Below are 72,089 nucleotides of genomic sequence, written 5' to 3' on the forward strand. Positions count from 1 at the left end.
TGGGGATATTGGCCTGCAGTTATTTGTTTGTTTGTTTGTTTTCTGTTTTTCATTTCATTGTATCTCTGCCAGGTTTTCATATCAGGATAATACTGGCCTCATAAAATGAGTTAGGGAGGAGTCTTTCCTTTTCAATTGCTTGAAGTAGTTTCAGAAGAAAGGGTATCACCTCATTTTTGTACCACTGGTATAATTCAGCTGTGAATCCATCTGAACCTGGACTTTTTTGGGCTGGTAGGCTATTCATTGCTGCCTCAATTTCAGAACTTGTTATTGGTATACTCAGAGATTCAACTTTTTCCTGGTTCAGTCTTGAGAAGGTGTATGGGTCCAGGAATATGTCATTTTCTTGTGGATTTTCTAGCTTACTTGCATAGAGGTGTTTATAGTATTCTCTGATGGTTATTTGTATTTCTGTGGGGTCAGTGGTGATATCACCTTTATCACTTTTTATTTTGCCTATTTGATTCTTCTCTTTTTTTCTTCTTTATTAGTCTAGCTAGTGGTCTATTTATTTCATTAATTTTTTCAAAAACCAGCTTCTGGATTCATTGATTTATTTTATTTTATTTTATTTATTTATTTATTTATTTATTTATTTATTTATTTATTTATTTTTTTGAGGAAATTTTCTTGTGTCTAACTCGTTCAGTTCCACCCTGAGCTTGGTTATTTCTTGTCTTCTGCTGCTTTGGGTTTTTTACTTTTTTTCTCTTGGGTCTCTTGCTCCTTTAATTGTGATGTTATGATGTTGATTTGAGATGTTTCTAGGTTTTTGATATGGGTATTTAGTGCTATAAATTTCCCTCTTAACACTGTTTTAGCTGTGTCCAAGAGACTCTGGTTGGTCATTTCTTTGTTCTCACTAGTTTAAAAGAACTTATTGATTTCTGCCTTAATGTCATTATTTACCCAGAAGTCATTCAAGAGCAGTTTGTTCAATTTTCATGTAGCTGTGTCATTTTGAGCTGGGTGCAGTGGCTCACACCTGCAATCCCAACACTTTGGGAGGCTGAAGGGGATGGATCACCTGAGTTCAAGAGTTTGAGACCACCCTGGTCAATATGGTGAAACTCCAGTCTCTACTAAAAATACAAAGCATTAGCTTGGTGTGGTGGCGGGCACCTGTTGTCCCAGCTACTCGGGAGTCTGATGCAGGAGAATTGCCTGAACCCAGGAGGCAGAGGTTGCAATGAGTCGAGATTGCACCATTGCACTCCAGCCTGGGTGACAAGAGCGAAACTCGGTCTCAACAATAATAATAATCATCATCATCATCATCTTCATCATCATCTTGAGTTCTAATTTGGTTGTGCTGTGGTCTGAGAGACTGTTATGATTTCAGTTCTTTTGCATTTTCTGAGGAGTGATTTAATTCCAAATATGTGATCAATTTTAGAGTTAGTTTCATGTGACACCAAGAAGAATGTATATTCTGTTGCTTGGGGGTAGAGAGTTCTGTAGATTTCTATCAGGCCCACTTGATCCAGAGCTCAATTCAAGTCCTGAACGTCTTTGTTAATTTTCTGTCTCAGTGATCTGTCTAATATTGACAGTGTGGTGTTAAATTCTCCCACTTTTATTGTGTTGGAGTCTAAGTCTCTTTGTAGGTCTGTAAGAACTTGTTTTACGAATCTGGGTGCTCCTGCATTGGGTGCATATATGTTTAGGACAATTAGTTCTTCTTGTTGAATTGACCCCATTACCGTTATGTAATGCCCTTCTTTTTTTTTTTTTTTTTTTACTTTGTTGTTTTAAAGTCTGTTTTGTCAGAAACTATGATTGCAACCCCTGCTTTTTGTATTTTCCATTTGCTTGGTAAATTATTTTCCATCACTTTATTTTGAGTCTATGAGTGTCTTTGTATGTGAGATGGGTCTCTTGCATACAGCACACCAACAGACTTTTACTCTTTATCCAGCCTGCCATTCTGTGTCTTTTAATTGGGGCATTTAGCTCATTTACATTTAAGGTTAATGTTGTTATGTGTGAATTTGATCCTGTCATCATGATGCCAGCTGGTTATTTTGCAGACTTGTTTATGTGGTTGCTTCATAGTGTCACTGGTCTGTGTAGTTTAGTGTGTTTTTGTAGTGGCTGGTAACCATTTTTACTTCCCATATTCAGTGCTTCCTTCAGGAGTTCTTGCAAGGCAGGCCTGGTGGCAACAAATTCTCTCAGCATTTGCTGGTCTTAAAAATATTTTATTTCTCCTTCACTTACGAAACTTAGTTTGGCCAGAAATAAAATTCTAGGTTGGAAACTTTTTTCTTTATGAATGTTAATATTGGCCCTAAATCTCTTCTAGATTGTAGAGTTTCCACTGACATGTCTGCTGTAATTCTGATAGGCTTCCTTTTATAGGTGACCTCGCCTTTCTCTCTGACTGCTCTTAATTTTTTTTTTACTTCATTTCTACCTTGGAGAGTTTGATAATTATGTGACTTGGGGTTGATCTTCTCATGGAGTATCTTACTGGAGTTCTCTGGATTTCCTGAATTTGAATGTTGGCTTGTCTTGCTAGGTTGGGGAACTTCTCCTGGATGATATCCTAAAATGTGTTTTCCAACTTGGTTCTGTTCTCCACATTTCTTTCAGGTACCCCTATCGGTCATAGGTTCAGTCTTTTTACATAACCCCATAGTTCTTTTAGATTTTGTTTGTTCATTTTCATTCCTTTTTCTCTAATCTTGTCTGCCTGCCTTATTTCAGCAAGATAGTCTTCAAGCTCTGACATCCTTTCTTCTGCTTAGTGTATTTGGCTATTGATACTTGTGTTTGCATTGTGAAGTTCTCATGTTGCATTTTGAGCTCCATAAGGTCATTTATGTTCCTCTCCAAGCTGGTTATTCTGGTTAACAAATCCTGCAATGTTTTATCATGGTTCTTAGCTACTTTGCAATGCATTAGAACATTGTGAACTCCTTTAGCTCAGTGAAGCTTGTTATTACCCATCTTCTGAAGCCTAATTCTGTCAATTCATCCATCTCAGCCTCAGCCCAGTTTTGTGCCCTTGCTGGAGACATGTTGCGATAATTTGGAGTAGAAGAGGCACTCTGGCTTTTTGAGTTTTTGGTGTTTTTGCATTGATTCTTTCTCATCTTTATGGGTTTGTCTACCTTTGATCTTTGAGGCTGCTGACCTTGGGATGGGGTTTTTGTTGGGTCTTTTTCATTGATGATGTTGTTGTTACTTTCTGTTTATTTTTCTTTTAGCCGTCAGGCCTCTCTTCCATAGGGCTGATGCGGTTTGCTTGGGGTCCACTCCAGATCCTATTCATCTGGGTTCCTCACACACCTGGAGGTATCATCAGTGGAGGCTGCAGAACAGCAAATATGGTAGCCTGTTCCCTTCTCTGGGAGCTCTGTCCCAGAGGGATACCAACCTGATGCTGGCTGAAACGCTCCTCCACAAGGTGTCTGGAGACCCCTGTTGGGAGGTCTCACCCAGTTAGGAGGAAAGGGATCAGGGATTTGCTTAAATAAGCAGTCTGGATGCCCCTTGGTAGAGTGGATTTGCTGTGCTGGGGTGAATCCCCCTCATCTGGGCTGCCCTGACTCTCCAGAGTCAGCAGGCAGAAATGACTAAGATTGTTTATTCATGATATCATGGCCGCCCCTCCTCATAGGGGCTCCTTTCTGAGAGATCAGAGTTCTATCCATAAACCCCTGGTTGGGGATGCTGAAAATCCCACAGGGAGGCCCCATCCAGTGAGGAGGAATTGGTTGGGGTACCGATTAAAGAAGCAGTCTGACCTCGGACTGTTCCAGCCGCTGTGCTGCACTGTGGGGGAATTGCTCCAAGGCTCTTTTCCTTGCTTCAGACAGGTGATCAGGTCTGGCTTAGAGATAGCAATACCATTTCTTGGCTTCCAGGAGGTCCTTGCATCCTTGCTGTGGATCTCCCAATACCTGCAGGTCACAAGGTCACAAAAGCTCTGCCTCTAGAAGCAGAGGATGAACAGCAATGAAGACAAGACCTGGAGCTCTTGCGGTGGGGAGACACCAGTTTAAGCATTCGTGTATGCCACCTAGATGCTACTGAAGTTTCTTTGCCTATGGGTGGCCATTAACTGTGCTGTCATGTGGAGAACTCCCATCTGAACTGGGGCTTTACGATTTTTGTTACTTTTATTCGAACATGGACTGTGTCCCTGCCTGGCATCTGGTTTTGCATTGGCTGGGCCTGCCCTGAAGGATGCTTATTTAGCAACCCTCTGAGCTGCTGGGATCTCACAACTCTGCAGACAGCTATTTTTATTTTTGTGGGCTCAGTAATAACATTCTTTTTGTCATTTTTTATTGTGTTTATTTGGATCTTATCTCTTTCTTCTTTATTAGTCTAAATAGCAGCCTATCTCTCTCACTAATTTTTCAAGAAACCAACTCTTGGATTTGTTGATGTTTTGAATTTTTTATGTGTCTTGATTTCTTTCAGTTCAGCTCTAATTTTGGTTATTTCTTGTTTTTTGCTAGCTTTGGAGTTGGTTTGCTCTTGCTTCTTTAGTTCTTTTGATGTTGATATTAGGTTGTTAATTTGAAATCTGTGTAATTTTTTTAGGCGGAAACTTCATGCTATAAATTTTGCTCTTAACACGGACTTACTTTTGTCCCAGAGATTCTAGTATGTTGTATCTTTGTTCTCATTAGTTTCATTTTTTTTTTTAAATTTCTGGCTTAATTTCATTATTTACTCAAAAGTCATTCAGGAGTAGATTTTATAATTTGTGTGTAATTGAATGGATTTGAGTGATTAAAAGGATACAAACTTTAAGTTGTAAGATAAACAATTTCTAGGTATCAAAGATATAGCATCGGTGGTGATATGATTTGAATATGTCCTCCAGATTTTATTTATTGGAAACATAATCCTCATTGTGTCAGTTTTAAAAAGTAGGGTGTTGAAGACATGATTGGATCCTAAGGGCTCTGCTCTCATTAATTGGTTAGCCCATTAATTCATTAATGGATTAATGAGTTAATGGATTAATGGGTTATCATGGGAGAGGGACCTGTGGCTTTATAAAAAGAGGAATAGAGACCTGAACAAGCATGTTAATATGCTTGGCCCTCTCATTATGTGATACAGTGTATCAACTTGAGATTCTGTACAAAGTCCTCAACAGCAAGAAGTTTCTCACCAGATGCAGCCCCTCAACCTTGGACTTCTCAGCCTCCATAACGGTAACAAATAAATTCTTTTTTTTAAAAAAATAAACTGCCTGGTTTCAAGTATTCTATTAAAAGGCAACAATAAACTGACTCAGGCAGGTAGTGATGGATGTGTTCATTTGATTTTGGTAATTATTACACAATGTTTCTGTACATCAATTTGTTGTGCTCTGTACTTTGAATATATGAAATCTTCATCAATTTAATATTTAAAAATTGTATAATGTTAATTACCTCCCAATAATTATGCTTTACTTTTATGCAGATTCTTTATAAACGACTTTCAGACCCAGATTTAGTTTGTTTGCTTACCCATTCATTCACAGATTATATATTACATTGTCTTGAAGAATCAGAAGGTTTGGCAGAATGGGACCTATATTCTCAAAAAGCATTGATTGTTGGAGCTCGAAAAGCTGCCATCATTAAATCCAGCTGGGGCTCTTCAGTTTACCTGAATTCCTACCACTCCCTACTGTTTCCCTGATTCTAATGCAGAAAGTCAGCTGCCATAACCTCCTGCTTGGACAATTGCTTTTCTCTCAACTGACACATTTAAATAATCTGATTTACATAGCCTGCCTGGATTTTTCATACATCTGAGTTTGTGACCACATGGTTTAGGCCAAAGCCTCTATTTTAGAGATACTTAAGTCCAGGGAGGTCAAGCAATTTGTTCATGGTCTTACCGCTTATAAACATTAAAATCTAGACTAAAATCTGAATCCTAGCTCATTGTACTTGTTTGTACTTTATTCCATTGTGCAGTTAGGCATACGCAGCACATTGCGATTTTTTGACTAGAAGATATTATGTCCTCCCTTGTCAGTGATTTCTCTTTTTTTCCTCTTCCTCCTCTAGACAGAGAATAAAACCTCTTCTCAGTTGTTGATTATCATAGTCTGGAAGAATCTTATTTCCTTATGCATGTTCTATTATCCATGAATATACCATAGATTCTGTAAAAAAAAAAAAATGCTGGTTCTTTATGGCAAAATGAGCTATATAACAAGACTTTTGGGAGAGATTGAGTTGTTGGAGTCTCTATTATCTTCTATATTGGATTTGTGCTTCTGAACCCTTCCATGATCTGAGACCCAGATCCCACCAGCTATGATTATGACTGGCATCTTCATCCTTGCTCCTCATGAAAACACAAGGCAAATATCCCTGCCCATTTGTTCTAATAATACTTCTAAATATAAAGGTTCCCAATTTAAAAATTTTAAGGTCTATTATCATGCACTAAGATTAGTCCTGCATATCTTTTCAATATAAATAGAAATAACTTATGCAATTTACATTTCATATGGATTTTGCTTGTTTACCCATTAGTTGTTAATATTTTCTAATTTCACAAGTTGGTTCAATGAAGCAAAGTTCAAGAGACATTTTTATTTGTTCCAAATTATCATATTCAGATGTCTACTCAGAATACGTTTACCAGTAAGGGTCAATATTTCAATTTAAATAGATTTGGATTTTGAGGTCCAATTAAGTGTCCATTAGTTTTGGATCAAGAATGAAACAAATGTATAACTTAAATTGTCAGAATTCCTTTGCAACTTGGGGATCTATAACGGCTTGGGATCTGTACCTTCATTTCCAAGTGTTGTAGTGTTATTCTGAGAAATTTGGTTACTAGAAGCAGAGATTGAGTAAAATATCCTTAGTAGGCACTAGGGTAACAAGAATCTGCTAACATTTAGTCTACATAATTATCTTGTTTCATTTCTGTAAATACCAAGGATTGTACTGCCAAAAGTGTGTATGTATTTTAGATAGCTGTTAACCACAGAAAGAGAATATCAAATTGTCATATGTCTGGAATGCTACTGGTTCTTCCAGAAATTTTCTAAATGGGAAACAGAAACTCTCATCTTATTTAACTTAAATACAATAACCTACATAAACATAACAGTGCCTGGGCTTACAAAGTAGATGCTAATCAATGAGCCAGTCAATTCAAAATGTATTAGTTAATTCATATAGGATTCAATATACTGAATATTGACATTAAATGTTGTTATTTTAAATTGTTCACTACTAAGCCAAATTATAAATTAGCCATAGACTCAGAATCATAGGATTTGTGTTGCTAGAAATATAATTTCTTAACTCCCGAGGGAAGAGTTCATATTGTCAGAAAGAGAGTTTGAAATATAACAAAAGGGTAAGGAAAATAACAAATATCATTTTTCCAACAGAGAGCTGATTAAGGTTGAACTCTGTATACCTGAAATACAAGGATTAAGAAAATTGGGCTTAAAAATGGTTACGACAATTTTCTTCATTGTTTTTCTTCAAAGGATTAATGTATGGTTTTTATTGCTAAAATTATTCAAGAAGAGAAGTATCAGTATCTACAACTACGTTTAATCACTTACCTGAGGGCGAGACACAAGATCAGATGACTTGAAAAACTGAGGCAAAATAATTGTCCCGTCATGGTCCTCACACATCTTCTTTCTTTGGAAAAGAAAATTATTTGTTAAATTGGAAGACCATGATGAGGTATGATATCCTGACATCACAAATACTAAAAGCAACAACTTTCAAGTAATAATTTCTTCTACATTTCAATTGCTAATCTGTGACAACATACCCTCAAATCATGATTTTCCATGTATGTTTTTATGAGTTGCTAACTGCAAGTTGATACATTCTAAAAATAATTTTTAAAATTGTAAGCAGGAATATTTTAAAAACATAAAGAATGAGTTCATGTCCTTTGTAGGGACATGGATGAAGCTGGAAACCATCATCCTCAGCAAACTAACACAGGGACAGAAAACCAAACACTGCATGTTCTCACTCATAAGTGGGAGTTGAACAATGAGAACACATGCACACAGGGAGGGGGACATCACACACTGGGCCTGTTGGGGGTTGGGGGAAAGGCGAGGGAGAGCACTAGGAAAAATACCTAATGCCTGTGGGGCTTAAAACCTAGCTGATGGGTTGATAGGTGCAGCAAACCACCATGGCACATGTAAACCTATGTAGCAAACCTGCACGTTCAGCACCTGTATCCCGGAACTTAAGATACAAATACACCATGGAATACTATGCAGCCATAAGAAAGGATGAGTTTGTGTCCTTTGTAGGGACATGGGTGCAGCTGGAAACCATCATTCTTAGCAAAGTATCACAAGAACAGAAAACCAAACACCGCATGTTCTCACTCATAGGTGGGAACTGAACAATGAGATCACTTGGACTTGGGACGGGGAACATCACACACCGGGGCCTATCATGGGGAGGGGGGAGGGGGGAGGGATTGCATTGGGAGTTATACCTGATGTAAATGACGAGTTGATGGGTGCTGATGAGTTGATGGCTGCAGCACACCAACATGGCACAAGTATACATATGTAACAAACCTGCACATTATGCACATGTACCCTAGAACTCAAAGTATAAAAAAAAAAAAAGATACAAATAAATAAAATTAAAATTAAAATTAAAAAATATATATAAAGATAATCTCACTATTCATCATGTGATAACTGTAAAAGCCTTGGTTTACTTCTTTCCATATTTTTTTCTATGCATATGTTGTATGTGCACATGAACATATATTACAGTTTAACAAAAAATGGAATCATAGTCTAGGTAGGTTTCTATCCTAGTATTTTCATTTAAGAATGTATCATAAAGATTTTTCCATGGCACAGGCAAACATATTTTTCACAGCTGCATAATATTTCTTCACCATACTTTATGCACTCTTTTATTGTTGGAGATTTAGGCATTTTTTAAATTTTTTTTATTTTTTATGTTTTTAGATGGAGTCTCACTCTCTCGCCAGGCTGGAGTGCAGTGGTGTGATCTCGGCTCACTGCAACTTCCACTTCCGGGGTTCAAGTGATTCTCCTCCTTCAGCCTCTGGAGTAGCTGGAACTACAGGCGCGCACCACCATGTCCAGCTAATTTTTGTATTTTTAGTAGCGATGGGGTTTCACCATGTTGGCCGGGATGATCTTTATCTCCTGACCTGGTGATCCGCCTGCCTCCGCATGCCAAAGTGCTGGGATTACAGGCGTGAGCCACTGCTCCGGGCGGATTTAGGTTGTTTTTAATTTATCAGCATTATAAATAGTACTACAGTGAAGTTCCATGTTATACACATTTTTATCCACAAATGCTTAGTTCCTGAGGATACATTTTTAGAAGAAAAATTACTAGGTTACAGTTATAGGCAATTTTAAGGTTTTGATATATAAAACCACATTGCCCTTCAGTAACATTTTGATTTAAGTCTAGTACCAGCAATGTATTTTCTCTGCACCTTATTCAGAGCTAGAATACGTGCGTGTATATATATATATGTGTGTGTGTGTATATATATGTGTGTGTGTATATATATATGCACAGATATATATACTTTTCGCTGTTGGAATGTGTGATAGACAAAAGTAAAGTTGTATTTTGTTTAGTGTCTTGTTAATCATTGTTATAACCCACTAGGACTTTAAACTTTGGGTAAATTCTCCAACCTAGTTGCACTGCACAGATCCTGAAACACAATGCTAGGAATGTCAGGGTGATGTTCTTAGATGGTGGTCTTAGGCTCTGGATTCAAAAATTACAGATTCTTAGAATGAGAAGAGACTTTAGAGGTTACATAGTCCAATTTATAACCCACTGTGGGGAAGTTCTCCACAATATTCCTGACAGGTAGTTAATCCAGCTTGAATTCAGAATCTCACTACTTCACGCAGCAGCACATTTATAGAAATGTAGTATGCAGACTAGAAAGGACCTTGGAGATTGTGTAGTCTCCCACCCTCTGTTGCCTAAAGCTACACAATTATTATATTTAGGGGAAAAATCAGAACTAGAAGTCACCTCTCTGGATTTCTAGCAGGGCTGCCGTGTAAAGTTGCTCAGGCTACAATGCAAATGGTGCCACCCTGGCATTATGCAACATAGTATACCCGATTCCCAGTCTCCACTACATTATGCTTTAGTTTAAGCCCCTCTTATAACATTGGCTGTCCTTTTTCGGGTATTGCTTTCTCACACATTTCCCCTTAAAATGCGTGAGACTGAATTTAGTATAACATTCAAGAAGTGGCTCACCAGAGTAAAGGGACATTATCACGTTGTTGTTGTGATTGTACTGGTAGTGGAATCTACACTGTTGTTACTGCAGCCTAACTCAGCATTTCACTTCTTGACAGCAGCTTTACACTATAATACAAGTCACTCAGTCTTTTAGTAAACTAAAACACCTAGATCATTTTGGTTTCGACAACAGAAATTTATTTTCTCACAGTTTTGAAAGATAGAAGTCCAAGGTCAAGGTACCAGCACAGTTGGTTTCTGGTAAGGGCTCTCTTTCTGACATATAAATGGCTGCCTTCTCACTGTGCTCTCACATGGCAGAGAGAGAGAGACCTCAAGCTTTCTGGCATCTCTTCATACAAGAGGAAGACACCATAATCCCATAATGAGGGCTCCATGCTCATGACCTCATCAAAACCTAATTACCTCCCAAAGGCCATCACAATGAGGGTTAGGGTTTCAACATATGAATTATTTTGGGGGAGACACAATTCAGTCCATAGCAATATCCTATACTATTAAGTAGTTCTGTTTGCCTAGGTGCTGATTTTATATATATTTCTGTTAGTTAAACCTTGGTAATTTCATCTCCTACTTTCTTGAACAGAACACAAATTACTTCAGCTTAGGGAGTTAAACTTAGGTAGGATGAACTCAGCTCTCTATTACAATAACCTCCTTGATAATTTGATTTCAATTTCCTCTTCTCAATTTTTGTTCTACCTTTTCCAGTTGGAAAAGCAGTTTACTTACTCGTTAGTCCACCTGGCTGATTCTGATTTACTTCTAGAAATGCTATTCAATTAATTCTTTCTACCTGATGACTATAATTCTCATTGATCTCATTGACCAGAGGAAAAGTTATGGACCAGAGTTAACAGTTCAAAAAATGATAAAAAAATTTTTGTTACAAGAAATATATTTGAACACTTTTTTTTTTTTTTTTTTTTTGCCAGTGAAGGTTGAGATAGACCCAAGTCTTTTAGACTACTGAAGGTCCCAGTCCAAAATTGGAGTCGTTGACATTTGGCAGAGCCAGGAACAGTCATACAGGTGTTAAGGCACACTTTATTTATTTATTTATTTTTCTGTAGATTGTCCTAGCATTTTCTTCAAGCCTGTAATAGATGAAATTATATTGTTCACTTATAAGCCTCCTTAGTTTTTAGCTTGGTTCCAAAGACTGTCTTATTTTAAAATCTTGGTGCCAATTATTAGTACTTATATGCTGCATTATTTTCAGTGTAGAACATTTTTACATACATGGAAAACCATACATTCATACACGTATTCACACACGCAGGCCTATGTGCAGACACAAACACATAAACACACACACCGTTTCCATTTTTTTTTTTTTTTTTTCACTTTCATGTTGTTGTTTCCTATTGTGTAGGCCAAAGCTGAATCCAAGCTAAGTTTTGAGGGCTATCTTTGGTTCGTTTCTCGCTCCTATTTACATAAATATCACTGTTTACTTTTACTTGTCTTATCTAGGCAACTGTGTCCTCATATTACCCAGAGACTCTCACAGATTTCAATATGAATCTACTTTCCTTGCTCAGTAAAAACTTTGTTTCTTTTCTCTCATCAAAATGTATCTGTTCTCCTCATTCCAAGCTTTTCTGTTTTTCATTGCTATTCCTAGATAAACTGTATAGATGTTTAACTGTTCATAGTTTTATTATTTGTATGCAATATATTTTTACTTAAATTGGGACTTCCTTAAGATACCACCTTAACTAAAAAGAATTTCTCTGATGGCAGGGAGGTCAGGCTCTATAGTGGAGAAGGCAGGCATTTCTTTGGTGCCTACGTTTGACTCACTAACTAAAGTCTTTTTCCAAATCTAGCACATTCACCTTTACTACAGTAAAACAAACAAACAAAACAAAACAAAACAAAACAAAACAAAAACACTCAATGGTAAGAAGTTAGAAATGGAAAGATAGAATTAGTATGATTGATAAGAGAGGATGATAGCATACTTGTAGAAGGAAAATGCTCTTACATATAAATTTTATAGATGTGTAACCCATGTCAGCTATTAGTTATCTGCCTGATTCCGAAAGGCATTTGCAAGAGAGCAGGGATTAGGAAAACATCACTTTTTAGATACGCTGGCTGGTTTGAATCTCTCTGAGTCCTAGAAGAAACAATGACTCTTGGTTTGAACTTTTTTTTTCCCAATAAAGCAGAAGAGATGTGGTAGCATCTAAGGAAACAGAAAGGAGAACATTAGGATATATTCACTATTTGCTGATGACTTGCAGGTAAGAGATCTTTATGCCCTTCACTCAGATTTTACCTCTAGATTTAAAAGCTGAAATGTGCAGTTAAAAGTGACTTAAATTGGCCAAGGAAATATTTAATGGCTAATTAAAATAATACCAAGGAACCTTACTTTTACTTGATGTTTTTACTATTAAAATAATGTGAAGTATCACTGATTGAAGAAAAACAACTCCAAATCATACGTTACTGCTTTGGTTGCCAACAAATTATGTCACGTCTACGAAAAGCCTGATTCTTAACTAAGGCTTTAGCTGTTGATAGATTTATGAAAATAAACACTGGGACAGATGTGTATATCAAATGGGAATTAGGCAGTGAGATTGGGCCTTGCACAAGCTGTTGCTCTTTCCTAGTCTACCCTGCCTTTCTATTTAGAGCAATGTATGCAGGCCGATGTAGAGAAAGTAAAATGAAAGTATTTCCTTGCTTCAGAGTAGACATACGCTTGATACATGTTTATGAAAGGAGAAAACAAAGGAAGAATGGATGGAAATATGGAGCAAAGGAAGGAAGGAAGGAATGACAGCAAGTAGGTAGCAATGCAATAGAGTCTAAATGAGAACTAGACGTTGATTATTTCCCCTTTAACATTTGTTTCAATAATGTGCTGTAGAACATCTCAATGTTTTCTCAATGAGATGCTTGTGCTCTTTTAACCTAATGAAATAGAAATACTTTTGTCAGTCTTATTTATTTTTTAAATGTTACATAATAATTATTTTAATTATTTAGATTTAGTATACCAATTCAGACTATTCACCCATCAAATCTTTCAATAACCTCACCCAGCAAAGGTCCATGATATGCCTTATTAAGGGAGAGAATGGACCAAGCACAGTCATAACTGGGGGTTCATATTGAAAAAATTAGAATGCAATTAACCAAATATAACACATTTATCAATAGGATGGGGAAATTCCTTTTTGACCTTAAAGCTAATTCACAGGTTTCTTAAAATAGAAGCATTTCTTACAGTTATTTACACGATATTACATAAAGTATAACTTAACTTAAAAACAAGATTGTCTGTACAAAGATGCCATTATATAATATTTGGTGAAATCTCTTAATAATAAATTTCATAGGATATCTACTTGCTTAGAAAATAAAGCTATTGTTTTTTAAATAAACTATACTTCTCTTTACTTTTCTAGTAATTCTTCTTGCCCTTGAGGAATGCATAATGTTGTTTCACTATAAACAATGCTTGAGGTTAAATAGCCAGATGCTATTTTAATTGATACAACACATTCGTTTCAGAACATCTTTGTTTTCATTTGATTTTATATAATTGAGAATCAGTCATTAAAAATGAACAAACATGTCCTCAAATAAACTTATCAGAGTCAAAAGAAATTTAGAAATAATCCCTGCCCACAAGGAGTTTGTAGTACACATTTGTGCTTTGTGTCAGTCTTGTACAACCAGCTTGCAGATTTAAGAGGGCTATTTTTTGTAGTGGTTAAAAATTTAATTATAGGTGTCAATTATTTTATTGTTTCATAGGTTGCCATTTTGAATTATCTGTGGCCATAAATGTCTCCTCCTTTTAGGCATGTCCTTTGGAATTCTGAGTTTACCAAATAAGTTTTTCTCTGTGTGCATCTTTCATTTTATGTATTGAGAACTACCATTATTTCCTTTTGAAACTAATTATTGAGATACAATGTATAAACAATAAAATATAACCTTTATAATATACAATTTGGTGTTTTATAGTATATTTAAAGAGTTGTGCAATCCAGTACATTTTCATAGCCCCCAAAACAAATGTCATACCCATTAGCTGTCACTCTCCATTCTCTGCTTCTGCCAGACCATAGAAACCACTATCTACTTTCTGTCTATATGGGATATGTACCTATCCTGGACATTTTATATAAATACAATCATACAACATGGGACCTTGTATGACCGACATCTTTCACTAAGTATAATATTTTCAAGGTTCATCCATGTTGTGGCACATGTCAGTGTATCTTTCCTTCTTTCTGCTAATATTCTGTGGTTTGGATTTTTAAAACCTGTACATCAGTTGATGGACATTTGGGTTGCTTACACCTCTGGCTATTATGAATAATGGTGGTATGACCATTCATGTGCAAGTTTTTGTTTGCAGATATGTTTTCAAAACTTTTGGGAATTTCTGGGTCCTATGGTAATTCTATATTTAACTTTCCACAGTGGCTGAAGCATTTTGCATCCCCACCAGAAATGTATAAATGTATGAGGGCTCGACTTTCTACACGTTCTCACTAATTCGTGTTAATATCTGTCTTTTTTTTTTTTTTCTGTGATAGCCAACTAGTGGATGTAAAGTGGTCTCTCATTGTGGTTTTGATTTGCATTTCCGTGATGGCTAGTGATGAACATGTTTTTGAGCAATACACAAATTGCTCATTTGTGTATCTTAAATGTCTATCCAAGTCCACTGCCTATTTTAAAAACTGAGTTATTTGTGTTTTGTTGTTGTTGTTGTTGTTGTTGTATGCTATAAGAGTTCTATATATTCTGGATACTAACCTTTATCAAATACATGATTTCCAATTTTATTTTTCATTCTATACATTGTCTTTTCACTTTCTTGATGGTATCCTTTGGCACACAGAAATTTGCATTTGGATCAAGTCCAAGTTGTCTATTATTTCTTCTATCACTTGTGCTTTTGTCATCCTATCTCAGAAACTGTTCCCTAATCCAAGGTTATGAAGATTTACACTTACTTTTTTTTCTAATAGTTTTTGCTGTTATAGTTAGATCTATGACACATTTTGTGTTGATTTTTGTATATGGTGTGACATAGGAGTCCAGTTTCATTTTGAAATTGACAAGTGCAAGTCCTTCAACTTTATTATTCTTTTTCAAGTTTAAATGATCTTGACTGTTCTGTGTTACTTGCATTTCCATATGAATTTTAGGATCAGGTTGTCAATTTTTGCAAAATATATTATGTTGGAAGTCTCTCTGGAATGGCATTGAGTTTGTAGATTGTTTTGGGTAATATTGCCATTTTAACAATACCGACTTCTGTTATATGCACATATGGAATGTCTTATTAATTTGTGTATTCTTTCATTTCTTTCAACATATTTTATAGTTCTCAAAATATATGTTTTGCATTTGTATTGTTAAATTTGTTCCCAAATATTTTATTTTTTATGCTACTGTATATAGAATTTTTAAAGTTTCATTTTTGGGACATTCATTGTTAGTGTATAGAAACAATTCATTTTTATACATTTATCTTTTTTCCTGAAATCTGTCTGAACTCACTTACCACCTCTGATTTTTTTTTAACAGATTACTTATGACTTTCTATATACAAAATTGTGTCATTCAAATAAAAGAGATAGTTTTACATCTTCCTTTACAGTCAGGATGCCTTTTATTTATTTTCCTTGCTGAATTTCTCTGGATAATACCACCAGTAAAATACTGACTAGAAATGGTGAAAGCAGACATCCTTTGCTTCTTTCTGATCTTAGGGGAAAGCCATCAGTCTTTCACATTAAATAAAATGTTGTCTGTTCATTTTTCATAAGTGCCCTTTATCAAGTTGAAGAACATTTTGTTCTAACTTGTTGAGTGTTTTACACATAAAAGCCTGTTGAATTTTGTCAGTTTCTTCTGAGTCTATTAAGATAATAATACATTTTTAATATACTATTTTAAGAGTATTTTTAGATTACAGGACATTTGTAAGAAAGTACAATGCATTCCCATATATTCCTCTTCCCTCCATACATAGTTTTACCTATTATTAACATCGTGCATTAAGTTGATACATTTGTTACAATTGATAAACCACTACTGATATACAATTATTAAATAAGGTTCATAGTTTACATTAGGTCTCATTTTGTGTTGTACATTTCCATGGGTTATGACAAATGCATAATGTCATGTGTTTATCATTATAGTATCATACAGAATACTTTCACTACCATAAACATTTCATGTGCTCCACCTATTTATTCATCCATACCCTCCTCTCCTTCTGTTATCAACCATGATTTTTTTTTTACTGTCTCTATAGTTTTGCATTTTCTAAAATGACATATTGTTGGAATCATACAGTAGGTACCTTTTTTAGACTGACTTCTCTCAGTTAGCAATATGCTTTTACTTTTCCTTCATGTATTTTCATGACTTGGTAGCACATTTCCTTTAATTAATGAATAATAGCTTATTTTATTGATGAAGCACAGTTTATCTGATCCCCTATTGGAGGACATCTTGGTTGCTCCAAGTTTTAGCAATAATAAAGCTGACATGAACACAGTATGTGGAAATTTGTGGGCATATTTTTTCAACTTATTTGGTTATATACCAAGAAATATTATTGCTGGGTCCTATGATAAGCCTATATTTAGCTTTACAAGAAACTGTCAAACTGTCTTCCGAAGTGGTTATATTATTTGTGTTGCCCCAGAAATGAATGAAAGTTTCTATTTGCTTCACATCTTTTCCAGCATTTGTTGTTGCCTGTGTTTTGGATTTTACTCATTGTAATAGTAAGTGTGCAACGCAAACGTTATGAGATATGTGTTTTGTAAATATATTCTCCCAATCTGTGGCATTTCTTTTCACTCTGTTAGTGTCTTTTCTAGAGGGGAAGTTTTTTGTTTTAATGAAGTCTAACTTATTATCTTTTCTCCTTCGTTTTTAGTGTTTTTAGTGCCGTATTTAAAAAGTAATTGCCAGACCCGAAAGTCATTGCCGAACCCAAGTCGTTGATTTTTCTCTTATGTTTTCCTTCAGTGTTTTACATTTTCCATTTAGGCCTATGAACAACTGCATATCACTTTTTGTAAAATATATAAGCTCTATCTAAATTCATTTATTTGCATGTTGATGTTCAATTGTTTCAGGACCACTTGCTGGAAAGACTGTCTTTTCTCCATTGAAAGTAAACGATTTGTTTTTATTCTTTTAACGTATTCTTTATGATATTAATATCGATCAGTTTTTGGATATTAACCCAACCTGTCATTCCTGGAATAAATTCCACTTTGCCATTGTATAAAATCATTTTTCTATGTTGCTACATTTGTTTTGCTAATATTTTGTTCAGTTTTTTGCATCTATACTTATCAAAGATGTTTTTGTCTCATTTCCTTTTGATTTTTTGTTTTTTTTTTCTGCTTTTGATATGAGGGTATTGGCTTCATTAAATGGGTTAGAAAGTGTTCCCTTCTCTTAATGTTTGGAAGAATTTGCGCAGGATTGATGGCAATTCTTTAAATGTTCGCTAGAATTCATCAGTGAAGCCATGTGGGGCTGTTCTTGTAATAAAAAAAAAATATTTTTTTGATTACTAATTGCATCTCTTTACTTGTTACAGTTCTATGAAGATTGTCTATTTCTTTTTCAATTGAGTTTGATAATTTCTTGAAATACGGCTTTTTATAGTATTCTATTATAGTTCTGTTCTTTCTATAAGTCAATAGTAATGTCCCACCTTTCTGTCCTGATTCTGGTAGTTTGAGTCCCCTTACTCTGTCTTTTTCTGAGGAACACTCTAGGTAAAGGTTTGTCAATTTTTTAAATCTTGTTACAACACCAGTTTTTGACTTCATTGATTTTCTTTATTGTTTTCCTTTCTCTATTTTATTAATTTCCACCATAATCTGTATTATTTTCTTCCTTCTGTTTACTTTGGATTTAGTTAGCTTTTCTATTTCTAGTTTACTAAGATGGAAGATTACATTATTGATTTTAGATCCTCCTTTTTTTTTTCTTTGAGATGAAGTCTCCCTCTTGTCCCCCAGGCTGGAGGGCGATGGTGCAATCTCGGCTCACTACAACCTCTGTCTTCCGGGTTCAAGCGATTCTCCTGCCTCGGCCCCCCGAAGTAGCTGGGATAACGCCTGCTACCATGGCCGGCTAATTTTTGTATTTTTAGTTGAGACGGGATTTCACCATGTTGGCCAGGCTGATCTCGAACTCCTGACCTCAGGTGATCCACCTGCCTTGGCTTCCCAAAGTGTTGGCATTACAGGCGTGAGCCACCGTGCCCAGTCCCTTCTTATTTTTTAATGTAGGCATTTGCACCTATAAATTTCTGTGTATGCATGACTTTAGCTCGATTCTATAATTTTATTTATGTATTTATTTATTCATTTATTTATTTATTTTACTTTAAGTTCTGGAATGCATGTGCAGGATGTGCATGTTTGTTACATAGGTATAGTGTGCTATGGTGGTTTGCTGCACCTATTGACCCATACTCTAAGTTCCCTCCACTTGCCCCCCAACTCCCAACAGGTCCTGGTGTGTGTTGTTCCCCTCCTTGTGTCCATGTGTTCTCATTGTTCAACTCCCACTTATGAGTAAGAACATGTGGTGTTTGGTTTCCTATTCCTGTGTTAGTTTGTTGAGGATGATGGTTTCCAGATTCATCCATGTCCCTGCAAAGAACATGATCTCATTCCTTTACATGACTGTGTGGTATTCCATGGTGTATATGTATCACATTTTCTTTATCCAGTCTATTATTGATGGGCGTTTGATTTGGTTCCTTGACTTTGCTATTGTAAATAGTATGGCACTAAACATACGTGTGCATATGTCTTTGTAGTAGAATAATTTATATTATTTTGGGTATATACTGAGTAATGGGATTGCTGGGTCAAATAGTATTTCTGGTTTTAGATCCTTGAGGAATCACCATACTGTCTTCCACAATGGTTGAACTAATTTACATTCCCACAAACAACGTAAAAGTGTTCCTGTTTCTCCACAGCCTCACCAACATCTATTATTTCTTGAATTTTTAATAATTCCTATTCTGACTGCCATGAGATGGTATCTCATTGTGGGTTTGATTTGCATTTCTCTGATGGCCAGTGATGTTGAGCTTTTTTCATGTTTGTTGGCCACGTAAATGTCTTCCTTTGAAAAGTGTCTGTTCATATCCTTTGCCCACTTTTTGATGGGGTCATTTGTTTTCTTTTCTTGTAAATTTGGTTAAGTTCCTTGTAGATTTTGGATATTAGACCTTTGTCAGATGGGTAGATTGCAAAAATTTTCTTCCATTCTGTAGGTTGCCTGTTCACTCTGATCATAGTTTCTTTTGCTGTACAGAAGCTCTTTATTTTAATTAGATCCCATTTGTCAATTGTGGCTTTTGTTGCAATTGCTTTTGGTGTTTTAGTCATGAAGTCTTTCTCATGCCTGTGTTCTTAACGGTATTGCCTAGGTTTTCTTCTGGTATTTTTATGTGTTGGGTTTTACATTTAAGTTGTTAATCCATCTTGAGTTAATTTTTTGTATCAGGTGTAAGGAAGGGGTCCAGTTTCAGTTTTCTGCATATGACTAGCCAGTTTCCCCAGCACCACTGATTGAATAGGAGATCCTTTCCCCATTGCTTGTTTTTGTCAGGCTTATCGAAGATCAGATGGTTATAGATGTGTGGTGTTATTTCTGAGGCATCTGTTCTGTTCCATGGGTCTATTTGTCTGTGTTCGTACCAGTAACCTGCTGTTTTGGTTACTGTAGCCTTGTAGTATAGTTTGAAGTCAGGTAGCATGATGCCTCCAGCTTTGTTCTTTTTGCTTAGGATTGTCTTGGTTATATAGAGTCTTCTTTGATTCCACATGAAACTTAAAGTAGCTTTTTCTAATTCTATGAAGAATGTCAATGGTAGTTGGATGGGAATAGCAATGAATCTATAAATATCTTTGTGCAATATGTCCATTTTCACAATATTGATGGTTCCTATCCATGAGGATGGAATGTTTTTTCATTTGTTCATCTCCTCTCTTACTTCCTTGATATGTGGTTTGCAGTTTTCCTTGAAGAAATCCTTCACATTCCTTGTTAGCTGTATTCCTAGGTATTTGTTTCTCTTTATAGTGATTGTGAATGGGAGTTCATTCATGATTTGGCTGTCTATTTGTTTAATGTTGGTGTATAGGAATGCTTGTGTGTTTTGCACATTGATTTTGTATCCTGAGATTTTGCTGAAGTGGCTTATTGGCTTAAGGACTTTTAGGACTCAGAGGATGGGGTTTTCTAAATATGAAATCATGTCGTCTGCAAATAGAGACAATTTGACTTTTTCTCTTCTTATTTGAATACCCCTTATTTCTTTCTCTTGCCTGAAACGCTCAATAAACTAGGTATTGATGGAATATATTTCAAAATAGTAAGAGCTATTCATGATAGACCCACAGCCAATATCATATTGAATGGGCGAAAGCTAGAAGCATTCACTTTGAAAACCGGTACGAGACAGGATGCCCTCTCTCACCACTCCTATTCAACATAGTATTGGAAAGTCTGGCCGGGGTAATTAGGCAAGAGAAAGAAATAAACGCTATTCAAATTTGCTTTTATTTTTATACATCTCAAAATATTTTCCAATATCCCTTATGATTTAACTATTAGATATTTAGGAGTACCTTGGTTAACTTACATATATTTATGAGTATATTAAATTTCTTTCAATAATTGATTTCAAATTTAATTGCATATGGATATACTTTTTAATGTATATTCTTTAAAAATTAAACGTTAAGGAATATATTTTTTATGAATTTTTTTTTAAATTTATGGAAGACTATTTTACACCCAAAATACTTACAGAATATTCCATGTACTTAAGAATTTGTGTCGTATTGTTGGGTGGAACTACAGGTTTCTGCTAAGTCTATATGGTTTATAGTTTTCTTCAAGCCTTATATTTCATGTTTGATCTCCTGTGTAGTTCTATCCATTTCTGAAAGTGGGATATTGAAGTCTACAATGATTATTGTTGAATATATTTCCCACTTCAATTCTGTCAAGTTGTGCAAGTCTAATTGTTTTTCAAGAAAAAAAGCATGTAAAGTATCTATGTAATGCATTTAAAAGGTAAATAAGTGAATGAAGGAATGAGTGAATGAATAAATAAAAAACATAACAGTGGCTGAAATTTATTTTTCAGTTACACCTGATTTGTTACTTACGCTTCTATTTCTAAAATTATATTGACTTCTTGTGCCCAAAGATTTAATCACAATCAATGAAGAGTGGATTTTAAAAAAATTAAACTCATGTTTTAGATACAGGGGTACATAAGCAGATTTGTTACATGGGAACTTTTCACCCAGGAGGGTGACATAGTACCCAACAGGTAGGTTTTCAACCTATGTCTCCCTTCCTATCTTAACCTGCTAGTCATCTACAGTGTCTGTTGTTCCCATGTTTATGTCCATGTGTGCTCAATGGTGAGCTCCTAATTAAAAGTGAGAAGATGAGTTATTTGGTTTTCAGTTACTGTGTTATTTTACTTTGAATAATAGTTGCTAGCTAAATCTATGCTGCTGTAAGATAATAAGATTTCATTCTTTTTATGACTTGTAGTGATGCATGTTGTATATGTACCATCTTTTTTTTTTTTTTTTTATCCAATCAGCTGTTGATAGGCACCTGGGTTGATTCCTTGTTTTGTTATTGTGAATAGCTGTGATGAGCATATGAGTGCATGTGTCATTTTGACAGATTGATTTATCTTCATTTGGGCATATACCCACTAGTTAGAATGCTGGGTAAAACCCTAGTTCAACTTTTAGTTCTTTGAGAAGTCTCCAAACTGTTTTCCACAGTGACTGAACTAATTTAAATTCCCACAACAGTGTATAAGCATCCTCTTTGCTCTAACAGCCTTATCAACATGTCTATTTTGACTTTTACATAACAGTTATTCTTACTGCTGTGAGGTGGTATCACACTGTGGTTTTGATTTGCATTTCTCTGATGATTAATGATGTTAGGCATTTTTTTTCCCATATATTTGTTGGCTGCTTATATGTCTTATTTAGAGAAGTGTCTGCTCATTTTCTTTGCCAACTATTTTATGGATTTAGTTTTGTTATTGTTTATTTAGTTAAGTTTGTAGAGGACTACGTGCTTGCAAAGGAGATGTTCCCAATAAGTCCTGCTCTTGCAAACGAAGCAGGGCGTTGGGGGCTTGTTTATGTGTAAACATCTTGAAAATCCAGAAAGTCTGAGAAAGGTCAGAAAAACAACAATGAGTCTTGTGACTTGGCAACATTCCACAAACGACTGTATAAAATAAAGCAGAGCACGCCATTCGAGGCGGCCGCCATGTTTGTCTTGTCTTGTGTTGTCTTGTGTGTTCATTCCTTTGTTTAGGAAACACGCGGACCCCAACATAAGTTCTTTATAGATTTGGAGTATTAGTCCTTTGTTGGATACATACTTTGTGAATATTTCCTACCACTCTGTAGGTTTTTTTTTTTTTTTTTAACTCTGTTGACAGTTTCTTTTGCTGTACAGAAGCGCTTTAGTTTAAATAAGTCCCACTTGTCAATTTTTGTTGTCATTGCAATTGCTTTTGAGGACATAGTCATAATAATTTCTTTGCAAAGGTCAGTGTCCAAAAGGGTATTTGCAAGGTTTTCTTTTCTAGGATTTTTATTGTTTGAGGTCTTAAATTTAAATTCTTAGTCTACGTTGAGTTAATTTTTGTATATAGTGATAGGTAGGGTTCCAGTTTTATTCTTTTGCGTATGGTTAGCCAGTTTTCCCAGCACCATTTATTGAACAGAAATTTCTTTACCATTGCTTATGTTTGTCAACTTTGTCAAATATCTGCTGGTTATAGATGTGGCTTTATTTCTGAGTTTTCTATTCTGTTTTCTTGGTGTGTTGTCTGTTTTTGTACCAGTACTATTTTGGTTACTGTAGCCTTGCAGTATAGTTTGAAGTTGGTAATGAGATGCCGCTGGTCTTCTTTTTGCTTTGAAATGCTTTGGCTATTTAGAGTCTGTTTTTGTTCCCTGTGACTTTTAAAATACTTTTTCTTTTTTCTAATTCTGTGAAAAATGACATTGGTAATTTGATAGGGACAGCACTGGATCTGTAGGATGCTTTTGGTAGTATGGTCATTTTAATGACAATTTTTTCAATCCATGAACATGGAAATTATTTTTGTTTATGTCATCTATGATTTATTTCAGCAGTGCTATTAGTTCTATTTGTAGGGATAGTTCATGTTCCTGGTTATATGTATTCACAGATATTTTATTTTATTTTTTGTGTGGCTTTTGTAGATGGGATGGTATTGCTTATTTTGTTCTCAGTTAAAACATTATTGGTGTATAGAATGCAACTGATTTTTGCATATTGATTTTATACCCTGAAATATTATGGAGGTCATTTATCAGGTCTAGGGGTCTTTCAGTAGGATCTATAGGTATAGAATCATATCCTCAGTGAAGAGAAATAATATGATTTTCTCTCTTTCCCTTCCTTTCTTCCTTTCTTTCTTCTTTTTTCCTTTCTCTTGCCTGCTTTCTCTGGCTAGGACTTCCATTACTATATTGAATAAAAGTGATTAGAGGGGGCATCCTTGTCTTGCTCCAGTTTTCAAGGAGAATGCCTCCAACTTGTGCCTGTGCAGTATGATACGTTGGCTGTGGCTTTTTCATAGATGGCTCTTAAAACTTTCAGTTATGTTTCTTCAATGCCAAGCCTGTTAAGGGTTTCTATTATTAAAAGATGTTGGAATTCAACAAAAGCTTTTTCTGTGCCTGTTGAGATAATCATATTGGTTTTAGTTTTAATTCTTTTTATGTCTTGAATCACATTTATTGATTTGCAGATGTTGAACAAGGCTTGCATCCCAGGAATAAAGCCTATGTGATTGTATTACATTAACTTTTTGATGTCCTGCTTGATTCGGTTTGCTAGTATTTTGTTGAGGACTTTTGCCTCTGTGTTCATCAGGGATATTTGGCCTGAAGTTTTCTCTTTTCACTCTGTATCTGCCAGATTTTGATGTTAGGCTGATACTGGTTTCATGGAATGAATTAGAGAGAATCCCTTCCTTCTCAAATTATTGGAATAGTTTTGGTATGGCTGGTACCAGTTCTTTGTATGTCTGGTAGAATTCAGCTTGGAATCCATGTGTTCCAGGGCCTTTTTTATTAGTAATTTTTCAAAATTACCTTTTCAATTTTAAAACTTTATATCTGTCTGTTCAGGATTTCATGCTCTTCTTGATTCAATCTTGGGAGATTGTCAGTGGGAATCTATCAATTTCGTCTATATTTTATAACTTTTGTGCATAAAGTTCTTTGTAGTGTTCTCTGAGGATCTTGTGTATTACTATGGGATTAGTTTTTATTTCACCTTTGTCATTTCTTATTATACTTATTTGGATCTTCTATATTTTTTTCTTTGTTAATCTATCTAGCAATCTATCAATCTAGGTTTTTATTTTGAAGAACCAACTCTTGGTTTCATTGATCTTTGTATGTATTTTTGCATCTCAATTTTGTTAAGTTCTTCTCTCATTTTATTTACTGCTTTTCTTCTGCTATATTTGGGGTTGCTTCATTCTTTTTTTCGAGTTCCTTTAGGTGCATAGTTAGATTGTTAATATGAGAAATATCTAACTTTTTGATGAAGGTGTTTAGCACTGTAAACTTTGCTGTAAACACTTCTTTAGCTGCATCCCAGAGATGCTGGTACATTTTGTCCCTATTTTCATTATTTTCAAAGAATTTTTATTTCTCCCTTGATTCCAATGTTCACACAGGAGTTATTCAGAAGGAAGTTATTTAATTTCCATACATCTGTGTAGTTTTAGAATATTTTCATGATATTGATTTTTATTTGTATTCCACTGTGGTCCAAGAGTGTATTTGGTATGATTTGAATTTGTTTTGATTTATAGAGCCTGACCTTATGGCTGAGCATGTGGTTGATCTTAGAATATATTCCATATGCAGATGAGAAGAATGTATATTCTGAGGTTGTTAGGTAGAGTTTTTGGTAGGTGTCTATTAGGTGCAGTTGATCACGTGTTAAGGTTAAATCCAGTTTCTTTGTTAGTTTTCTGCCTCGCTGATCTAACACTCTCAGTGGGATGTTGATATCTCCTAATATTAATTTGTCACTGTGCATATCTTTTTCTAGAATCTAGAATACTTTTATAATCTCCATGCTCCAGTGTTTGGTGCATATATATTTAGGATAGTAAAGTCTTCCTGTTGGGATGCACCGTGCATTATTATGTAATGTCCTTCTTTGTCCTTCTGAATTTTTATTGGTTTAAAATCTGTTTTATCTGATATAAGAAGAGCAACTTTTTCTCTATTTTTGTTTTTCATTTGCATGGTAGGTCTTACTGTATCTCTTTACTTTGTGCCTGTCAGTGTCATTACATGTGAGATGGGTCTCTTGAAGACAGCAGATGGTTGAGTCTTATCCCCCTATTCAGATTTCCATGCTGTGCCTTTTAAATGTTGCCTTTAGTCTATTTTCATTCAGGGTTACTATTGATATGTGAGATTCTGATCGTGTCATCATGTCATCAGCTGGTTGTTATGTAGACTTGATTGTGTGATTGTTTTATAGCATCTGTGGGCTATGTGCTTAAGTGTGTTTTTGTGGTAGCAGGTGTCATTATTTCAGTTCCATGATTAGCACTCATTAAGAACCTGTTGTAAGGCTGGTCTTGTTAAAATAAATTTCCTCTGTGTTTGCTTGTCTGAAAAATATTTTACTTTGTTCTGACTTATGAAGTTTAGTTCAGTGCAATGCAGTTCTTGGTTAGAATTTTTTTTTTCTTAACAATGCTGAAAATACGCTCCCAATCTCCTCTGGCTTGTATGTTTTCTGCTGAGAAACCTGCTGCTGGCCTGAATGGGGTTCCCTCTACGTGATTTCACACTGTTCTCTAGTTGCCTTTAATAATTTTGCTTTTGTGTTGATCATGATGAATCTGATGACTCTTTTGGGGATAGTCATCTTGTATCTAGTATCTAGCTGGGGTTTTCTGTATTTCTTAGATTTGTGTGTGAACCTCTCTCTAGCAAGATTAGGAAAATTTTCCCAGACTATATCCTGAAATACATTTTCCAAGGTATTTATTCTCTCTCAGGAATGACAATGTATGGTAGATTTGGTCTCTTTGCATAATTCCAAATTACTCAGAGGTTCTGTTCATATTTTAAAATTTATGTATCTTTATTTTTGTCTAAGTTGATTTGAAGAACTGATCTTCAAGCTCAGAGTTTCTTTCCTCAGCTTGGTCTACTCCGTTGTTAATACTTCAGATTGTATTATAAAATTATGGTAGTACATTTTTCAGCTCTGGGCATTATGTTTGGTTCTTTCTTAAAATGGCTGTTTTGTATTTCAATTCTTGGGTTGTTTTACTGGATTCCTTGGATTGGGTTTCAACTTTCTCATGAATCGCACTGAGATTTCTTGCCGTCAATGTCAGTCATTTTAGTCTTTTCTGACTGGTTAAAAACTATTGCTGCAGAGCTATTGGACTCATTTGGAGGTATAGAGACATCTGGCTTTTTGAATTGCCAGAGTTCTTGGGCTGATTCTCTTCTGGGAGGATTGGTGCTCCTTTAATTGTGGTATAAGTTGAGTATAATCAGTTGGGCTCATTTCTGGATGTTTTAAAAGGTCCAGGGCTCTGTGTAAGGCCTTTATTTGTGGCTGAATTTTTTTCTCTTGGTCTCACAGAGGTGTATGTTAGCAAAGCATTTTTGAGGTCGTAATTTGTGCTGTGATCTGGTAGATGGTGCTTACGAGTAATGACTGGTAGACAGGCTATTTCTCAGCTGCATGGCTCCTTTGATATTCCTCAGTTTTGTAGCTATGCTCTGTGGTGTACTGAGGAGAGAGGTGACCCCTTCACCAGGTCCACACTTGGGCCTTAAGGTAGCCCCCTCCAATCACTGGCACTGCACCTACATTTATTTGGTTAACTGTTCCAGTCTGTGGAGCTCCCTTGGGCAGAGACTATGGCTAGGAGATAAGCCACACCTTTTCCCTGATGGCCCTGTTGAGGGAGGCATGCCGTACTCCTGTGGCAGCCCGTGAGCCCATAAACTCATCCCTCTTAGCTCAAATTCTTGCCACAGATCTGGCTTGGTACACCCAAACTGTTCACCATAGTCCTGGGGTGAACTCAGGCTTTTTTTTTTCCTCCCCAGCTTTTAGGCAGCAGAAGCAGGGACCTTGGCAGCAATGGCAGAGTACCTGTTACTTGACTGTGGGATTTTGTCCTAGAGAAACACAAAGCCATGGCCAATTGGAGTGATCAGCTAGCATTGGCGCAGTTGCACTGTTTGCTGAAGCTAGGTGCCTTGCCTGATGAAGAGCGGAGTGGTGGGGGCTCATGGGGAAGTCTGACCTCTTCTCCATAGGGTAGCTTCAGGATGCGAGAGGTGTGAGCAAAGTAATTAGTCTCTTTGTTTCTTTCCAAGACCCAGGGCAGCAAGAATGGTTACTACAGTGGCAGCAGGTGGCAGAGGGCTTGTCGATTTCCACCCCAGAGAAACAGTGCCACAGCTGATCAGAGTGATTAGCCAAAGGTGGGGTGACTATGCTGCAGGTCAAAGCCAGGAGGCCCTGCCTAGCAAATAACAAGGGCATCAGGGTCTCGCTGGGAATGCAGTTTGGCCTCCTATCTGTTGGACAGCTGTTGGGTGCTATAGGCATGCAAAAACAAACAGGCTCTTTGTTTCCCCCATAGCCTTGGGGGAACAAGGGCAGGTACTACTGCAGTCCCAATGGCAGAGACCCCGTGGGTTGTCTCTGGGAGCCCTACCTCAGCAAAACACGGGGCTGTCACTGACTGGAGCGATCACGTGGGGGTGAGGTGGCTATGCTGGTAACCACAGCATGACCACACCATGAGGCCCTGCGCTGTGAAGAGTAGCACAAGCCAGGACCTGCCTGGAAAACAGTCTGGCTGATTTTCCATGTGGAAGCAGCAGCATGCTGCCCGCCCATGGCAGTTCTTGTGCTTGAGGCCTACGAGGACAGTTCTTGTGCTCTTCCCTCCTTCCCCAGCCTGAGGGCAGCAGGGGTGGGGACTGCAGCAATGGCAATAGCAGCAGGCCTGTCAACCATCTCTGGGAGCTCTGTCCCAGAGAAATGGAGGGCTGGGATCAGCAGGAGTACTTAGGTGGGGGTGGGGGTGGCCAGGCCATTGGACCTTGCCTGGCAACGTGCAGTGGAGGCAAGGACTACAGACAGTCTGCCCCTCAGCACTGTGGATGTGGCTTCTATCCTAGAGACACACAAAAGAGCTTGACCTCCTTTGTTGGCAGGGCTGTGGCAGCTGGCCCAGGGGTTCTCAGGGATCCAAGGCCCATGCGGCCCTTCATGGGCTTAAGCAGTGGTTTTATCTAGAATAGAGATAGCTCTCTGTGTCAGTATGGTGACTGTGGGGTCTGAAGGGATTCCCTGTGCCCAGGATTTCAAAGGTCCATGGCAAAACTGTGGGTCTCTGGGGACTCTCACTCATCCTTTCCCCGCCCTAGGCCAATCCTGAATGGGTGGCTGTCTTGCCTCGCTCCTCTCTGTTCTCCATGGGTTACCATGGCTTCCTTTATGAATCCCGGGTTACCATGGTTTCCTTTATGAATCCCAGTGTGGCCTCCTAGAAGAGTCACTTAAAGAGCTAGTGTTTACACCCTACTCTGTTTCCTCTCTGTGAGAGCAGCACACACTAGATGCTTTAGTCAGCCATCTTGGTGCTTCTGAAAGGTAGATTTTGGATGGTTGTGTGTACTGTGACTGCCATCTTTCATCAAATAACAGAATTATAAATCATTCTCACGTCTTGTGGTGGTCTAGGGAAAAGATTCTCTATATGAGTAGGAAATAATTTTAAAAGTATATGCTTCATTTCCATTACATAGGGCTGTAGAGAGGGTGTGGGTTGGAGACTTATAGATTTATAAACTATTCAAGTATGGTTGCTTTTTTTGAGTTTATCATATGATATCTTATTTTATTGATGTATTTGTTTACTTTGGAGACAGGGTCTTTTTCTGTTTCCCAGGCTGGACGAAGTGTAGTGGCATGATCATAATTCAATGTAAACTCAAACCCCAGAGTTCAAGAGTCTTTCTGCCCCAACCTAAGTAGCTAAGGACTACAGGCACGTGCCATCAGATGCTGCTACTTATTTTATTTTATTTTATTTTTTGTGGAGATGAGGTATTGTTGTGTCTCCCAGACTAGACCGGAGCTTGTGGCCTGAAGTGAACTTTCTGCCTTGGTCTCCCAAAGTGCTGAGAATACAGGCATGAACCACTGCACTTGGTCAAGTCCAAAGGATTTTAGAATTAAAGATGATTAAGTCTAACAACCAGCTCAGAAAATATTACTAGATAAGACTAATTAAAATAAAGTTAATTAAACGTAGGTGCATTGAGTAAAGTAAAAAAATATATATTTAAAGCAACACTTTAAATATATTTATAATGTTTGGTATCTAATTTCAAAATTTCAACATTATATGTCCTATCTTTTTATGTAATCCATATCCCTGGTCTTACAATAATAAAATGTAATTACTTGATATTTTTAATGCTTCTAAATCCCATAAAGTTTTTATCTTAGAAGTCATCTTAGAAGTGGAGTGTTATCCTTACTCATGGAGCATTGGTTCTAGGAACTCCCTTGGATATGAAAACCCATGGATGCTCGAGTCTCTAATATAAAATGGTATAATATTTGCATATCACCTATGTGTAGCCATCCATATACTTTAAATAATCTCTAGATTAGTTGTAATACCTAATATAATATAAACACTATGTAAATAGTTGTTATTCTATAGTATTTAGAAAGTAATGATAAGAAAAATAAGCCTGTAAATATTTAGTAGATGCAATTATTTTTTCAAATACTTTCAATCCAAGGTTGATTGAATCCATGAATGCAGAACCCATGGATGTGAACGATTGACTGTAGTTCTATTAGAATACAAACAATAAAATACAGAATGTATCATTTCAGATACATCCAAATGAACAACTAAGGCAGTTAACATCCATAAATTCATGTATTTTTCAAATCAGCAATCACATGTAGTTATGGATATCTACATCACATGTAGTTATGGATATCATCATGATGTTGTAATCTTTGTGGAGTTATGAAAATACAGCATGATTTGTCCTCAAGGAGAAATCCCTTAAGAAGAAATCACTCTAGTTTGGCATTAACTGACTAATCAAATCTTTGGGATATAATTGCTAACAGTAGAATTTGTGTTTTTATATGAAAGACAAGTGAAGCACTCAGAAAAGACTTATTAGGAGAGGAGAGTTTTGGCTGGGTCTTAAATGTGGGAGACAGGTGAGAGCAGGGAAATATTTGGGGCTTCCTAAAACCTTTAGCTATGAGGCCGCAAATGTATCAGGAAAAAGGATACATTAGGGAGTTTGAATTCAAAGCCAGGAAATATTTCTACTTCAAATTACAAGGGTAAATTATTTCAGCCTTAAATTACATAGAATTATACAAAAGACTCTGAAGTGTGATGAATGAAAAAGAGCCACTTTCAAATTTCTTAAATATATAAAGCAAATGGAATCATCTTATCATTAAAGCTGGAAAATACATGAATTCTGGAAAGAAAGATGAAGTAGTGAGATAATCCTCAACGAATTGTGGAACTCAATTAGCCTCATTTGATACAGGGCACAGTACCATTGAGGGGCCACTTGCGAGACTAACTTGGTTCTCTCATGTCTATGTCAATTTGTCAGTGGTTTCCCTTTAGAGTGTTGTTTAAACAGTCTTGTTCAAAGGTTAGAAACTATTTTTTATCTAAGGTGAAGTAAAAGTCTTATTTATTGCGTACCCTTCTTGGTCAGAGCAATTGCTAGCTTCAAGGATACAAAGGAAGACATATAGACCTTTGGCCTTGAGCAAAATATTTTTAAAAATATAGCTGCAATAGTGGCTGTTTGCAGACTATGAAACATTTTGTGTACTGTAATAAGTAGACTATAATATTCAATGATTTTCAGCTGGACAGGAGGCCCGTCCAAAAGCTCAGGCAAGAGGTATTTGAATCTAGGGCAAGTTCAGGAGTAGAAAAGAGAGAGAGAGAAAAAAGAGAGAACTTCTGAGACACTCGACTGCTGAAAGTTTTAAGTCTCCTGTGAAAGAATCAAGCAGCTGTTTCCTAGAGCTGAAAGTTCCCCTGTCTTCAGGGAGGGATCTTGGTGTAGCTTTCCTTACCATAGTAAATTAGGATTGAATGGAGTAGGGCATGAGGGCCTTTTTTCCCATGAGAGTGGCTCACAAACCCCCAAAAATGAGCATTTCTGCTGTAGATATGACATCTAAATATATCTACTTTTCTATTTTCATAGAAGTTTTTGCACTCTACGAATTTGTCCTAAGATAACGTCTTGCCCATTATTTTTAATAGTATATTGAGATATATTATACAAATAATAAAATCTGCCTAATTTAAGTGTACATTTTAATAATTTTAGAATATTTACAGTGTTGTGCACCCATAATCAATATCTAACATGAGAAGATTTCCATCATCCCCAAAAGAAATATTGTACACGTTTTTAATCACACTCCATCTTCTTTGTGAATGCTTCTTAATGCTCTATCAGAAACTTGGATTATATATTAGGCACACAAGCCAGGCATGAACCAGGTTTTTCTCATTCCTTTTTATTACAAATCAGTTCTCCAAGTCTCTTTCTTGAGATATTGGAAGGCAGAAGCTGCATGGACAGTAATTATGTACCTGAATACACAACATAAAAGCAGAGGAAGCTGTGGACGAGAGGCAGGAAAGAATTAGAGAGACAGTACCATTGCAGTGAATCAGGGAATTGTATTGTTTTATTTTCCATCTAGTTATTCTGTGTATCCCCTAATAAGTCAGGCTTTTCTTCTCATGAGTTTTACCACGATACAGTATAGATAACATACACATTTATTGATACAGACAGGAAGAACTGAAGACAGAAGTATGTTAGTCCCCGACATATAAATACAAGTTTTTTAGGTTCTTCTGTAGATTAATGATTAACAAAATGCTCAAAGTCTCCATCTCTGCCCTGTATCCAACCCACTGACCCAATCGAGATATCCCCTCTTTTATCTGGGCTATTGATAAGCAGTCAAATTATTTTGCAGTTTAGTTTTCTGGGTCTGATTTTCCTCAGAGAATGTTTGCGTCAGCTGAAATATTTTCTTTTTTTTTTCTATAGCATCTGTAGAATATTAATTAGCCTTTTTTGACGTGGTTTCAGGAAACCATGAGCTTATCCAAAAGTCAGTCTTTGAGATGGATACATATACTGACCTTCAGTTAGGCTCCAGGTTAAGACAACATAAGAAAATCAATAACTCAATTTTTCCTCCCTCTTTCTCATTTTTGACTCACATTTTGATGTTTGCTGAAATAAAGAGACAACACTAAAGGCACACATTTCCACTGAATATCCAGTTAGGTTATCATGAGCTTAAGGGGTCATGTTTTGGCTTAATCACTATAAATCTACCAAAGCAGATCTGTCAATATACTTCTATTTTTACTCTATACAGCAATGTCTACTCCCTTGTTGGGATCAAAGATCATTTCCCATTGCATATCTTGCCACATTCTCCACCTTTCATTCCTACACTCTTTAAGCATTACAAGGAAGGTGTTAGGTAATTGGAACTCTGATCATAGAGGAATAAACCTATGACATTGAAGTATGTTGTTCAATTTTATCACTTTTTGAAGGTGTCCAAACATACACATATGCTTTTCACAGAGGAAGGAAAAAATTTTGATCCCCTGTCAAAAATGTCCAATGAAAAGCTTATTGAAATCTATCTGTAGACCAGAAATACTTATGATTATGAAATACCTATCAGCTTTCGAGAAAGAAATCAAGCCTTTTAGTTTTCCCTCTTCTATTATGATTTTTTTCCTGGATGCTTTAAATGCAGTTTGTTAACTCATTTCCTATATACAAGCTAATCAGCAACAGCATTTATAACAGACATATACAATGAACGTCTAGAATTGTCATAAATTCAGCATGGATATTTCTAATCAGCCGTTTTCCGATCACTAATGATGTAGCCAAGATTTTATTTACCCTGACAACACATAGGGTATTTAACACTGTTCCTCGTTCTGACACAAAACGAATTGGATATTTTTTAAAGGTAAGCAGTCATTATGGGTAAAGATTTTATGTTCACTCTTCTTATTAACACAAAGACAACCCACTCACTTAATAGGAAAATAATATGATAATCATAGTTCTTGATGTAAAATCTCTATACAATCTTAAAGCTGCCATTTATTGACTTCTGCATGCTCCAGGCAATATTCTAAGAGCTTTACATTTGCATATATTAACTCACCTAGTGATATGGTTTGGATCTGCATCCCTGCCCAAATCTTATGTCTCATTGCATTCCCCAAATTTGGAGGAGGGGCGTGGTGGGAGGTGATTGGATCATGGGGGAGGATTTTTCCCTTGCTGTCCTCGTGATAATGAGTTCTCATGAGATCTGGTTGTTTAAAAGTGTGTGGCACCTCTCTCTTCACCTTCTTTCTCCATCTCTGGTCAAGTAAGCCATGCCTGCTTCCCTTCCGCCTTCCGCCATGCTTGTAAGTTTCCTGAGACCTCTCCAGTCATGTTTCCTGTACAGCCTGTGAAATTTTGAGACAGCCAGTTAGAAGCAGGTCCCTGGAGAAACTACCAGCAGCCTGGACTCTGGGGTTGAACCTCGGGAAGTTTGCGCCATTTGCAGCAGGGAGGAGTCTGGCCCCTCCTCTTCTTGTGTGGAACGAGGGATTCAAGCTGCCTATGGGAAGCGCACTACCATGAACTCTGGCCTTGCAGAGTCCCTGTTCACCCCCCCACCCCCAGCCTTTTTTTTCCTTTTCATCCAATAAAACCCTGCTTCACTCACCATTCAAATTGTTTGTGAGCTTAAATTTTCATGGCTGTATAACAAGGACCCTGCCTTTATCTAAACTAAGGAAAAGTCCAACAACATTTTTGGCGTGCAAAGTGGGGTCTCCAGAAGTGATGAGTGAAGTGGGGACTCAAAACCTCTCACTGTCGTTTTTCATCCTCAGACTTCTAAGCTTATGTGAAACCACACCCCCACCCCCGTTGCTCCCCCGGGTCGGGAACCAACCCAGCCTTTCAATGGCCTTTTCTTTCCTTTTTCCAGAGGAAATGGATGAGCATGGGATCCCCTTCACCCTGCGCTGTTTGCCAGGGCTGGGACTGGGATACGTGGCCCAAAGAGCCATAGGTGGTTGGCTGGCATTTTCTGCCAGGCACCCAGAGTCTCCTTCTCCCCAGGCCAGGGAGGCCAGCTTTTACTCACAGCAATTAAACTTGTCTCCATGGTGGAGGAACCACTTGCATAAGAATAAGAGGTTCTTCCCTAGGCATTTTAAAACTGTTTCTTTTCTTCCCCTTCTCTACCCCATCAGCAATTAACTTTTCATCTTTTTTCCCCCTTTTTGAAGATGTTTTTACTAGGCCAGGCCCAACAACTATCAACTATTTATTTATATTCTCTGCAAACTTTTGGTTGTGATACCAAGCCTCCATCTTGTTTTACATTCTGCAGGCATGGCTTGTAACTCTGGTGGGAAGGCTTTGTTTAGCAATCCTGCCTTAGGGAGTAAGTTTCTTTCTGGTTTCGTATCGGTGTGTTTTCCTAGCCCTGTCTGTTAAATGGCCCATCCAGCGATTGGGTTTTCTTCTGCCTGTCTGTGTGTGTACTGCACATGATGTCTGTAAAAACAGCTCTAATTAATTTGGCGTAATTAATTTGCCAGCTTCGCAATTGGTAAGGCCTTGGGACATATGGAACTAACCACACCCTTAATTATGCTGGGAATCAAACATTGGCTGTACCTAGCACACAAAAAAATGACTTACCAGGTTTTACATTAAAGTTAAAAATTGCTAGGGTTTGCCATTATAACATGTCATTGAAATTACTGGAAATAGATTTACATACAAGGTGTGTAAGAATAGTAAAATATGTGTTTTTTGTTTGTCTGTTTGCTTCGTAAAAGTTTATAAGAAGGCATGGGAATGTACATTTTTGCCTAGGGCTAAAGGATTGTTTTAAATTAGGAAAAAGCTGAAGGTTCAAACAAATGCTTTAAACATATTAAAAAGGCTTCCCAAAAGCAAACTTCAGTTTCAAAGTTGTCTTTCCCAACACCTGGCTTTTCTGATATTCCAGAGGGCCCCTGGAATATCCAGAAAAGAGAGATAAACAGGATTATTTGACATGTTTAGGTACATGGGATTGCCAACATGACATTCAATCTTCTTTATGTTACATCTTAGTAAATAATACTAATATATAATTCCAAAATTGTATGGGATTTCTAAAATGTCTAAGTATATGCTATCAATCATAATTAAGGTTGTTAAGTTATTCTAAACCATGGAGAGAACCAAACTTCTTTGTCAATTGTGTTTCTAATTATAGCTACTCTGGACATTTTGTTATTCATAGACAATTGCTGTCTTGTTTTAATTCCTTTCAAAAGATGGTTTACAATAAGCTGTAGAACTGGAACAGGTGCTCCCAAATACAGGATTCTGATAACTTTAGAGATTGTACCATTGGAATAAAGCAAAATGTTCAGAACTCATGAAAGCTATAATGTTCACAAATATCAAGAAAAACCAGAGTTAACTAAATGGACTGAACTCAGAAAACTGCAGCAATCTTCTTGACTTTTGCTTGGAATACTGCTGATCCATGTTTTGTTTTTCAGAGTCAAAGAAATTTATTTTGAGCTATTTATAGTCTTTAATAATTGAGTAAGGTATACTCCTGGGAACAAAATTTAGAGCATGCTTGTTTCTCTCTGCCTGTTTCCTCTAGAATTTAGAACCTATCTGTGAGTATTCTTAAGTTATGGCAATATAGTTGTTTGCATCAGTACAGTAAGAATCCAATTTTTTTATTTGTTTTTGGCAACAGAATGCAATTGGAAAAACTGGTCATTCTACCAAGGCTTTGACTGGAAAATTATGCTTCATTTTAAAGAATCAATCTCAACTTGCAGAGCTGATAAAAGCTCAATGGGGAGACTGGCCTCATACTCTCATCTTTGCAGTCTCTGTACAGGGTTTCTGTCCTATGGTCAGTAAAGAATGTCACTTTTTAATAAGTCCAGGAGCTCCAAGTTTATCTTGGAAACTTAGGAGAGGATCACCCAACTCACAGGTATTTGAGGATAAACTCATGGTTGGGCTCTGCTTTGAAAGATGTTTTCTGAAATTCCTTGGAGAACAGAGTTCCACCAAAGCCAATCCAAAAGGTCTATGTAGAAATAATTATTCTTGCTGCACTTTATGCAAATAATCAGGCGAAGTATAAGACTAAAGTCTACTTTGCAAACCACTCAGTCCTATGATGATTTGTTTCTTAACAAACATGAGGGCTGGAGAGAGAGAAATCATGTTTCAAAACTTATCATGTATTTGTAATTAAATTCTAAAACTCACTAGTTGTTTTTAAGTTTTCAACTATATTTTTGGAGTAATTCTTCTTGTTCCTGTGAACCACCAGCAATCTCCAGCTGCAGCTCAGAAAGAATAAGAGGGATGGGTAATGTAAAAATCTGGATCAGTGTTCTAGTTCTGAGAAATTATCCTGCAAATCCTGCCAGGTGATGAGCATAAATAGGATGCCCATCACTCGAAGGTTTCATTTTGAGAAAGTAAGACCAAGGGAGATAAGCGAAGCCAGGCACGATGCACCCAAATTCCAACAAGCATAATTATAGCTGCCAGTTATCTGGCTGTGTCACAATACATCCTTTTCTCTCCCTTGTTGGAGGAGGATTCAATTCCACAGCTTCACTTTAGCATTGGGCTTATTATAAGGAGTCCATGCAACCCGCTCTACCTCAAGACATATTTTTGTCTCAAACTCAATTCCAAGCTTTGGGTCAAAGCCCTAAGAAGAATAATTGGATCTGAGGGATGCAAAGGCAACTGATAATGAAAATTAAAAGGCACAGTGCAGGTGAGCGTGGCTGATTCCTGCTGATTAGGCAACCCCAAGCTTCCTGTTTCATGGATAAAGGCTGCATTAGTATCCATGGCATAAATGGGGTCTAGGGAATTCAAGGCTACTGACAGAGGGGAGAGAGGACATATGTGGATAAGAGCACATGAGTCCCACTCCCTAGACCCCCCTGCCTCATGGGTGCAAGCTGCTTTTGGACTCATGGCTGCATCTGCCAAAGTCGCTGCGACTCGAGGATGCAAGACAGAAGAGGGAAAAAGGATACTATTCATTCTCTCTCTCACACACCCCGGGTGTCTGGTAGGAAGAAAAGGGAACCAGGGATGTCTGCTCCCCTCTTTCTAGATGGGTAGCCATTCATCTTCAGTCTGTACCCTTTTTGAAGACGTCCTGAATCCGTGGGACTGTTTTGTTTTGTTTTGTTTTGTTTTCAGATGGAGTCTCACTCTGTTGTCCAGGCTGGAGTGCAGTGGCACCATCTTGGCTCACTGCAAGCTCCGCCTCCCGGGTTCATGCCATTCTCCTGCCTCAGCCTCCCGAGTAGCTGGGACTACAGGTGCCTGCCACCACGCCCGGCTAATTTTTTGTATTTTTAGTAGAAACACGGTTTCACCATGTTAGCCAGGATGGTCTTGATCTCCTGACCTCGTGATCTGCCCGCCTTGGCCTCCCAAAGTGCTGGAATTACAGGCGTGAGCCACCTCGCCTGGCCCGTCTGGGACTGCTTTAAAAGGCATCTTCTTTTTTCCTTTCTCCTCCTCAGTCCTCTCTTCACAGTTAGGTAATTGTGTCTCTGTACAATGGGACACTCCCCTCAGATGCATCATCCAACCTGGGAAAGGTTAATTTCCCAAACCTTAAACTGGTTGGCTTAGGATTGGACTCAGGGGAAGGAAACCAAGAATCCCAATATGCCAGCAAAAGGGTTAAGTTTTACCAGTTGGCCTTCTGGACTCCCTCTCCCTGTGCAAACTAGTAAAAGGACTCAGAATTTTTTAGCAGTCCTTACCTCTTCCCTTGTTGCATTTTGATACATTTTCTAATAGCCCGGTTTGTCTGTTCTTGTCTTCAGGCCATCAAACTCCAAACAGTCATGCAACCAGAGCTTTGGACCACGGCTGCTTCTGCTGGGAACCTTTAGATAGGCCTCTGAGGGTGTTCTGACTGCCATTTCTCCAAAACAGCCCTCTCTGTCAGCAGAAAGCAGTTAAGATTGGTCTTCGTCCTTATCCTTATTCTTAGGACAGTTAGATGTACTTCTTTAGAGGGAGGAATGACACAGCCAGGTAGAAGGGGGTCCCTGGAGAAACTAGAAGCAGCCTGCGCACTGGGGTGGAACCTAGGGAAGTTCACGCCATTTGCAGCAGGGAGGAGCCTGGCCTCTCCTCTTCCTGTGTGGAACCTGGGATTCAAGCTGTGTGCAGGAAGCACTCTAGCATGAACCCTGGCCTTTCCGAGTCCTTATTTCCACCTTTTGTTCCTTTTCACGCAATAAAACCCTGCTTTACACATCATTCAAATTGTTTGTGAGCCTAAATTTTTGTGGTTGTGTAACAAGGACCCTGCCATTAGCTGAGCTGAGAAAAAGTCCTACAACACTTTGAGTCAATTAGAAGTCCTTTCTTCATAAATTACTGAGTCTCAGGTAGTTCTTTATAGCAATGGGAGAATAAACTCATACACCTAGTTTTCGCTAACTGAAATAGGTGATATTATCGCTTTTGTTTTACAAATGGTAACACTGAGGCGCAGGGTTGTTAAGTAACTTGATCAAAGTCAACCCAATTAGTGATGGAAGTGAAATTTGAATCCAAGTAGTGTTGTCCAAAAACTGCACATTGAACCACTACAATATACTCCCTCTTGGAATCTAAGAACACAGTGAATTCCTTCTTTCAACTACACAGTATTTTTCCATGGCAGTAACTTGCACTTCACGTTTGACATTCAGTCCTCTTAGGAAATTAACAACTAATTGAGCCAGATATTTTCCATATTTAAGTCATTTTCTTATAGGAAATTAGACTTTTGGAGATAAATAAATAGCTTTGACCATTCAGATATATTTAATTTATGCTAAGGGGATGTGGCAATGTATTAAAAAGTGTCCTTGAAGACAGTGTGGGCAATATAAACCTATAAAATAATGCATATAGTCCTCAAGCAAAAGTCATCACGATACGGGCTGCTTTGTCAAGTCCTCACAGTGTTAACTTTTTGACATGCACAAGACACTTTCCTAAGCATTATTTTAATTACGATTAGTCATTTTGGTCATGACATGAGAAAACCTTCCTGGTATCTTTTTGTTGGGAAAATTTAGAAACAGTTACACTATACATGATATTATGGTTAGGGAGTTTAATTGGGCTGTGGGCTTTGAAGTGTTTCATTCCTATTAGTACAGTCCATTCTCACACCAAAATTCGAGTGTATCATTCATTGTCTATGTCTCCACTTACCTAAGGCAGCGCCTCTAATAGAAGAGACATCAAGTATTTTCATTGCCTTCCCTTCTCGTCTCTCTTGCCTGGATGCCTTTATCTCCAAATATATTCTTCACAGTGTTGTTACCCTTTTATTCCCAAAGTGGGTTGCATTATGTCACTCGCCTCCACAAAAGCCATTATTTCTCCTTAATCTGATTCCAATCATTAATTTTTAATGAACTAAAATTTTCTTAGAATGAGTTTTAAAGGTTTTGATTATTGACTATTATCTTAGTTGCTTTTTCCATTATTTACAATTAATTGTATCACATACTGAGCCCCATCGGCTCTAGAATACTTAACATGCTCCAAACACATTGCTCTATTTTTCTGTTTCTGCCAAAAAATATACTTTGCTTGTATAAGAAGAGAGAACAGTTAAGGTTATGGGCTTCGTGGTTAGATTGTTTTAGTTTGAATCTTAACTCTAATACTTGCGAGTTGTGCGGCCTTGGGCAGGTTATTTCATCTTTCTGATTTTTCCGTAAATCATTTTCCACAAATATAAGGTAGCTAATGGTAATACCTGTTACACAGGTTGCTATAAAAATTAAATGAGCTAAACATATGAAGTGTTTTTAAAAGTTCCTGACAAATAATGAGCTCTCAAGAAGCAACACATTTTATTCTTCTTTTCACAGCTCAGAATATTTTTCTTGCTAATTTCAATTATTGATATTTCATGTTCCTTTTAAAGAACAGCTAAAATGCCACCTCCATCATTAAGCCTTTGGAAATTTCTCCATATATTATTAAACGCTGCCTCAGGATTTTTTTTTTTTTTTTTGAAACAGGATCTTTCTGTGTTGCCCATGCTGGAGTGCAGTGGTATGTTCATGGCTCACTGAATCCTCAGACTCCTGGGTCCAAACATTCCTCCTGCCTGGGCCTCCCAAATAGCTTGGATTTCAGGCATGTGCCAGCACACCCAGCTAATTTTTGTATTTATTTTTTTTAGAGATGGTATCTTGCTATGTTGCTCAGGCTGGTCTTGAACTCCTGGCCTGTGGCAGACTGCCACAATTACTACTTGAGACTGTCACTACGACAGTTACTACTGTTACTTGAGACCGTCATTATGACAGTTACTACTGTTACTACTTGAGACCATCATTATGAGACTGAACAAAGGAGGATGAATGCAGAAATGAAAACTTAAAAGAAACCGTTTTAAAGAAGGGGCCAGGGGAAGAAGAAGAGTGCTCCCTGCTTCTAGTGAGCAAAGGCAGCAGCTGCCCTGAGCTTCCACAGCCCTTCGTAGTTATTGGGTAGAAAGAGCAGGGAGGAGGAGGTAACGATTGGTCAGCTGCTTGATTGATCACAGGTTCCCATTATTGCTGACAGGCTTCAGATTTGCCTAATCACAAGAAACACTTGTGCTTGGATCGTGACTGCCCTCAACATTCCTTCTGGGCAGCAGACGCAGTTTGTCAGTTTGCCAATATCCTGCTTTCATGAGAACAGTTTACTGTTTACTCATATAGCCTCCAGTGGTATACTGAGTTGATCACAACCCTCACTCTTTCGGCCTGGAACACTGGCCTCACCTGGGCCACCCCAAATGCTGGATTTACAGTCATGAGCCACCATGTCTGGCTGCCTCAGTATTTTAAGTTAATTATGTACTAATTTCTTCCCTTTTACTATATTGCAATCTAGTTTTAGGTCTTTTATTAGAAAGAACACAGTGTCTAGCATGTAGTAGTTGATCAATAAGTATATGTTAAATTGGGCAGAAAAATCTTGCAAGATTCCATGCTCAAGAATTGTTTTTCATGGTTATGTAGTAGAGAGCCATAATACTAAAATTATTTTTTGCCTAGAGTTCGCCTACACTATTGTAGAAAAGCACAGTGGAAGGGATTTCATGTCATTTAACGTAGATGCTTTGTCCACATTTTTTTTCAATCATCTGCCTAGCATGCTACAAACTGGCTGCCAATTCAAATATATGCCATGTGGGCATACTTTTGTCATCCAAATTGGATCAGATATTCACATATGCAATATGACAATTTGTTCTGAGTCTGGCTTTCTAATAGTAGTGCCTATACAACCTTAATGAATTTTGTTTGTTGTGTACTAACTCAGAGATGGTTATGGCTGGTTTCTTTGAAATACTTTGGGTATAGGGTTTCAAACTGCTTCTACATATCCTACCAAACAGCTAAGGTACCAACATTTTATTCAAGATACTAAATAATCCTCATTCTCTACTTTCCTTGAATCCAAGGGACAGTTGAAAGTAGACAGGCTTTAGATGTTAAATATTTTTCTCACCATTGAAGAAATGTAGGAATGAAACGTACTCCCAAAGCATAATTCAGCTATCTTTAGGACACTCTTCAGTGGATCACTGAGGCTAGAGACCCACTCCTTGGCATGGAACAGGTAAGTTTAAACAATGCGCTCAGCTAAACAGTTTTTCATAGTACTTTTACAGAACTACTTGTAATTCTGCAAATGTTCTGTACTCTCTCCACTCCCCAGGTTGCTATGCATCATGCTCCCTCTGCCGATACGGCCAGTTTTTCTACTATACCCACCTCCTTTTTTAAATCTAACTCTTTCCATCTAAAGTCTCACTTCGACTTTGGAGATGCCTTCTCTGAACCCACCAAACTCAGTTCAGTGCTTCTCCTCTCTGCCCCTATAGCACCCTGTGCTTATACTTCATAGCTCATCCCCCTCTTTATCTGCTTTCCCCCAGCTAAACTGCAAAGAACTGAGACTCACACCATATCGTAGATATCTTTCTATGTCTCATGCTTTGGCATATAATGCCTAATGCTTGATTGTGATAAATAGAAGCTCAATAAATGTGGGATAAATCAGTTTTGCTGTAAAGAAAACAACATTCACATCTGGTCATATTTCTGGTCCTGACTAACCCAATAGTATATGCATGAAGATACAGCGTTCAGTGTACTTACTGGTCCCAAACTGATGAAATTGGTTAGTGGTTAGTTCAGTCTTTGGAGTCACACAAATATATAGATTGAAATTCCAGCTGTGCCACTTACTAGACTTTTGACCTCAGGCAGATTATGTACCCTTTCTGAGCCTCTGTTTTTACATCTGTGAAGTGTACACCATTCACTGTACTCATATCATAGAGTGGTTATAAGGATTTAATGAGATGCTACGTGCAAAAGGTTTCACATAATTCCTGGTGTACAATAAGCACTCCATCAATATTAATTATATCATTAAGTTTAATTATAGAAAACAGTAGATAAAAAACTTTTAACATGAGAAATTTGAAGAGAATGTCTTTATATGAATTTTTCTAGCTATTAAAGAAATTTGTGATGCAAAACCTATTGAAACGTATGAAACTAGTTGGTACCTGACAACAGCATCGTTAATGAGCCTAACTTTGTCGGTACTTTTATAGCATTTAGTATAATTACTTATTTTATTTCTAGTAGATTTCCCCTAAGTTTCTCTATTTCCTTCGCTGTAACCCCTAAATTTTGTCATGAGGAAAAAATCACAAAAATGTTAGTGCCAGTGGTTAATTATCCTGTCTGTTCCTTTAGTAGTAACCAAAGTTACCATTAAAAAAAAATATGTTTTAAGGCCCAGTTACCATATCTGCTTTTCCAGGAAAAGTGTGGGCAGCTTTTATACTGATTTTTCTTATGACCACAAATATACATGTGTTTATCTCAACACTGTAATATCCATTTGGGGGACCCTGTAGTTACAATTAATTCTTACTCTAAACATGTCACCTCTTAATTTTTCACTGGTCTGTTTTTCTTACTCATCTGCCCTAAAAAAAGGCCAAGGTTTGTGAAAACAATGAAGTAATACCATTTCACACATAGCCCGTGGAGATGAGGCGCTTTGTGCATGAGGCATTTGGCAGAAACTTATAATAATCTAAAACTAAATGTACTAAATACATCTATGTAAGATCCATAAGGAGGTAATAAACCAGCCTGCTGGTAAACACGCCCAAATATATTTAGCCTCTTTACAAATTATCAAGATTGGTTATTGTGATATCACATGAGCAGAATTGACTACTATCTTTCCCTTATTTAAATTTGCTCTGCTTCGTCGCTTTTCAACTAAATAGTTATTTTCTTAAACTCTGAGCATCTGTCATACTTATTTGTTTCATTTATATCTGTATTAGTTTGTCCTTGTATTGCTTTAAAGAAACGCCTGAGAACAGGTAATTTATAAGAAAATAAGTCGAACTTCCTCACAGTTTCTGCAGACTGTACAGGAAGCATAGTAGCATCTGCTTCTGGGGAGGTCTCAAGAAAGCTCCCGTTCATAGCAGAAGGCAAATGGGGAGCAGTCATGTTACATGGTGAAAGCAGGAGCAAGAGAGAGAGGAGGGAGATGCCACAAACTTTTAAAAGATAAAATTTTATGAGAACTCATTCACTATTGCAAGGGCAGGACCAAGGGGAAGGTACTAGATCATTCATGAGAAATCCACCCCCATGATTCCATCATCTCCCACCAGGCCCCACCTCTAACATTGTGGATTACAATCAAACATGAGATTTGAGTGGGGGGACACAGATCCAAACCCTATCAATATATAATGCAGATAACTTAAAATTGCAACTTTTTATAGGCTCAATTCAAAGAGTATTGACATTTTAGTTTGGGTCAGTAACTGTAATTGTTTTGTACTTCTTTAAAAAGAGGTGTAAGCATGACAATCTGTTAATACCTAGTTTCCAAAGAAGCTGCATTGCATATACACAATCCATTATAACTATAGAGAGTCAAAGAAGTCTTTGCATGTCTTCAGTAGATTCCAGTATAGAAAGCAGTGGTAGAGAAAAGCAAACAAGAACCTTTTTTCTTTTCTTTCTAGATTTTAAACCAGCAATAGTTAAAAAAAAAAAAAAAAAGGACAAAGAATGTAATTGCATAATGACAAAGGGTTCAATTAAACAAGAAGACTTAAATATCCTAAATTTATATGCACCCAATACTGGAGCACCCAAAATTTATAAAACAAATACTTATTGATATAGGAAAAGACTTTCACACCCTCACAACAATATGGGGGCTTTCAACACCCACTGAAGGTGTTAGATCAGTGAGGCAGTAAACTGGTAAAGATATTCTGGACTTAAATTTGACATGACCAATTGGACCTAATAGACATTTATAGAATATGCCACCCAACAGCCATAGAATATATATTCTTCTCATCTACACAAGACACATACTTAAGATCAACCACATGCTCACCAATAAGGCAAGTCTTAATAATTTTTTTAAAAAATGGAATTATACCAAAAATACTTTTGGACCACAATGGAATAAAAATATAAATAAATACCACGAGGAACTCCTCAAACCACACAATTACATGAAAACTAAACAACTTACTTCTTCATGGCTTTAGAATAAACAACAAAATGAAGGCAGAAATCAAAACATTATTGGAAACAAGTGAAAACAGAAACACAACATACCAACATTTCTGGAATGTGGCAAAAGCAGTGTTAAGAGGAAAGCTTATAGCACTAAACACCTATATCAAGAAGACAGAGATCTCAAATTAACAATTTAATACTGTACTTAAACTAGAGAAACAAGAATAAACTAACCCCAAGGTAGCAGAAAAAAAGAAATAACTGAAATCAGATCAACTCCAAATGAAATTGAGACTTGAAAACCCATACAAAGGATCCAAAACAAAAAAATTGGCTCTTTTAGAGGATAAATTAGACCAATTGCCTGCTAACTAGAAAAACAATGAAAAAACAAGGGAGAAGATCCAAACAAGCACAATCAGAAATGGCAAAGATGACGTTACAACTGATCCTACAGAAATACAAAATACAAAATATCTTCAAAGACTATAATGAACACCTCTGTGCTCACAAACTAGAAAAACTAGAGGAAATCAATAAATTCATAGAAATGCACAATTTCCAGGGATTGATTCAGGAAGAAATTGAGACACTGCAGAGACCAATAATGAGTTCTGAAATTGAGTAAGTAATAAAAACTTACCAAAAAAACAAAAAAACAAAAAAAAAAAACAAGAGCCCCAGATAAAAATGACTCACAGATTCTACCAGATGTACAAAGTAGAGCTAGTAGCAATCTTACTGAAGCTATTGGAAAAAAATGAAGAGAAGGGATTTTGCCTTAATTAATTCTATTAAACCAGTATCAACCTGGTACAAATATCTGGCAAAGACACAGGGAAAAAGAAAACTACAGGCCAATATCACTGATGCATGTAGAGGCAAAATCCTCAACTAAATACTAGCAAACGGAATCCAGCAGCACACGAAAAAATTAATTCACCACAATCAAGTAGACTTTATTCCTAGGCTGCAAGGTTGGTTCAACATATGCAAATAAATAAATGTGATTCAACACATGAATAGAATTAAAATTTTAAAAATCATATGATCATCTTGATTGGTGCAGAAAAACTTTTGATAAATAGCAACATTCTTTCATGATAAAAACCCTCAACAAATTAGGCATTGAAGAAACATATTTCAAATTAGGAAGTGACATCTATGACAAATCCATAGCCAATATCATATTGAATAGGCAAGAGCTGGGAGCAGTCCCCTTGAAAACCAGAATAAGACAAGTATGTCCACTCTCACCACTCCTATTCAACGTATTACTGGAAGTCCTACCCAAAGGAATCAGGCAAGAGAAATAAATAAAACGCATCCAAGTAGGAAAAGAGAAAGTCATGTTATTTCTCTTCACTGAGGATATAATTCTATACATATAAAATCTTAAGGACTCTGATGAAAGGATCCTAGACCAGATAAATAATTTCATTAAAGTTTCAGGATACAAAAGCCAACATTCAAAAATCAGTAGCATTTCTACACACCAATAATGTTCAACCTGAAAGCCAACTCAAGAATGTAATTTCATTTACAAGAGACACACACAAAACCTTAGGAATTCATCTAACCAAGAAAGTGAACTAGCCCTACAACGACAACTACAAAACACTACCAAATGAAATCATACATGGCATGAACAAGTGGAAAAACATTCCATGCTCATGGATTGGAAGAATCTGCTATAATTTAAATGACCATATGACCGGAAGCATTCTACAGATTAAATACTATTCCTATCAAATTACCAATGCCATTTTTGCACATGATTAGGAAAAAAAAACACTATTTTAAAATTTATATGAAACCAAACAAGACCCCTGATATCTAAAGCAATCCTAAGTAAAAATAAAACTGGAGACATCACATTACCTAACTTGAAATTATAGTACAAAGTTACAGTAACCAAAACAGCATGGTATTGGTACAAAAATAGACATATAGACCAAGAAAACGGAATAGAAACTCCTAAATACAGCCACACACATACAACCAAATGATCTTTTATAAAGTCAACAAACATAAGCAATGGATAAAGGAACCTATGTTCAATAAATGGTCCTGGGAAAACTGGCTAACCACGTGCAAAATAATGAAACTGGAATGCTTCCTATCTCCATATAAAAAAGTTAACTCAAGGTGGATTAAAAACTTAAATGTAAGTTCTCAAACTATAAAATTCCTAAAAGAAAACTTTGGAAATACCCTTCAGGACATAGACTTTGGCAAATCATTTATGACTAAGTCCTCAAAAGCAAGTGCAAAAAAAAATTGATAAATGGGACCAAATAAAACTAAAGAGCTTCTGCACAGCAAAGGATACTATCAATAGAGTAACAAAGAGTGTACAGAATGGTAAAAAATATTCACAAGGTATGCATCTAGCAAACAACTCAGATCCAGAATCTGTAAGGAACTTAAATAAATCAACAAGAAAAACAACCCCATATAGAAATCTGGCAAACAACATAAAGAGGCACTTCTCAAAAGAAGATATGCAGACATCCAACAGACATATGAAGAAGTGCTTAATATCACTAATCATCAGAGAGATGCAAAACACAACCACAGTGAGATATCATCTCAGTCCTGTCAGAACAGTTATCATTTAAAAGTCAAAATATAACTAATGTTGGTGAGGCTGCAGAGAAAAGGAGATGATTATATACTGTAAGAATGTAAGTTAATGCAGCCACTGTGGAAAACAGATTGGCAATTTCTCAAAGAACTAAAAATAGAACTACCATTCAACTGCACAATCCCACAAGTGGGTGTATACCCAAAGGAAAATAAATCATTCTACCAGAAAGACACATGCACTCTTATGTTCATTGCAGCACTATTCACAATAAAAAAGACATGGAATCAACCCAAATTCCCATCAACAGTGGACTGGATAAATAAAATGTGGTACATTTCACAGAATACTACACAGCCATAAACAAGAATGAAATCATATCCCTGCAGCAGCATGGATGTAGCTGGAGTCCATTATCCTAAGCAAATTAACATAGAAACCAAAAACCAAATATTGCATGTTCTCATTTATAAGTGGGAGCTAAACATTAGTCGCACACAGACATAAAGATAAGAACATGAGACACTAGGGACTCCAAAAGGAGTTGGGGGCAAGGAAGGGCTAAAAAGCCTCCTACTGGGTATTACCTTCACTCTCTGAGTGATGGGATCGATAGAAGCACAAACCTCAGGATCACAAAATATACCCTTGTAATAAACCTGCACATGTACCCCCTAAATCTAAACTAAAACCTGAAATTAAACAAATAACATGTTTTCTAAGAAGGTTGTATTATTTGGAGAAAACTTCATTTCAAAGTGCCCTCAGGTATGAGAAAAAATATAAAATGCCCTTTAATGCATTATGAACAAATGGAGATGCATTATACAATGTGGTATTCTGGCAGACCTGGATCAAAAAAGATAAATCAATACTTCATGTATATATAACTTTTTCCTTTCAAGAAGCTCAAAGCCTTGTTTTCTTCTTCATCTGAACAAAGTTAAAACAACTCAACAATTCTTACTGAAAACTTCATTTTCTTTTAGTAAGTTTGTATAAATATCAGATACTCTTTTCTTCAAAGCCCTAGTAATCAGCTCTGTACATTTAACTGTAGTTCTGTGTACAGAATGTCCAGGATGTTAATTAGTCTTAAGATTTTGAATGTGTAACAATATTTCAGCATGCAGACTGGAGAAAAGGTACTTTGTTTGAATGCTTCCTTCCTTCCTCTCTGCTGTGTATGTGTACTGTATATTAGACTTCTGAGGAATGTAAGGAACAGTAACACTCTACTTATCTTCCTGTCAGACTTCTAACGGAAACAGCAACCGAGAGCGTAAGTGAAAGCCAGAATTAAATGAATCACTTGAAAATAGAGATGGCGAAGAAACTAGCTGTTTTAGTGTCTGGGTTTATATTCTTAGATGAGCAGAACTGAATAGAAAATTAAAGTTATCCTGGTTACTTAGTTTGGCTACTTGTTTTCCTCTGAAAACTTTATACCTACCTTACCTTCGAGTACACAGCTATGTTAGTGGTATCAGTGGATGTTGTCCAAAACAGACACATCTATAGCTATGAAAATTGATAGTTAACTGCATAGAAGAGAGAGGAAGGAAACTAAATTTTAGAAAGAACATCAAACTGCAGTCATTAGTTGACCATGATGATTCATTCAATCAATAAATGCATATATATTGAAAGAATATTTTATGCACATGGAATGCATGCATAAATATATGGATAATTGAGAGCATTGCTTGTATGGGGAATAGCAAGGCACTAGGTGTGGCTAAGCGAAGGGCACATGAGGACAGGAAACTAGACAAGAATGCAGACAGTCATAGATTGAAGCCCGAGCTTGGAGGACCTTCAAAGCTGGGAATTTGAATTTTATTCGGGGATAAGAAGAAGCCACCTGAACCTTTTGAGCTTCACATAATCAGATTAATGTTCTACAAACTTCAATCCGCAAAAATGCAAGGTGTGATGGGCATATTCTATTTTTATTTTTGTAACATGGTATATTCATATGTATACATATACCATTATATAATATTTATGTATATGATTATATGCTATCTGTAGAGGGGCACACACAAACTGCTAATAGTGGGTAACTCTGTGGAAGGAAAATGAGGATCCAGGGAACAACTTTTGGTTTTGGGGTGGAAAGTTACTTTTTACTGTTTAATATTTGTACTGCTTGAGTTTATTTTTACCTATGTGTTAGCCACGGTTCTGTGTAAGCAGAGCCTGAGGCCAGATTACTGTGTTGACACTTTATGTTGGAGGGCAAGTCCAGGGATTTGAGAGTGAAGAATAAAAGGGGGACAAAGGCAAAGCAATGTAAGAAGCAGTGTGAGGCAATGAATTTCTGAGCTGGCTTCTGCTTCACCACTTCTTGTGAGGAGGCACAGCAGGTTGCTCTCAGCAGGTGTGTTTTTATGGCACTGCTGTTGCTGGATTTCTCTGGAAAGCTTAAAAAGGCAGCTTGCTTCTCTGAGTAGTCCTCAGAAGGGAAGGGGAGAGGGGAGGAAGTGTTATTCTTTCTTACTCTGTTATTTGTCGAGTTCACCTCATGCGGAAATAACACCCCATTCTTCTAGATTGCATCATCCGGTCACTCAGAGGCCACCCAGGAAGCCAGATCATGCAGTATGGTATCACGTTTCATTCATACTCATTAATGGAAGAATGGATTACTGCAATTACACTTGGAGTGAGGGATGTGATAGGTACACAAGACTGGAGCTTTAACTTGGATTGTGGCTAGCTCAGTGCACTCTAAAAAAGGGATGTCCATGCAGGCTAGGAGTTGGGTGAACAGGTTTGGAAAGAAAGGTGATGATGCAATTTGAGAAGGCACACACGTTTATGTCCTAAAATCTTTGTGAAAGTATCATAAAGAATACCATCAGAAAGAAAATCAGAATGCTTTTAGTAGCAGTAGAAAAGATGATTTGAAAAGGGAAAGAATAATGGCAGAGTGTAGTTAGGAGGCAGTATTATGGCTATTACAGCGAGAGTAGATTAAACCAGTAGAAGGAAAGAAGTAAGCCACATTCAGAAAGTAGTATCAATAGGATGAGATTACTGATTGAGTGTATGGAATAGGACAGAAGACGTTAGGAATGTAAGTCTTCTAGATTGGAGTATGGGTAGAGAAAACTGGAGGAAGGACAACTGGACTTGGTTTGGAAGGGGAAACAGAAGATAGAGATAGTCTAGTCTGATAAAGATGCCTTGTTTATGTATATGACTCAAAAAAATAAAGGCTGAAGAGTTGTCTTGGATCATAAGAATATGGTAGATAAATTTGAGTTGTTTAAATTTGAGGAAATGCAAAGGATCATCAAAGGGTATTTTCATTATCCTGTTTAAAAGGTAGAGCTATATGGACATTTTAGAAATGTATCCATCCAAAATGATTTGAGTCTTAATGCTTAATAAGTGTGTCAGTTTTATTAATCAAAACTAGAGAAGCCATGTCACCAGTAGTTAGTCAACATATATTTGATCCCTGTCATGTACAGATCACCATCTTACTTGCTCTTTATAATAAAGGAAGTGGTAGACAAGATACCATGCACAGATTCTGACAAATACAAGGTAAACCTAAAACATGGAATATTAACCACCCCATTAAAGATACTAAGGATATAATTAATCAAACCGATATATCCCCAAAGCCGCAAAAACATACATGTATAGTTACTATGCATATGTTAAAAATAGACTTTTTTTTTTTTTTACTAATGTGAACAGAGTTGTTCTGCAACAAGTTTTTTTTGCTATGTTTAACATATAACAATAGTTATGCCAATAGTAGTAGTGTTTTTATTGATCATAAATTCTCTTTTCTCAGGTCTAGAAGGTCCAGATAGAAACCATTATAAAAACCAATATTTTCAGGCCAAATATACAGTGATGGGAATATTTGGCTTAAAGATAGTGAATCTTGTCTGTATAGATAATAAACCTGGGTAATTCAAGACTAAATGATAAGAGCAGACTTTTTTTCCTCTGAACTAAAATGACTATGATTAATTGAATAATTACTATGTGTGGGACTCTCTGTCCAATTCTTTAAAGATTTATCTCATTTCATACTTACAAATTGCTACAAGATAAAAATTATTATACCCATTTTACAATGAGGAATCTGAGGCTCCACAGGATTTAGTAATGTTCCCAAGGATGTACAGCCGGAAGTGGTAGTCATGATGAAAATTGTGGGAGCCAATATTAGCACCCACCAATGTATTCAGTTCTCTTTTTCTTCCAGGTACATGAAGAATTATACTTTCTCACCTTCTTGAGGTTAGAAGAGAACGTATGGCTAGTTTTGCCTAAGGTAAAAAGATCAAAAGTGATATATCTCTTTCAGGACAAAGCATGGAAGTGTTCATGCTCAACTTCCCAGCCCTGTCTTCCAATGTTGCAATGGAGTCTGGAATTTTGTATTAAGCTGAAAGCATTTTGACTTGACGGAGCTTTCATAAGGCTGAGTGATGATTGTGTGGAGCAGACAGAGTTCCTCAACTTTTGGTTTCTCAACATATCTGTGGTTAACCTACAGTAAATAAGTAACAGTAGTAAGAAATAAGCCTTTGCTATTTTATTTAAGCCACTGAGATTTTGGAGTTTGTTCTTCTTACGTAACAACTTAGCCTGTTTGAATTGACATAGAGTCTACATGTTTTTGCTCTATATTCTGTATTATTTCCACCACCTTTCTGAATTTGCTTTTAAATAGCCAAAATGCACCACATAATTGTTTCTTCTTTTCCACTTTTTGCCACAAACACTGGCTTCTTATTAATTTCATTTCTTAAGTAGAATGGTGAGAGGCAGGGAAGTCTCTGCCTGTATTTCTTCAATTAAGCTGAGGGAAATCACAGTGCCACGAAGGAAATCAACTTCCTTATACAGAATCTATTGCAAATGCATGCACACAAAATCATTTTTTTTATTTGCACAAATTTATGGGAGTACATGAAAAATTTAATTACATGTATATAACACATAGTGATTAAGGCAGGGTATTTGGTGTGTCCATCACCTGAGTGCAGTACATTTTTGTTCAATATAATCACCCTACTCTGCTATCAAACACTAAATTTATTCAATGTTTTATTCAGTTGTACCTATTAACCAACTTCTTTTCATCCACCCTATTCACCAACTCACCCTTCCCAGTGTTTATCTGTCTGTCTTTCCACTCTCTACCTCTGTGTGATAAAATACATTAGCTCCCACATATATATATGAGAACATGTGATATTTGTCTTTTTGTGCTTGTGTTATTTCACTTAAGATAATGACCTCCAGTTCCATCCATACTGCTGAAAATGACAGAATTTCATTCTTTCTAATGACTAAACCATATTCCACTATGTATGTATACCACATTCTTTTTCTCATCCACCCTTTGATAGATACTTAGGTCAGTTCCATATCTTTGCTATTGTGAATAGTGCTGTAATAAACATGTAACTTCAGGCATGTCTTTAATATATTAATTTCTATATCTTTGGGTAGATACCCAGTAGTGAGATTGCTAGATCAAATGGTAATTCTATTTTTAGTATTTGGGGAAATCTCCATACTTCTCTCCATAATGGTTTTACTAGTTTACATTTCCATGAACAGTGGAAAAGAGTGCCCATTTTTCCTGCATCCTTGACAACATCATTTCCTTTTTGTCTTTTTAACAATAGCCATTCTGACTTGAGTAAGATTCTCTCTCATTGTAGTTTTAATTTTAGTTTATCTGATGATTAGTGATGTTTACCATTTTTTAATATGTTTGTTGGCCACTTGTATGTCTTCTTCGGGGAAGTATTTCTTCATGTTCTTTGCCCACTTTTTAATAGAGTTACTTACTTCTTTCTTGTTGAGTTCATTGAGTTTCTTGTCGATTCTGGATATTAGCCATTTGTCAGAGCCATAGTTTGCAAGTGTTTCTTTCCATTCAACACCTACTTCTTCAGCCTGTTGATTTATTTATTTTGCTATTCAGAAGCTTTATAGTTAAGTCCCATATGGATGGATGGAGATATATATATATATATATATTTATTTTTTGCCTGTGCTTTTGAGGTCTTAGTCATAAACTATTTCCCTAGACCGATGTCCAGAAGAGTTTTCCCTAGGATTTCTTCTAGTATTTTTATAGTTTCAGGTCTTACAGTTAAGTCTTTAATTCATTTTGAGTTAATTTTTGTACATTGTGAAAGGTAGAGGTCTGGTTTCATTCTTTCACATGTGTCTATCCAATTTTCCCCACACCATTTATTGAAGAGGGTTTCTTTATCTGATGTGAATTATTGTCCCCTTTGTTGAAGATCAGTTGACGGTAAACATGTGGTTTCATTTCTGGGTTCTCTATTCTGTTACATTAGCCTATGTGTCTATTTTTCATATCAATACTATGCTGTTTTGGTTACTATAGCATTGTAACATATTTCGAAGTCAGATAAAATGGTGCCTCCACTTTTGTCTTTTTTCTCAAGATTACCTTGTCTATTTGTGCCCTTTTTTGGTTCTATGTAAATTTTAGAATTGTTTGTTTCTAATTATGTGAAAGAATGCCTTGGTATTTTGATAGGAATTACATTGACTCTATAGAGTGCTTTGGGCAACATGGCCACTTTCATGATATTAATTCTTCCAATCCATGAACATGGGCTGTTTGTCCATTTGTGTGTGTCATCTTCAATTACTTTCATCAGTTTTTTGTATTTTTCTTTGTAGAGATCTTTCACTTCCTTTGCTAATTTTTTCCTAGGTATTTTACTTTTATAGCTATTGTAAATGGTATTGAATTCTTGATTTCTTTCTCTGCTAGATCATTTGGTGTGTAGAAATGCTACTGATTTCGTATTTTGATTTTGCTTCCTGCAACTTTACTGAATTCTTTATTAAATCTGAGTTATTTAGTATTAAGTTTTTAGCTTTTTCTAGATATAAGATCATATCATCACCAAAGAGAGACAATTTGACTTACTCCTTTTCAATTTGGATGACTTTTATTTATTTCTCTTACCTAATTGCTGTGTCTAGGAGTTCTAGAACTATTTTGAATAAGAGTGGTAAAAGTTGGCATCCTTACCTTGTTCCAGTTTTTAAAGGAAAAGATTTCAATTTTCTCCCATTCAGTGTGATGTTAACGGGGGGTTTGTCACATAGGACTGTCTTAGTCCATTTTTGCATAGCTATAGATAAATACCCAGGGATGGATAATTTATAAAGAAAAAAGGTTTATTTGGCTTATTGTTCTGCAGGTTGTATACGAAGCATGACAACAGCATCTGCTTCTGGTGAGGACCTTAAGTAGTTTCCAATCATGGTGGAAGAGGAAGAGGAGCAGACATCACATGGCAAGAGGGTAAGAAACAGATAAAGAGGGAAGGGGTGCCACGCTCATTTAACCAACCAGTTGTGGTGGTGTAAACTAATAGGTCAAGAACCCACTCATTACCTTGGTGATGGCACCAAGTCATTCATGAGGGATAAAATCTCATGACCCAAACACTTGCCATCAAATTCCTCCTCCAACATTAGGGAACAAATTTCAACATGAGATTTTAGGGACACAGATATCCAAACTACACCAATGGTCTTTATTAATTTGAGGTATGTTCCTTCTATGCCTCGTTTGTTGGGGTTTTCTATGAAGAAATATCGAATTTTATCTAATGTTTTTTCTGCATCTACTGAGAGGATCTTATGGTTTTTGTCATTCATTCTCTTAATGTGATATATTATATGTACTTATTTGCATATGTTGAACCACTTTTGCATCCTTGATGTAAGTTCCACTTGGTGATGGTGTATTATCTTCCTAATGTGCTGTTGGATTCAGTTTGCTGGTATTTTGCTGAGGATTTTTGTGTCTGTGTTCATTTGGGATATTGGCCTGTAGTTTTCATTTTTTTCATTGTGCCCTTGTCGGTTTTGGGGTCGGGGAAACGCTGGCTGGATAGAATGAGTTATAGATAATTTCTTTTTTTTTTTTTTTTTTTTTTTTTTTTTTTTTTTTTTTTTGAGACGGAGTCTTGCTCTGTCTCCCAGGCTGGAGCGCACTGGCGCGATCTCGGCTCACTGCAAGCTTCACCTCCTGGGTTCGCGCCATTCTCCTGCCTCAGCCTCCCAAGTGGCTGGGATTACAGGCGCCCGCCACCATGCCCGGCTAATTTTTTTTGTATTTTCAGTAGAGAAGGGGTTTCACCGTCTTAGACAGGATGGTCTCTATCTCCTGACCTCGTGATCCGCCCACCTCAGCCTCCCAAAGTGCTGGGATTACAGGCGTGAGCCACGGCGCCTGGCCAGATAATTTCTTCCTCCTCAATTTTTTTTGGAATAGTTCTCGGGAAGATTAGTATTAGTTCTTCTTTGTAGGTTTGGTAGAATTTGGCTGTGAATCTGTTTGGTCCCTGGCTTTCCTTTATTGGGAGACTTTTTGTTGCTGATTCAGTCTTGCTACTCATTATTGGTCTGTTTAGGTTTTCTACTTCTTCCTGATTCAACCTTGGTAGGTTGTTCATTTCTGGGAACTTATCAATTTCCTTTAGGTTTTCTAGTTTGTTAGTGTATAGTTGTTCATAATAGTCTTTGATAATCTTTTAAAATTTCTGTGGTATTAGTTGTAATGTCTACTTTTGCATTCCTGATTTTGCTTATTTGGGTCTTCCCCCTTCTTCATTTGGTTAGTCTAGCTAGAGTTTATCAACTTGGTATATCTTTTCAAAGAACCAACTTTTTATTTTATTAATCCTTTGTATTTTTTTTAGTCACTATTCATTTATTTCTGCTCCGATCATTATGATTTCTTTTCTGCTGCTAATTTGGGGTTTGGTTTGTTCTCGCTTTTCTAATTCCTTGAGGTGTATTGTGAGATTGTTCATTCATAATTTTTTAACTTATTTTATGTATGCATATATTTCAATAAACTTTCCTCTTAGCATTGCTTTGCTGTATCACATGGTGGCCAGTTCTTGGGCCTCCAGGTGGTTTGCTTGGATGCTGGTAATGACAGCAGTAGGCTAGGTATGTGTGAAGGTTCCCAGGCCCCTGGGAAGCTGGTGTGATGTGGGTGATGGCAGTAGCAGTGGTGGAGCCATCCACTGGAACCCCAGCGGTCTGTGCTGGTGTTGGCAGTGGCTGTGACGGTTGATTGGGCCAGTCCCCTGGCCTGCTTGTGGCACATGTGGGTGTGTGATAGCTATGGTGATATCAGCAGGTTTGGTTGGCCCAACATCAGATTCCAAGAGGAGTGTTTAGGTACCAGTGGTGTAAACTAGACTGTTCAGTTTCCAGGCCCCTGAATGGCATGTTTGAGTACTTGGGGACCTGTCCTCAGTTTTCCTGGTAGTGCGTTTAGGCTCTGGCTATAATAGACATGGGCAGAATGGCCCCAGCCTGCTGGTGAAATGCTCACGTGTGGGCAGTATCAGTTGCCTTGTGGGCCTGCTACCAGGGAATGTGGAACCCCTTTCAGTTAGAACGACAGAGGCAGGTAGCTACAGGGAGTGTGCTTTGCTCACATCTTCGTCCCACAGCAGCACCCACAGGAGCAGTGGGATTTGTCCTCGAAGCACATGAAAGTACCCAGGCTCCCCTCTCCGTCCTTGACCTGGCTGAGACAGCATCAGCCCCAGCCCCAGGCAGGACGCAGACATTTGGAGGCGAGGCTTTCAGAATACTGCTGACCGTGGGCTTGGCACTAGGGAGACAGGGTAACTCTCAGCTGGAGCAGCATAGGCAAGTAACTGTGGAGAGTGCAGTTTGTGCCTTTTTCCCACAGCAACCAACTGCAACAGTGGCGGGATTTGTCCTCAAAGCAGGTGAAAGTATCCACTTCTACTCTCCCTCCTTGGTCTGGTGGTGGCAGTGGCAGCATGGCAAGGCAGTACACAGTCCTTTAGGGGCTTGGCTTTCAGAATGGTGCCAACCTGCAATTGCTCAGGACATAGATGACTGTGAGACTCTGTGTGAGTTCCCTGTTTGAAGCAATGCCTCAGTGCAGTTTCTAGACAGCTCCCTGTGTTCGTCTCAAGGTCCATGTGGGTTAAGGAGTTCTCCCATAACTGAGATTGTAAAAGATCATGGCAGGAATTTGAAGTCCTGGAGGTTTCTCTCTTACCCTTTTGCCATCTGGGAGGCTTCTCCTGGCTCCCAGCCTATCCTGGCCCGGCAGACTGCCTCACTTTCCTCTCCTTACTTGCTTTCGGGAATTCTCTTCACTCCACTGTTGAATCCCAGTGTTTTCTTTTAGGCAATCTATTCAAAATGTTAACATCTACTTGTAATTGTGGTTCTTTTTCATGGAAGGAGGTGTGTACTAGCTGCATCTAGTCAGCCAACTTTCTGCCATTTTCTAGAAAATCATTGTATGTCATTAACTTGATCTGAGAGCTGCCAGGAGAGAGAAATACACATTTGTCTGGGAATCCAACTTCCCACTCAACCTGCAAGCTCAATGGCACTCACAGGGTACATGTATTTTGCCACATTCCTGGGGTCCGGATGTGTCAGTATGCAGCTTACGATGGAAGTTGATCTTCAGCGAATTGACAACTCACTAGTAAGTTCTGCTGTAAAAGTAGTCACAGTCTACATGAACACTTGTGTCTTCCTTGAAGTATAATATGACATTTTGATATTCAGCCGAAGTACATGCTCTTCCCTCATAGCTTGGATGTACCCTAAAGGACATGCTGAGAAGTAAAATGAAAATTAAGGTTGTGCTCCTGGAATTGGTTTAGGATCAACATTTAAAAATAAAGTTTATGTCAACAGACTAGGGTTACATGAGAAAAGCGACGTGATTATAACTCATCTAGATCTGACTCTAATGAATAAATGAATTAGAGAGCACAGCCATTCTGATCATGACCTCTGGTAGCAATGCTCGGGCTAAGTTTCTCTATTAGTCATTATGATGTGATTAAATTCATTATTTCTATCAATGTTTGGCATGACAGCCATAAGGTTTCTATGGGCAACCTTATCTAGAGATAGAAGAATCAAGTCATCTTCCTTGTGGATTCGCCTTTAAATGTTAGCAAGACTAACTTTATTTTGCAAGTCCACTGGAATGTCTAAATGTTGTTTTGAGATACAATGTAATTATTATGCTAAACAAATATTTCCAGATAAAATCTAATTTCAATTAAATACCTACAAATAGACTAATCCTCAAAAAAGTTGTGTCATTTTTGTTAGGAGAGCAGCGTGTCCTAATTTTTTTTTTTTTCCTAGATGGAGTCTAGCTCTTGTCACCAAGGCTGGAGTGCAATGGCACAACCTTGGCTCACTGCAACCTTTGCCTCCCGGTTCAAGTGATTCTCCTGCCTCAGCCTCCTGAGTAGCTGGGATTACAGGTGCCCAGCACCACGCCCGGCTAATTTTTATACTTTCAGTAGAGATGGGGTTTCACCATAAGGCAAGGCTTCTCTCGAACTCCTGACCTCAGGTGATCCGCCGACCTTGGCCTCCCAAAATGCTGGGATTACAGGCATAAGCCACCATGCCCAGCCCCTAATCTTTAAATTCTATTTTGTTTTACATATAGTTTGTTTTCACAATTTTTCTCCCTTAAAATATAAAATATAATTTAATTGACTATCATCTTACAATTCAATCTTGAGACTTTGCTAATGTCAAAACACCAGAGTAAATTGTGTGTGATTTGGAGACAGCTATGGCATTCAGGTATCAAATTGTAGCCAAAGTATTATTTTAGAGTTCATTGATGATATCTAAAGCATATTATTCAAGACATATTTTGAAGTGATTAGTCATTTTACTATTTGCATGGGAAATCTCTGATGCACTACTTCAAATCTCTTCACCTTACCTCTTATTTCAGCCATCTTTGCAGTAACCAGTTCCCCATGGACTTTGACAAACTTCGTGTAGGTGATACCTGACAGCATCTCACCATAAGCCTGTGCTAAATGCCTCTTGCTTCCTGCCTCGCGCTTCTCTGACACCACAGCACAGGCCATGATGAGAACTTGCTCACTACTCAGACAAATGCAAACTGAAAGTGCAGGGGAATTTAATGCTTCACAGATTAGGCCTTGACTGATGAGAAATGAAATTCTATGGATAAATGCTTTCTTGTATCTTTCCCTGAATAGACCATTCTGAGAAGCATTCCCTAAGCCTCCTCACAAAGTTAAGCAACAGCGAGCAACCAATCACCTCTAGGAGTAGCCACTTTTCGTAAGGTATTCTTGGATTGGCTTTTCCTCCTTCCCTGTTTCACAAACTCCATCCCTCATTCCTGCTCCCTGGATCATAGTTTAAAATAAGCTATTGCCTCTGGCTTTTATTTTTGGGAAACTGAGGCCAAGACATTATATATATTTATTAATTATGTTCAGACAAACTCTAAATGTTTATCACAGCTTAGTGATTACAATATAATAAGAAATATTTAAGCAATGCCCACTAAAAGAAATTTCTAATTCATCTACTTCTTTTTTTTAAAAGAAAAGTTACTGTATCAGGGAGAGAACAAATTTATTCAAGATAGATAACAATAGGGATTATATACAAATGACACATAAGGCTGATAAGCACATAACAAAGGAAGTCTTTGTTTGCTTATTCACTCATTCATCCATTCAGAGAATATTTATTGAGTGTATATCAGATGCCAGGCACTGTGCTGGGTATTAAGAATATAAATGTAAATATAGTGGATACGGTCCCTGTCCTCATGGAGATTATAATTTTTAGATTTTATAGTGGTCAATCAGAGACAGATCTAAGAAATTTAATCAGCAGAGAAAAAATGAAATCTTTTTTCAGCACAACTTCCACCCTCGCTTCCAAATAATTTCAGAGGTAAATATATAGGTAAAAGTAGAGGCTACAGAAAAAAGAAAAAAGAAAAAGAAAAAGAATAAGAGTACTTAGTAGAGTTAAGAGCCCATGCCAGCAATAAAGAAAAGTTCTTGATTATAGCCATTGGAGCAGTGCCCTATGCATTGTTGCTTTAATTCTTCTCTGGTGTTGAATCTGTAAATGGTCCTGCTCATGGACTCTCTTGCTACAACAACACTCAGCATTCCCTCCCAATGAAGTTCTTGCCAGGCTATTGTCAACTTTGACTCCCAGAACTTAAGCGCAATAGGATGTTTGTCACCTATACCGGATTTGCAGTTGTACAACCAAGAAGGCAATTACTCAAGAAACTCTTTGAAGGAAGGAAAAAAAGACTGAGGACTTTCCACGGTACTCTAGCTATCCAGATTAATTTGGGTCTGGGTTTAAAATACCATCTAAATTATGCATTATGCTCTGGGGTTGACTAACACTTTTCTCAAGCTTCAAGGACTGCCATCTCACTCTAACCTTATGTGACTAGTTGTGAGTAACAATGCTTCGTGTCTCAATATGTTAGGGCATTGACGTCTCCTTCTAAGTGTTTAATCTCAGGGCCCCTAAAGAGTTCACAAAGCAAGGGGTAGTAAAACGGGGTGAGGAAATTATGTTAAGAAAGCTCATATATTAAAATAAAGTTTATTTAAATAAAGACTAACCAAACTGCTTAGAAAATGAGACTTTCTTGTTGATTGCTCTTTCTATTTATTGGAAGGTTAAAGAAAGTATTTTGTGTTGAGATATTTTTCACAATGACAGGTCTTTAACCTCCCCTAATAATAAATGTAATAGAGTAAATATCCAATTATCTCAATTTTGTGTTTGAAGTCTTGGATAATAATCGCTAATACAAATATCAGCTATTGGCCACGGTGCTAAGTGGTTATGCAATTATGTCATTCAAACCTCACAATGAAACAATAAGGCAGATACTATTATTAGCTACATTTTACAAGTGGCTCAGAGGGGGTATGAAACAGGTCTAAGGCCATATAGCTAGTCAGTGGCAGAACTGGAACTTGAATCTAGATACAAAAGAAGATGATTTATATAGCAGATAGATGATAGAGATCTAACATGTAATAACTGATATTTTTGAAATATGGAGCAGAAATTACCCATAAAAATTGAAAGACATAACAAAAGCAAACTTTTCAGAAATAAAGGAAACTTAACCTTGTAGATCAAAAGGGTACTTGGAAAAATTGTTAGAAAATGCTTAAGAAGAAGATATGTTCTTTTTTTAAAAAAAATTACACTTCTGGGATATGTGTACAGAACGTGCAGGTTTGTTACATAGGTATATATGTGCCATGATGGTTTGCTGCATCCATTAACCCATCATCTACATTAGGTATTTCTCCTAATGCTATCCCTTCCCTGGCCTCCCACCCCCAACAGGCCCCGGTATGTGATGTTCCCCTCCCTGTGTCTACGTGTTTCATTAAGAACAAGATATATTCTTATAAAATCTTTGAACTTCAAGGACAAAGAAACAATTATTTCAACAAAGGAAATAGATGACTTACAAAATGAAACCCCATGGCTGGTCTCAAAAATCTCATTGAGAATGGATTTAAGAAAACAGTAGAACAAATCAGTATAAAATGCTGTAGCCCAATAATTCTGTATCCATCTAGAATGATGTTTATTGTAAAGGTCAAGAAAACATTCTCAAATGTGTAACAGCTCAAGGGTTTTAGCATCTATACATGCTTCTTGAAAAATCTTGAAAAAAGTGGTCTCTGTTAATATCAAGTTTTGCTTTATAAGAGAAACAACATTTGAGGTACTTTCCTGGAGACTTAGTTTGTAGTACACCAGAAAAATTGTCCTTGATAAATAGATTTTTGTAGCAATTCTAGTATTAGAGATTTCTCTAAGTTAAAATGAAATTCTTTTAAAATGCAAATACTTATGGGAAAGCTAACATATTAAAGCATTTCAGTCATTGACCACACCTTAATGAATACATTTAATTGACCACTTTCTTCCTCCTAACAGGTAAGCTGAGGTCAGGTGAACCTGCTGCTTAAGAAATTTGATGTGATGGGAAGAACATTTTGGAAGGGAGGTAGGTGAAGAAGCCTGAGCGGGATACAAAGCAAAGCCAGAAAGCATTTGTGTGCCCTTAAGACAAAATGACTACTTTAAAGTTTTGTTTAAGATATGTTTAGCACAAGTTAAATGTAGAAAATTGAACAATGTCTGGAATGAGTCCAAAACATACACTGAAAATATTTTAAACATGAATCCTTGATATTGTTATCCTCTCATTTTCCTTTATATATTTCTTCAAAACATACTATTCAGAAACAAAGTCATGTTGACTAAGTGTTCCAGTTTTAAAGTTTTATTTAAAATTATCCTTCTTAATTCAGCAAATGAGATCTATACTCAGGTTGAACTATAATAATGGATATTAAGAATCATCAACAAAGAAAACATATCTAGTGTATATTTCATACCAACAGTAACAGATTATTCCTTGCTAGCTAAGGCACAAAATAATTTTATTTTGACTTTTTAGCTCTTTAAGAAATTAACTACAACAGTATGTGGGCATTCATGTCTGTCACACACTTAATATTGCAACAAATATATAAAAGGGTGACCCTGACTCATAATATTTAAACTTTAGTACTTAAACAATTGAGTGCATTCTAATGAATATGTAAAATGGAATTTTCACTTTGAGTGCTATGGAGTTGTATGACTTCCAACAGCTTAGAAAGGGCAAAAAAAAAGAACATAGGTTAAGGAACCCAGAATTTAAATGATACCATGCTACATACTCAGCACTAGGTCACATAATAATGTTCAGAAGGCTCAGAATTATGTATAGATAATATCAGAGTCAGCTCTAGCAGGAAATGTAGTTACACCACATTGCAAGAAAACACATTCTCTGTAGGAAAAAAATAAAAGCCACTGTAATATTTGTGAGGGGGCAAAAACAAAATCCTAACTAGCATTCTACCACTATTCCAACAGCTTTCTTTTCCAGGTACTTTTATACAAGACGTGATACAATATAGTGGTTAATAGCATGGATTCTAGAATCTGATTGTCTGGGTTCAAATTCCACCTCTGCCAATTAGTAGCTGCTTGACATAGGGCAAATTGCTTAACTTCCCTTTGCCTCAGTGTTCTTATCTGTGAAAGTGAGAATAATTTGAATACCAATGTCTTGTTGTTATTACAATGATTAAATAAGTAAAAATGTATAAAGCTGTTAGAACAGTGTTTGCCACATAGTAAATACTATGCGATACTATATGATAGCCATTTATCTATAGAATTAACCTTGAGGTTTCTTAGAAATCATTATTCTCTTGAAGCTTAAGTACCAATGATTTTATCTTGCAGTCCACATTTTTTAAAGCTGCCATTAATCCACCAACAACATCTATGCTTTCTAGGTAATATGAGACTTATCATGACTTCCGAAATCAAAAAATTAATCATTATACAATTAACTAAATTATCCATGAAAAGTGGATAATGACACCAAACCTTCATTAACGACACCATTTGACTTTAGTAACAAAGGATACCAAAGCTTCATTAGTGACGTTGATTTGGGTGTCAAATGATATCAAAGCTTCTTTAATGATAGTTATAAAGAAAAGGTAGAAGTGAGGATATCATTTTGAACATCCTGAAAAAGACAACCTAAAATCATGTTTGCTGATAGATATTTTACTTCTAAGGACAAATTTTCTTGGGAGTAAAATAAAAAGGAGAAATGCAAATGGTCATATACCACACTTTGGACAAATATCTGCAACAGATTTTTTCAGTCATGTGGGGAAAAATCCAGATGTAGAATGTTAAATGTGATTTGTATTGGACATTAAGGCCATGAAATCTTTTGGGGAGGAGAGAATTCTATTTAACTATTTAGAGACATACAATACATTTCCTTAATTAAATTTTGCTCTAAAAAAGGATTATTTCTGATTCATCTACTGATCTAAAAAATACTCATTTTTATCCCACCTACAACCTGTGATAAAAATTGTCCTTATGGTGTCATCTTTGGTGTGTCAGATAGGAAGAAATGGCATTTTAGTAACCTTAAAGCTGTAGGATGTTTTCAATATCTTACTGTTAGATAATCTAATTAATTCATTATTTACTGAAGCACTGTGTTTATCTCTACCAGCTTTAGGGCATTCCTGTAAGACACAAATGGCTTAGTATCACAGGATAAGCATTTGTTGTATTATTCCTTAGTTTCATAGTACATGGGAAAGACATAAAAACATGGTTCATTACCAGAAAGAATTCTAATAACCAGCTATGTACAAACATGGAATCAATGGGTGTTGGAACATATTTATTTTTCACTTATCCACCTATACAGTCTTCTTTGATCATCTTTCATCTTCCTAAGATTCCTCTACCATCTTTTCCTCTCTTCTTTTACTCTTCCCCACAACTGCTCCTCTTTGTCTGTCTGCCCTCCACCTCCCCACATTATTCTGTCTCTATCCTGGAGGGTCCTGTCTCTAACTTGTTTTTCTCTCATCCAATCCACTCTGTGTGCCTCTTTCATGTTCATCTCCTCAAAATCCTGCTTCCAGCAAGTTACTCTCCAGCAAAAGATCTCCACTCCTAAAGAACATTATGTGGGGCCTACCATTCAAAATCCCCCATCCTCTACCACAGGAATGTAATTCAAGCAGGCTGTGGAATCAGACTCCTTGGATATAACTAAGAAAATATTTATTTTTAAAAGAATACAGAAGAACAAAAGAGAGATATTCCAAGAATCTCTCTAATGTTACGGATCTTGCTTGCTGGGCATAGGACTCCAGGATAATGTGCTTTCTCCAAGGCCGTTCACAGTCAATTGAATGGGAAAGGAAAGGATAGTTCCCAACTCTATCCACAAGGGGGCAGAAAATACCGACGTAGGGGTTACGTAGCAGCTAGCCAGTCTGCAGGAGGGAGAACATACTTTCCCATTGAGGAGGGTATCCAACTGTCTCTTGGGTAAAGGTCAAACTCCAGAATGATCTTCGGAGTTTGGTAGAAATGCAGATGTCTGTTTTCTACCCTCAGGGGATTTTGATGCAGTAGTCCTTCAGATTTACTCTGAGAAATAATGATAAAATATAAAAACATACAGCATTGTGCTCTTCACTTCAATAGCTTCATACCTTTTCTCTGGCTGTTGCCAATTTTTATAAGGCTCTTTTCTTCTATATCTGCACCTTTTCATCCTTCCAGGCTACTCCAAATGTCATCTTCTCTTTGATGTCTTCCCAGAGACACATTCTCCACTAACAAATTATTGCTCTTGATGCAAGGAATGGAATATGGAGAATTCTCAGTACCAGGGCAGGGGCATGTCAGGGACACTGTGATGGGACTGCTGAGATTCTGTTGAAAGGTGGGCTGTAGTTTTTTATTTTATTTTATTTTATTTTTATTTTTTAACTGAAGTTCTTAAGTTTTCCAGCTGCTTGTTGACTCAAATTAAAATTAGCTCAAGGACTAGTAGCTGACTGAAACACTTGGAAAATAACCCGCGTCAGGCCCCCAGTCAGCGCAGTTGTTTCCAATTGTTGTGTAAATTGGAGTTACCTAGGGGTATTTTACAACTCCTGCTACCTGGACATCCACCACCAGACATTCTAATTTAGTTGATGTAGAGTGTAACCTGGGAGTCAATAATTCTAAAACACCCTCAGGAGATTCTAATGTGTATCAAAGTTTGGGAACTACTAAATTAGGGAAATATCAATATGTCTAAAGCAATTAGCAGAAAGATTGTCAGCCATATCAGAGCAGCAGACTTGGGATGGGGAGAAGGGAAAATGAACTGGTTCTCAATAGTCATCTCCACAAAGACAGCCATAGGGGAGTGGGATTAGTAACACTAAGGGGGTATGGATATCTGATTGACCATGGGCAATTGAACGTAAATTGCATAAAAGCAGGTCATTGGCAATGATACCCAGGATGGACTGAAAGGTACTCTACAGATTTTAAGTGGGTAGATTTAAACTTAGGGATCCCAGATGCATCTGATTCCAAGTCCATGTTCCTAAGTTTTCTACCAGTTATCCAATTTACTATTCATCAGAATCCCTGGAAAAATTATTAAAAGCATCATTTCTTGCATTCTCATCCCCTAACAAATGTTTGTGCAGGTTGATATTTAGTAGCAGAAACTGTTAGTACTTTTGTCTTCCAGAATAATGTACTTTGAACTCCAATATATAAAACTGTTACAGGTAGTTAGGCATGAATTGGGCAGGAGCAGGCTCTTCCCCTCAGCCACTAAATATGTTATTTAGTGGTTATCACTAATGCAATTATCGCATTGCCTGTCTAAAAGTGATAAATTGGCAGCTGGCACTGGGGAGAGACCATTTCCTGATGGTCCATACCTGTTAACATTAAAGTGTCAAATAGGGCAGACCCCAGGGAGAAGAAACTTCCTGAGCATGCACATTAAGAGACAAGAATGGCAAAGTATAATCTGCTGAGTACACTCCACCGGAAAAGGGAAGAAAGCCTCAGATGGGCACGCATGCAACTTCATAAACACACTGCACGTGCCCACTTCCCAAGGGTAAGATGGGCTCTGTGCATGCGGGCAGCTCACCCCATGGGAAAGAGGCAAGCCAATAAAAGTCCTAGGATCATGATTAAATGGAGCACTTGACGCTCTCTCTCTTCAATGTTCGTGCACTCTCTTGGATCTCTTCCAAATGAACTTTCTTTTCTGTTCTAAGGCCTTTTAAATAAACTTTCACTCCCACTCTAAACCTTGTGTCAGTCTCTTTTTCTGCTTTATTCTCCTCGGTCGAATTCTTTCCTCTAAGGAGGCAAGAATTGAAATTGCTGCAGACGTGTACAAATTTCCAGTGGTAACTGTGGGTAACTTGGATCTCTGCCACTGCTAACATATTTGGTGCACGTGACTTGGATACCTTCCTAGTGGTAAGAGATTTCTATCCCTCATCTTATTTGGCTGGAGATATCTGACCCCCATGAATGTTTTCTCTCTCTCTCTGTCTCTTGCTTTCTCTATGTGTGTTCTGAAATGGCTTTGCACACTGGTTGCCAGACCTTCTACCTCGAGGGCAAATCTGCCTCTTTGTTTTCACTTTGCATGCCACTAGACTTCTTAAACACACATTCCATGTTATTTGCTCACCACAGTTCTATGTGTTTGTGTGGCAGTAAACGTGTGGGCTCCCTTGTAGATATTCCCTGAGGTTTATATTTATTTCTACTAGCTCCAGTGAACTTTAATTCTTCTCTGCTTTTTCTTTCAACTAAAATCACCTCTTTTCCAGGACAGAACCAAATTGGAACTCTGGCCCTGCCAGTTTTTACAACTCACCATGTGCTTTTCATTGCTGTTATGCCCCAGTGCTAAGTTTTCTGATAGTTTTTGAAAAGCAGGTTGTCCGCCTGCATAGGCCTTCAATCTGGCCCTTTAAGGACTCCACCCCCTTGCTTTTTAAGCTAGCAGGGCTTTGGAAAGAGGAGAAATTCCAAACCCAAGCCCTAAGACTTTGAGGGTTACTGCTTTGCATGACTTTTTGTTCCGGAGGGCAAACAAACATTGATCTCTTGAATCCAAGGGCTGCTGTTTTTGCAAGCATATGAAGGCTTTTCATGAGCATTCATCTTGCTTCCTTCCATTTGCTCCTATAGCCTCCATTTCTCTAATTAGTTCCATACCCATTTCAACATGCAGCAAGGCCTTCAAAGTCATATTCTAAGGGAGGGAATTCCAGCCCCTGTGGCAGTTAACAGAGAAACAAGCTTCTAGGAAAAGTGATGATCATTTTATTACTAAAATACTTCAAGTGAGGGTTACTATAAGGTCTTGGAGACAAGGCTTGTCCAAGGTCACATATGCAAGAGATCCATAGAACAGAGACAAAAGGCTAGGATGGTGCATGGTAAAGGCTGGTTAAGTATGGAGCCCAGGAACTGTTGTCCCAAGCTGACAGATTACCATGGGAACAGGGATAAAAGGATCTCCTCTATTCTCAAGTGGGTAATTGTGGTGAGATGAGAACAAAGGTACACAGTAAGACTGGTTGAGCTTGGAATTCAGGATGATGAGGAATACCCCATCAACAATAATAGGAAGAAAGAGAGGATACCTTCTTTTTCCTTTTCCCTCTTTTGTCTCCTATGTTCTCTCTTCACAGTGGGAGATGGGTAATTGCATCTTCGTACTGCAGGACATGGCCCTCAAGTGCATTTCCTAAAACTGGGAAAAGTTTAATTTCCCTAAATCTTAAACTGCTTGACTTAAAAATAAACTTGGAGGAAATTGCAAGAGTCTGTCTTAGAATCCAGTACCCCTGTGCAGGAGGTCCTCAGATTAGCCTCTTATGTCTTTTGTAACCAAGAGTAGAATAAGCACTACAGGGATAAGCCTGTTGGGTGGGGCAAATGACATCCCCTCCCTCCAAAATAAAAGATTAAAATTTCTACCAGTCTGATTTCTGGCTTTCCACTCTGTACAAACCAGTTGTAGAAATGGTAAAAATTCCTGTATTCCCTGCCCCTCAATGAACAACTTCCGATCTCCCTTCTCGAATTTTCCTTTCTCAGAGGTACCTTTGTAGACCCTGAGTCTTGTAAAAATTGCTCACCACCTCTTTGAACATACCTCATACACTTGTGGTTATGTCATAACCTTAGTTAAGGCTTATAGAGACAGTAAAAGCCCCTTTGAAAAACTAGCCTCATAACTTGTCTACACAGTCTCTGTACAGAGTTGCTAACCTGTGGTAAGTAAAGAATGTCACTTTCTAACAGGCCTGGGTGCCCCAAGTTATCTTGGCACCTCAAGAGGAGAGGAATTTAAACTCATACGCATTTGAGGGTACAAACCTATGGATGAGCTCAGCTTTTAAAAAGTCTTACCTGAGATTCCTTATGGAACAAAGTTCCATCAAAACAAATTTAAAAAACCTATGTGAAAAATAATGATTCCTGTTGCGCTTCGTGGAAATACCCAGGCCAAGTATAATAAGACTAAAGTTTATTTTATAAACAAACCAGTCTTATCATTATTTTTCTTTTTTTTAACAAAAATAAAGACTGGAGGAGACCAATTATGTTTCAAAAGTTATGGTACACCTGTCGTTAAATTCTAGTCTCATCAGGTGTTTTTAAATTTTTGTCTGCATTTTAGCCTAACCCCACTTATTCCTATGAACCAACCAGTGATCTCTGGCTGCAGCTCAGAAGAAATAAGAGAGATGAGTAATGTAAAAATCTGGATCAATATTCTAATTCTGGGCAATTATCATCCAAATCTTTCCAGGTGATGGACGTAAATGGTGTCCCCATAACCCAGAGGTTGCTCTTTTGGGGAAATAAGACCAAAGGACCTAATCAAAGCCAAACCCTATGCACCAAAGTCTTAGCAGGCATAACCATAGCCACCAGTTACCTGGGCGTGTCAGCAGCCTTGGGATTTTTAGAGCTGTCCTCACCCCCTTATTTCATTTTGGTCCATGTCTTGTAATCTAATAACCTGGTTTATCTCCTCTCACCTTCAGGCCATTAAGCTCCAGGTAATCCTCAGTGAGGGATACTATTCCCCCAATAATCAAGAGGCATCCTTTTACAGGAAGGAGGCAAAATCCTGCCCCTGTCTCTCTTGCACCTGGCTGGATACTGCTTTCACCAGTGCATGGAGTCACCTTCTTGCCCTGACAGCTAGAGAGACCAAGACCCACAGGACCATTACCGCCCCTTTATCTGTGGGAAGCAGTTATGGAAAACTGACCTTCATTCATTCTCCCCTAAAAATTCGGGGGTCTTGGCTCTTGAGGTGCAAAAGGTTAAAGGTAGTTAAGAATGAGTCGGGCAGGAGAGGACTCTTCTTCCCACTACCCGCTAGAAATGTCAGGTGTTGGTTCAGCAGTTATTGCATTGCCTCTGTAAAAGTAATAAATCGGCAGCCAGCACCAGGGAGAGACCATTTCCTGATGGTCCACAAATATTAACATTAAAGTGTTAACTAAAGGCAGACCTCAGGGAGAAAAAACTTTCTGGGCATGCACATTAAGAGACGAAAATGGCAAAGCATGATATTCTGGATACACTCCACGGGAAAAGGGAAGAAATCCTCAGATGGGCATGCATGCAACTTCATAAACATGCTGCACATGCTCGTTTCACAAGGGTAAGATGGGCTCTGTGCATGCAGACAGCCCACCCGAAGGGAAGACTCATGGGAAAGAGGTGAGCTAATTAAAGTCCTAGGATCATCGTTAAATGGGGCACTTGACCCTCTCTCTCTTTAACCTTCATGCACCCTCTTGGATTTCTTCCAAGTGAACTTTCCTTTCTTTCCTGTTCTAAAGCCTTTTAAGTAAACTTCCACTTCTGCTAGGAAACTTGCCTTGGTCTCTTTTTATGATATATGCCCCTCAGTCCAATTCTTTCTTCTGAGGAATCAAGAACTGAAGTTGCTGCAGATGTATGTGGATTCACCACCAGTAAATTGGGGTAACTCAGATCTCTGCCACCGCTAACAAAACAAATAAAAGTAGAGCTGACCTTGTTCAAGCAGAAGTTTGGGAATTTAGTTTGAACTCCTTTGTAACTTCTTCACTCAATCCACTCTCTAAGACCAGTTGTTGAGGTTTCTTCTCATTGAAGAGACCTTCTTTGGAAAGTTCGAAATCCACTTCCCGAATCTATACTAAGTTTTAAGATACAAATATACTACATTCTAGAAAAAAACCTACATAAATACATGTGCTGTTGTGAATGAGTACTAATTCAGTACTGTAAAATGGAAACATTTTTACAGATAATAAAAGTGTCAGCCAATATGTGAGTAGTTACATCAATTGTAGTATTTAAAATAACTGGTATTTACTGAGCACTTAATATTGACCAAGCGCTGTACTGAATGCCTTATGTATATTAGCTCATTTATTCTTCTTAACAATTATATGAATTAGTGTCAAAGCAGAAATTGCACTGGATAAAGTTACACAGGTCAGGAAGACTTTATTCAAGAATTTTGCAATAATGAAGGGAGGTCAGAACCCAGTCTGAACTGGACTGTGCTATTAAAAAAAAAAGGGTGGGAAAGGTTTTTAAGCACTGAGGATAGCTAGTAGAAAAGTACTGGAATACTTTGAGGGTGGGTCTTAGGACATCTGTGTTTGTCAGTTGGCTTTATTCTAAGGAAACATAAAATTCTAGGTTTTTTTTTTTTTTTTCTTTTTTTTTTTTTTTTTTGAGCCAGGGTCTCGCTTTGTCACCCAGGCTGGAGTGCAGTCACATGATCATAGCTCACATCAGCCTCCAACTCCTGGGCTCAAGCAATCATCCCACCTCAGCCTCCCAAGTAGCTTGGACTACAGATGAGTGATATAACATTTAGCTAATTTTTTATATATATACACGCACGCGCACACAC

This window comes from Theropithecus gelada, chromosome X, assembly GCF_003255815.1.
Source record: "Theropithecus gelada isolate Dixy chromosome X, Tgel_1.0, whole genome shotgun sequence".
Taxonomy (NCBI): Eukaryota; Metazoa; Chordata; class Mammalia; order Primates; family Cercopithecidae; genus Theropithecus; species Theropithecus gelada.